Here is a 72,089-nt window from a genome sequence, read left to right on the forward strand (position 1 = left end):
ATTTATGTCCGCGCTTCTGGGTGCGCAACTCACGCGCGCGTACATGCACGGCTGGTCCGCGTGCGCACGGACCGGCGCTACCGGCGCTGACCGGCGCTAATTAGGGGTTATTTTCCGGGTTTGTTACCTTTTTGGGGGTTTACTTTAATGCGGTGAATTTGGTTAATTTGGTACCAAAGATGCACTCCATGAAGTGAAGGTCGGTGTTTTTTTCTTTTTCTTTTTGTGTGATGAGTTTGTCATGGGTGCTCTTCATTTCCCCTGGGTACTTTAGCCCCGAGGCACCCGCAGTATCGGCGCCCTTGTATAATGGAATGCATTACCAAAAGATCTATAATAGCTGACCTCAAAATTGTTTTTAGTGGAACACCCTAGTATCCTGTTGAGTATCCTCTGTCCTCCGCCCCCTCTCCTTTTTCTGTAAACATAACTTTTGCCAACTGGGATTGGACCAGGAACCTTAGGTTAAGTGGCTGCTCTACCTCCTGAGCCACTGCTACCCCCAGTTCTCTTCATGCCAGCAGTTTATAATGAACAATGATCAAGCACAGTGCATCAAAGTGCAATAACGTCCGTCTTTAATGCTCTAGTGGAGGTTAAACATTTAATTCAGTGATGGTAAAAGGCTTCCAGCAGTGCACTGGTATGTCAGCTTATGTTTTTGTACAGTGTGTCTGTGTTTCCTGTCACTGTGGTCCTCAGAGCACAGTAGTACACAGCAGAGTCAGACCGCTGCACTTTCTGAATCCTCAGAGGAACTGATCTTTTGCTGGCATCCAGATTGGAGTTGAATCTTTCCTTGAACTCATCTTCTGTTTTTCCAGATTTATTATCCATTATTATCATTATTAAAGAAAAGCAGCTTAATACAAATTTTGGGAATCCATTTGCATCCTGTTTGTACCAAAAGAGATATGCATTTGTAGAACTGGTGTTATATTCACAGCCGAGTGTTACAGCCTCTCCTTCAGTAGCTGTCACATCTCCTCCAGGTTGAAGCACATTGTCTTTCTGTGCACTGCATTCTGTAGTATGACAACAAACAATGGATCAACATAACCTTTTTACTGTTTGTCCTCATTACGTTTTTTAGTAGTCTTTTATAATGCTGTGACTGTTGAGATGAGATTGATATGCAGTAAAATAAAGCAGTATAGTTTCATACCAAAGCACATAGCAGCCATCATCAGTGAAATGAGCAGAAACATCCTAGTTGTACTGGTACAGTAGGTGAGTGTGAACTACACTAACTAGAGTGTCACTGTTCTACTTGACTGTAGCTCACACTGACTGATCCATTTGAAGGAGGAGCTTGTTGGTGATGTTAAATCACAAACCTCTTCACTCTGATGAAAATTAGGAACATTTCCTTTAGTGTGTGAAATATTTGACACAATGTAAATGATCTATTATCTATAAGAGTTAAGAATAAATAAAGATCAATAAATACCAATGAAGCGTTGTTAAAACACAACAAAATGTAAGCGCAGAGTACAGTGTCAAAACCTTTTTTTGTTTGTATTGCCGTGAGAGTATTTTAAGTATTGGGACAACAACAGGGTCCAGGGTGTTTTATGGAAGGGAGAAAGTCTGGGCAAGTGGAGCGTTGCAGGGTGTTTCGGGGAAGGGAGAAGATTCTAATGTTCTAATGATGTTAATGTCACAATGAGCAAGCACAGTGCATCAATGCACAATGATAATGTTGTCCTCTAGTGGAGGTTAAAAGTTGAATTCAATAATGTGTTTTAGGGAAAGTGCAGACTGGAGTTGAATCTTTCATTGAACTCTGTAAAAGCTATTTGTACCACTGCTCTCAAATATACATGCTAGAGTAAGTATCCCTCCCCCATTAACAATCAGGTCTCTTGGCTGGATCACTGGCCCTCATTTATCAACGCAGCGTATAAACCGCCGTATATTTTCCATATATTCGGCCGTACACCAACGTCAAAGTCACATTTATCAACGCATCCTACACAGCTGATCCGAGCTTACACTTGGTCCCAGCGTTGATAAATGTCACGGCTGAAACGAGCGTCATTTAAATAACACGCCCTTTAAAAATTCTCAAAACGCCCCGATTTTACGACATGTAGACGAACCAGAATACGACCAAAGACATGAAAAGCCAATAAGAAATAGTTTAACCCCGATCGCCTCGCCTCGCCACACACGCCCCTCTCTCTCTCACACACACACACACACACACACACACACCCGCCCAGCTGTGTTTCTCATGTAACCCGTACCGTAGCGGTACAATCACGTAGGCTTGAAGCCTACATGAATGACATATTATGATACCAATCAATCACATCGCCATGAATGGAATATGTTTGTATATTAATGTATTTAACCCATACCGAGCAGTGCGTGTTCGAGTTACACTAAAATAAAGCCGTCATGTAGGCTATTCCCATTTCCCAGTGAGACTCGGACCGTCGGACGGGCGAGTCCCGTCCCGCTCCGCATTAATGAGAGATAGCCTGGAGAGAACATTAATGAATGAAGGCTGGTGTGTGTTGGACCATGCAGGGTTAAATGTCTGATCTCCCGGTGGCCATGAAAATATAACAGCAGCGCTCTAAACTCCCGAGTGCTCTTGCCGAAGCGCTATATATTTTGAAAATAGCAGATCTACAAGCTCACAACCCGTCGCTGGCTTGTGAGCTTGTAGATCTGCTATTTTCAATACAGCCAGATCTACAATCTTATCTGAATGACTGTTAAAGCAGTATTTTTTTAATTACTTTATAAAATGTTATATTTTCACAGGGATTATTTATTAGTGTAGATATACATTTATGAGTGGAGTATGTGTTCAGATGCCTGTCAGACAGTCAAACAATGCTGCTCCGCAGGTCTAGGATGGAATAAACGGGTGCAGCCAACGTCAACAACTGGTCTCGACCAGACATGAGATCTCAGCCTACGGTAGGATAAAGCCCACGTCAGGATATATTGATAAATGCCGAAAAATGCGGTGATCTCGCCGTACGCCCATTATTTGGTCTACACCGCGTTGATAAATGAGGGCCACTGTGTCTTCTCCTTGACACTCTGGACAACAATATGTGATAAATGTAATGTTCTATTTATTTATTTATTTTATTGGTTATTGAAGAATGTTTATGTTGTTGAGTGATGTGTTGCAATGACTTTATTTTAGTTAAGGTAAATTGGCAAATGTGTTGATAGTAGAAACCATGATGTAATCATTTATGTGGGACCTCAACGGAAATAAGTCCTTGGACTTTTTGTGATATCCTGATATATACTGTACTGTAATTTGTACCAGAAATTATCGAATAAAATCAAATCAAATCAATAGAACATGCATAGAAGTCATGAAGCAGTACACATCAGTGATGAAAGCACAACTTTAAGTAGGTTTGAAGAGTTACCTAGTAGCTACACAGTAAGAGGATGTCTCTCAGCCAGTGTTCCATGTCTGCAGTGAGAGATGAGGAAAGAGAGAAACAACATGGACTCTCTGATGGAACTGGCTCCTCCTCTTTATTTGTTGGACAACTTTTAACATTTAGCTGACAAACTTATCCACATTAACTTATAGAGGGAATAGATTGAAACTCAGTGTAAGACATAAGACAGTCGATGTCTTGTTTTGAGGGAATAAAACAATCTCTCTAACCACCAGAATGTTTGTGTGTCAGTGTATTGTAATGTGAGAATCATACAGTACAATGCTAGCTACTGGCACAATAATAACAACACACTAAATGTACATTAAAAAGTGTATCACAGTTGTTTACTGTCAGGATAAAAGTCCTTCATGACAGCTATTTACTATAGAATATTCATACAAAGTACAACAACACTTTTAGAGTATCTTGATATTGATGCTGCTGTTAATTAACAACCTGGAGAGACAAAATGGCCTTTAATGCATGCAGTGACATTATTTATGTATTTAATTCATGACTTAAGTTTTTGGTATGTATTGTGTGAGTAATGTACATAGATAAGGTGTGTAGGTTGTTGTACAGTGTGTGAGTGTTTCCTGTCACTGTGGACCTCACAGCACAGTAGTACAGAGCAGAGTCTGTCAGTGCAGCAGAGGAGATCTCCAGATCCACACGTGTTTTTGCTTTAGACATTTGAGTAGATCACCTTGGTTCAGTCTCTGATGTTGTGTTGGTCTCTGATCCTGTTATGACCACGAGGAATTCTGGTGATTTTCCTGTATATTGGCGATACCAGTAGAAATAATCTAAACCAGTAGCAGGCTGTGAGATATTGTAGGACAGTGTGACAGTGTTGTCTTCTAAACTGAACTCTTCAGTTTTGACCGGAGTGAGATCTTGACAATGAATATATGTAAATACAGATGTGACGTATATTCATGATATAAATACTGAAAGTCATGATTAACAGCTTAAACGACCATAATGGAAACAGTTGACACATGTTTGATTTGTGGTATCTAGTTGAAACAAATAATAATGTGACTTACCTTTACAGATAAACATGATTAACAGTAAGTAGAATGAAAACATGTTGGATGAAACAAGGACAAACTGTCAACTAAAGAGGTTCAACCTTCTATTCAACCTAGCTCTCCTCTTCAAACATCATTGGTGCTTTCATGGCTGATTCTTAAAGTTCTCCTCAGGTGTGTGTGTGTGTGTGTGTGTGTGTGTGTGTGTGTGTGTGTGTGTGTGTGTGTGTGTGTGTGTGTGTGTGTGTGTGTGTGTGTGTGTGTGTGTGTGTGTGTGTGTGTGTGTGTGTGTGTGTGTGTGTTTCCTCACTGTGGGCTGCAGGGCACAGTAGTACAGAGCAGAGTCTGTCAGTGCAGCAGAAGGGATCTGCAGGTGAAATCTTTTTATCGGGTGAATGTGAATGTTTTTATCATGGTTTTCTCAGAGTATTTACAGGAGAGAGTAACACTGTCTCCTTCCAAAGTCAGGACTGCATCAGACAATGGAGAGATGGATTCCACACAGCTTCCTTTGTATAGAAAGCCAACATTCAGTCTTGAGAGTTGTTCTCTTCATGCCAGTATTTTTAATGGCAATGATCAAGCACAGTGCACCAATAGGCAATGTCTACTTGATAATGTGTCCTCTAGTGGAGATTTTAGGAAAAAAGTATTCCAGCAGTGCACTGGTCTGTTTGGGACTCTCTTTGGTGTAAGCTTAATTGCCTTTAAACCCTAACATTTAACTTCACTAAAACTGCCTGACCCTAACCCTAACCTCACAGAAATTATACCTAAACCTAACTCAAAACCCTGTCCGCCTGGGCGAAACACCGGGAAAAGAGACTCTCCCATGTCAGCTTAGACAGCTTAGAGATAGATAGAGTCTGTATGTTTTTGTACAGTGTATGAGTGTTTCCTGTCACTGTGGGCTCCAGGGCACAGTAGTACAGATCTTCAGATCCACATGTGTTTTATTGAAGATGATATTCAGTCTAAGATCTTCAGTCTGTGCTCTGACTACTTGCTCAGTAATTGGGTTAGATAGCACAGTGTTTATCAACCTTTTTGGTGCCAAGGTACACCTGGCTTAGCCAAAATATCCCAGGGTACACCTAGATATATGGTGCGTATATATATGTATATATATATATATATATATATATATATATATATATATATATATATATATATATATATATATATATATATATATATATATATATATATATATATATATATATATATATAATATAATATTTACTCTCATGTACACAAGATGTAATAAAGAAACCTTGAACATTACAAAATGTCTTTGGCCTACAAATATATAAACTTGGGTCAGTGCAATGAATGGAGAAGATGAAAAAAAGGAAAGAGACAGTGCCTCAGTTTCACCGATTTATTTTTGGAAACATACTTGGAAACAACTTGTTTTGCTTTGATGTCATAATAAAGAAACCTTGAACTAAAAAACAGCACACACATGTTCAATTTGGCCTACAAATATATAAACTTGTCATTGCAATGAACAGAGGAGTTGGATTCACCTTCCCAAGAAAAATACTTTAAAAACTCAAAAAGATTTAAAAAAAAATATATAGGAAAAATTGGCCACAATAGTCTTAGTGTGAAACTGTTTTAGAAAGAAAAAAAAAACACTTTTTAAGCCAGTACAAATGTCTTTGTTTGAAACTTGAGTCCTTTTTAGAAAAAATACTTTAAAACTCAATAAAAAAGATTTGTAAAAAGAAAAGAAAAAATTTGGTTGTGCTTTAATAAAGTTAACGATGCTTACCGCATCATTCAACACAGCTGAGAGGTCTTTTGGTAAAGTCTTTGCAACCAGCGCCTCACGGTGTAAAAAGCAATGCGTAACCAGGACGCCAGGATTCTTCTCTCTTACTCTGCTTACAAATCCCTTGTGTCGCCCGGTCATAGATGCAGCCCCATCAGTGCACACACTGACACAGTTTTCCCAGCTTAAGTTCCATTGCTCCAAATACTCCGACGTCACCCGGAAAACTTCCTCTCCTGTTGTTTTTCCAGGCAGTTGTTTGCAAAAGAGATAATTCTCTCTGATGGCGTCTCCGTCAATGAATCTCACGTTTGCCAACAGCTGTGCGTGTCCACTTATATCTGTTGATTCGTCAAGCTGCAGTGCAAACTTTCCACTAGTCACAATCTTTTGTATGACAGCACTCTCAATGTCTGCAGACATGTCTTCAATGCGTCGGCCAATTGTCATGTTTGAGAGCGGCACATTCTCGAATTCCGCTGCAACATCTGGTCCCGACATTACGTTAGCCAGGATTTTGGCTCCTGCCAACATATATGTTGCTGCTGTATGTGGCAATTTTAACTTTGCCACAAGCTCTGCAATTTGGTAGCTAGCTTCCAGAGCTCTGTCACTAACCTTGGTGCGGGTGGTACTGCGTAACAATGCAGTTGTCTGTTTTGCGTTCTGTCTCGCCTTAGTAGCTTTCAAACTCACAAAATAGTCTTTGTTCTTTGTGGCGATTTCTCCATGGTGGGCCTCAAGGTGACGTTTCAGCTTACTGGGAACCATAGCACTGTTTACGAGCTTGTCCCCGCACACGATGCACAGTGGAATAGGATTAGATGGGTCCCCCATAAAAGTGAAGCCAAACTTGATGTAGTCATCATGGTACAGTCTGGCTGCAGTCGTCTTGCTTGTCGCCGTTGTTGTTCCCGTCGGCACGGCGAGGACGCTGGCTGCGGCGCTGTTGTGTGTGCTGCTGTTGCAGCTGCCCTGTGCGGCCAGCTCGTCGGCAGGTCGCGGTGGCCCGGACACATCGGCAGCGCTGCTTGCAGGAGGATCTGGCAGCGGCAATGTCTTGCTGATGACGGCGAAATTTAGCGTCTTCTGGCCCTGGGTGCATCTCTTCTTTGCTGGTGGAGCTCTCATCATCTTGTAGTAATAATACTGAGTGCCAAAGCATGTACCCTGTGCCCCTTTTATACAGTAATATTAGCAAAATATTTGCATTCCTATGGGTGATGATCACAGTGATCACCCATAGGAATGCAAATATTCTGTGTAGCGGCTACACTGAATGGACTCGGGCGTGGTTGAGTGTGAAACGGTCCGGATGACGGCCGTATCGATTGACGGACGCGCCATTGTTCTCGAGGGGCTGGTTTCACACGTTCTTCAAAGCCCACGGTACACCTCGCAAGTGCTCACGGTACACTTAGTGTACCATCTACCGCGGTTGATAAACACTGAGATAGCAGGAGGAATTGAGGTGTTGATCCAGGGTACTGACTATACCACTGGAGGTTGTTAACAGAGATGCTATAATTACAGGCCAGAATAACTCCATCCATTCTTTCAACTATGGTTCTTGTGTGTTGGATGTCCATCTGCAAACTGATACCTTAAAAAGATTAAAAAGATGTGTATGTGCAGGTTTATGTGCATGTGTATGTGCACGCCTCTAAGGAGTGGGCATACAAAGCTTTACACAGATCGGTGCATGTAAAAACACGAATAGTGCCACCTTGAGGCTGATTTGAAACATTTCAAGTGACTTTACTTGATTTATTCCTCGGCCTAGTGGGAATGTGCGTGCAAAATCTACAAGCTTGAGCTTGTAGATCGGCTTTTTTTTGGCAAAGAGGTATAGGTGTAGATGGAAAAAAGAGCAGGCCAAGTAAACAAAAATAGTTTAATCTGAAACACAATTTTATACAATATAGAGGGGGTCCCTGCTTCATCTCTCTCTCAGCTAGGGGGTCCTTGGCCTGAAAACATTGAAGACCCCTAGACTCTAGGGGTTTGAATCAGCCACGGTGCATCCATCTTGCTGAGTGTCTAATATATGAACACATTTGGCCCGTATCCGAGGAGGGGGATCTTTGTCGCTACGTTATGAGTGCTAATACAGTGTTATAAGCTGATTATAATGCATTATAAGTAGGCTTCATTCTCAGAAAGGGTTGCTTATATTTTCATTTCAATGTGACACAGTGTTTCCCATTGGTTTATCAATAATGACCCACTGCATTCAAACCAAACCGTTTAAAGCACACATTTAACAGCTAAACATAAAATCACTCATGATTATATACATACGTGTACAGTATGTGTTTTCACTAATAATATTTTTCCCCAATTTCATATGAAATAAGAAGATCGGAGCTATCATGATATATCAACTGTATAGATTGACCCAATAGGCCCTACCGTAGATTTGGAAGTACAGTCTATATTAGTAAGTGTTTCTGGAAAACTGTATTTAACAAATTAATAAGGATGGATTTATGCCACCTAAATATCATTTGAATCATGCATTTATGAAAGAATATTAAAATAAAATGCATGTGATTTTGAGGGTAAAGTTAACAGTTTTGGTTCAGTTCAAAACATCCCCAATAATTCTACCATGTTCCTCCATCAGTCTGAAATGTTAAAACAATAACAGCTGTGTTCCTTTATGTTTTACAAATACAATTGTAATTAAATATAACAGTGGTTCTGTTGTGATCAAATCTCTGTCCAGACGCCATCCCAGAGTTCATTTTATTTGACCCAAATGTTAACCTCTGTGAAATAATGGCGGATTAAACCTATTTCAGTTCTGACTTTCAGGTGAATGATAGGCAAGTATTCAAAGATTCTGTATCTGTGTTGAACGTGTTCTTCTCTCCTGTAAAGTGCAGCTGTGGAATGACCATTCCAGTTATGTTCATTCACATTTGTAAATTATACATGATTAAATATTATAAATGTTTGCATATACATAATATATGGTCAGTTATAACATAAGACTTATTTAAAAAAAAACGTGGCTGACTTACTTCCACTTCTACTTAGATTGTTTTAATCTCTTAAGTATCCATTTTAATTCACCCCTGTGATCACTAACACCCACAATACTTACTGTTAACCTTGGCTAGCCAGTTAGCATTTTGTTTAAATTACACTTCTTCGGAAAACGTTTCATTTAAGACATTAAGTCATCTTTGTGCTGCTGTTGTGTGTATTTAAAAGCTGACTGGACAGACATGCATTTCCTCCTTTTTCCACCAGGGGGCAGAAATGGCTGGCTGCATCTCTGAACACACAAGAATCCAGTGAGAATGACAGAGAAACCAATAATGATCAGATTTGATAAACAGTGAAAATGTACACCAGGTAAAATTCAAATGTATTGGATAAACAAAACATCATGTCAATCTCAACCAGATTAACTCAGTGTGGTCTGACTGTTAAAACTGTAATGTTGACAAATGAATCTGATTATCTTAATCTGAATGAAAGGAAACAGACCTGGTGTCTGATCAGATTCGAGATTTATTTGGCTGTAAACCACTTCTAAACCAGTGATCTGGTTTAGAAGTGTGGTAAGTTGTTTGTGTCATTAAAACAAACAAACAAAACCAATTTAAAAGTTAGAGCAGTGGTAATAATCATTGCTGTAGAGTGTTCAGTAACAGGGTGCCGTCTCCTCAGCTCTTTAATAAACAGAAAGTCACCAATTGTATCCAGTCAGGAGAGACCCATTTGTCAGCTTAAATTGTACAGTGTTCTTTACATCACTTCCAATTTCACGTGTTCATCCAGTAGGCTATCCTGTATGAGTTATCTCTCCTGAATGGATGGAATTGGTGTGATATCCCCACCTGAAAATATATTGACCCCTGTTACTGAACAAACACTCAATAGCAGTGGTTCCTAAACTGTTTAGCTCAAGACCCAAAAGAGAAATTAGACGTTTGCCTGCATGGGACCCAAACTAGTGAAAATAGCAGATCTACAAGCTCACAATGCGTCGCTTTGCGCCACGTTGCGAGCTTGCAGATCGGCTATTTTCACTACTTCTTAAACTTTTTTCATTTAGGAAATTATTAGATTTTCTTTTATGAAATATGAAATATATATATATATATATATATATATATATATATATATATATATATATATATATATTATTTTTTTTTTTTTTTTTTTTTTTAACGTAGGAAACGAAAGAAATACTCGCGACCCATAAAAATGTGTCTGCGACCCACAAATGGGTCCCGACTCCCGACCCAGGGTCTGGGAAACAGTGTTCTACAGCAGTAACTGAGTGGGTATGAGATGAGATGCCGCCTGGGAAACAGAAGGTCCCCAGTTTCCTTCCTGGCCCCAGCCTCTCTGTCGAAGTGTCCCTGAGCGAGACACTTAACACTTAATCTGCTCTCTGTGCACTGTACTATTTGCTCACTGCTCCTAATATAGGATGGATAAATGCAGAGGACACATTTCACCTATGTGCAAATATACAGTGACAAAAAAGTGAGGACCAAATTATTATATTATTATGGGAATGTAGAGCTATTTAACAGTTATTTTAACACGACAATATCACCTGCTTTAATGCAATGTCTTTAAACACCACAGTCTGAATTAACTCTTTGATTCATAAGTTTGTACTGGTTTTAACTGTTTTATTGTGTGTGCACTAGTTATGGGTGAAAATTCTGAACACATCTTTTAGTGTCTGATATGTAGCCTACTGGGTCAGCCTGTTGAATTTCAGTGTCTGATATGAAATCTACTGTCAGCCTGTTGAATGCACAAAGTGCTCATAAACAAGGCTTCCTCATGTTTCTTATACACACACGGTCGGACACTCCCTGTTACTGCTGTGAGTCACTGCACATCACTGCCTGCTAGTTGCTACCAGGAGGGAGGGGGGGGGGGGGGTTATACAAAAATTCAGGACACTGGCCACCTCAGGAACCAAATGGACGTATACGGTCCATACGCATACAGTACATTTGGTTGTTTAGAATTTATATCTGAAATATGATGGTGCACTAAGGAGATATGTATAAGCTCACAACGTGTTGTAACACGACCACCATACAAAAGAGTATAGGCTAAAGTTTGCTTTTTCTGGCTTGAAACGTTTCTCATTTGAGACAGCACACGTTGCAAACACCTTTTTCATGTATTATTCCACACAACAAACACACATATTCTACATTCTGTTTATTTATTAAATACATTTATTTGGAAGGGACAGCGCATATTAATCCAATCCAATCCACTTTATTTAAATAGCACATTTTACAACTTTTTCAGGGTTTCCAAAGTGCTGTACAGAAAATGAATAAATGAACACCACACATACAATGCCGTGTAAATACACCGGATTTAGCAAGAATGCTAATTTCCATCCGTAGTCCCCATACAGAAAACAAGCAAACCAACCAACAACCGAAAATTCACACATGCTCGTGAACTCATCAAACATTGCAACATTCAACAGTCAGTGACATTGAGGTGCCCAGAGGCCCACCGTGCCAGTATCGCTTTACTAAAATTCTCGCTTACTGAGAATTTTATACCAATTTCTCCTTTACACCAAAAAATATAACTGGAGATCTTCTTATACACTGCCCCTAGAAGTAAAAACAGCTTCACAACATCAATGCTGCTGTAACTAAGCTGTACAATAACAGCTTCATGGATTGCATATACTGTAGTAGATTATCAAGAACTTCCACATTCCCTTGATACTTTCACATTGCCTGCTAGGTTTGTATTTGACTGGCTTTTGTTTCTGTTGGAATACATTTTTAGCTCAAGCAGGCTGACTTGGATCGTAGAAAATAAGTGTATGCAGTTACAAAGGGCTTTATTTAAATAGCGATATCGAATACGCACCAGTTTTATAAACGTGTATTTGTGTCAAAGCAGGTGTGTGGGCCCGTGGGGTGAGTCCAAAGATTCTCACTTTCAGTTCGTGGTCGGCACCAGAATAAGCCCTGATAGAAGAGATCAAACATTTTTAAATTATTACATTATTAAAAGAGGTGACAGACAGACAGGCAGGCAGGCAGGCAGGCAGGCAGGCAGGCAGGCAGGCAGACAGACAGACAGGCAGACTATCCTTGTGGTTACAGGCTCCCGAAACAACAAAAACAACAGACCGCTGCCATTGAAATGTATAGACATATATTCACATACGTATACATTCATACATATATTCATGAACATACACATTTTTTATCCCATACATTTTTGTAACCCATTTTTTCACCCAGTGCCAATTGCCTAAACTTGTAATCTTGGGCAACACTCTCCCTCTGCCAGCCTGGGGAGAGCCCTGAACTGAGCTCATGCTTCCTTCAATGCATGAGGAGTGAGCAGGCCGCTTCTTATCACCTGACAGGGGGGAGTTTCCCCGGTAGGACGTAGCGCGTGGAAGGAACACATTATTCCAACCAGTTCCTTTCCCCTCCATCAGGCGCCCCTAGCATCACATCAGTCTAATTAAACTAAGGCCGGGCCGCTAACGCCGTTACCGGGCTAAGTTAACGCGGACTCTTATCGTGCGATAAAAAAAATTACCGCCGTTAATCTATTCTCAAAGTTGGGTCTGGGAGCCAAAACATTAGCTGATGTAGCTGGGCGAATTACTCTGTGTCTGTGTGTGACTGCAATGCGTGTGTGTGTGTGTGTGGGGGGTGGGGGGGGTAGGTGTCGGGTTTCACATGGTGTACAGGCGTGCGCACTGCCTCTCATTCATTCATTTCACTCAGACAGAGAGAGGCTGAGTAGTATGTGTCGGTGTGAGTGTGTTGCTCCACTCGTTAATTCATTTGCTTCAGGTCTGTAAGCCCAGCGCAGCTTATTAAAGTGGTCATTGGACAAAAGCAGAGCCTCCGCTACCGTGTTGATGAACAAACATAGCAGTAGTTGGGCGCTGTTTGGTAATACTTGTTGCTAGAGCATGCTAATGAGTGCTACATGCTAACAACAACAAACAAATGTATGCTATTAAGCGTGCGGGTGCACACGCGCGCACACACACACACACACACACACACACACACACACACACACACACACACACACACACACACACACACACACACAGTGTAGGACAGTGGTTCTAAAAGTGGGTCCTTATATGGGTCTGTAACTCGGAGTGTACAAACCAAATGGACCCTTATGGGTCTGTAAATTCAGTGTCCAAATGGAACCAATTGTTCACAATTTTCAATGATAGGCCTACTGGAGAAACTTTTCAATAGCAGACTAGATCCTTTTTTGGAAAATTTTAATGTAGCCTACTCTCAGCCTAATCACAGTTGCAATTGGAATATTAATTTACCCCAAAAAAGCTTTTGACACTATCTATCACACCATATTAATAAACAAACTGGAGAAAATTGGTATTAGAGGCATTGCAGTAGACTGGATTAAAACAAAGTTATTTGGACAGATGTCAACAGTTTGTGAAGCTGGGCAAATACAGCTCAAATCATTTGGGCGTCTCCCAGGGGTCAGTATTGGGGCCCAAACTTTTTATTCAATTATTCAATATCAATGATATTTGCCAAGTTTCTTTCTAAGCTGCTGTCACTGGTACTTTTTGCAGTTGACACATATGTTTTTTGCTCTGGGGATTATCCAGATGATAATATAAAATAATTTGGAATAAACAGGGATTGCTTTTTCAAATGCAGTGTTTACACATGTTTTTCAGACTGGATAAAACAGTTTTTTTTATCGATCATATCGACATCGGTTATATCGGTTATCGGTCATAACAGCAATATATCATATCGGATATCGATATCGGCCAAAATCCCATCGGTGCATCCCTAGAACACACATATTTTGAATGCCTTCGGCAGGCTTCAAATGAGCCATTTTAATCTAGATTAATCTAGATTAACTCCAGGATTGCAGATAGATTAATCTAGATTAAAAAAAATAATCTATGCCCACCTCTAAATTAAACTCAACCTAGCATCACGTTAGTCTGATTAAACTCAATGTAACATCACATCAATCTAATCCAGTTTCGGAGGTCTAAAACAGTCTAGTTTTTTTTTTTCTCTTTTTTTTCCAGTTCCACATGTGTCCTGTGATCCAGTGTAGATCTCACCTTGTTTCTTTCACTGGTAGTAAGGTTAATTAATAAAACATGTTAATTACCTCGATTCTTCCACCGGTAGTAGATGAATCCAGACAGAAACAAGACCAGACCCAGAACCAGACCAGATGCTCCGATGGCCACCTTGTTCCTCACTGACTCTGGCATGGAATCATCTGACAATAACAAGCCAAACACTATTATTAGGCTTTATTAGGAATAATAATTGTGAAACAATATTATATATTGGTTGAGTAACTGACCCCAGTGCACTATTTTAGGCGCAGTCAGGCTGGGATGTTCCACCATGCATGAGATCTTCTCTCCTGATCTGTAGCACACGCACGCACACGCACGCACACACACACACACACACACACACACACACACACACACACACACACACACACACACACACACACACACACACACACACACACACACACACAGAGGATTCGTTTGCTCTTAACTTGTACATTATATATTACATACATATTACATATAATATATGTGACAAATTCACTTTAAAAGTAAACATATTATGTTTACTTTTAAAGTGAGTTTGTTAAGGTTTTTATGACGTGGTCTGTGCCCCTGAATTAGAATATAATACAAAATACAATAGAATAATACTTGAATTAGAGTATAATAGAATACTACATTATAGATTCAGAAGATCAGCTGGCATCTGATCTTCACTCTGACGACCCTCTTACATGTCATTTTGACATTATGTGTGATTGGAACCAGCAACCTTCAGGCTACTAGTTTGCATCTCTAACCTCTAAGTCTCCCTGCCATCCGTGAGTTGTCCACCAATTATTCCTACCAGCCCACCCTGATATAACACTTACAACCAGCCTGGTATGTCTCTTATGTTGTTCACATCAAGGCTCACATGTCGACACAATTAGCCTAAACCAGGGGTGGGCAACTTTGATGATGGAGAGGGCCGCTATATTTCCACACTCACTCCAGAGGGCCACATTGCATATACTGTCGGGCAGAGCTTTGAGCTTATCTGCTATTTTTTTTATTGGAATCCTGATTAATTGTTTTTTTAAATGAAATCCTGAAAAGTAACATTTTTATTTAATTTCAAATGCATTTAGTTATACTTATGTTAACTTTATGAACTTAAATACAAATACATTGGACATAAAAATACTTAATACTAGTCATTGAGCTACTAATATAGACTGAAGTAATTAAAGTGGGTCATGTTTGCATGGGAGATAAGCGACCGTAGGTCACATGTATACAGAAGAGGGCTGTATGGTGAGAAATGTGGTGGCAGGCATGGTGATGACATGAGTGTAGACATACTGTGTAGTGTGTAGCAATTTGCGTGTTTTTAGGGGCAAAACTGTAGGAGTAGTGGGCAAAAATGTGTTGTGAAAAGCGGCCTGAAGGTGGCGCTAGAAGAGGGCCATGTGAGAAATTAGGGGTGGGGTGGCCGCGTTGCCTTGGCGGACGAATAGGTACCGGCCGCGGCTCTCCCGGACGCTCCTAGCCCGAGTTACGGCATTTTATGTGAGCTGCAGTGGCAGGGGGTCCTCCACTGGGGGCGCCACCACTTTTGCATCCGTTCTGGAGCACCAGGAGTGGGTGGTCCCCGGGAATGCCCCGTGAGCAGCCCCGTTGGGGTGGTCATTTGGTAATGTGTGCACATGTGCTCATTTTGTACACTTGGGGGTCCCCGAGGCAGCTGGGGGTCCCTGGAGCTCCGGGGGTCCTTGGAGGGTGTAGTTTGGCAGGTAAGGAGTGTGTGTGCAAAATCTGGCATGGATCAGGGCAACGGGTGCGGAGATATGAGCAGGGCAAAAGTGTGACGAAAAGTGTGACGGAGTGACGGACGGACGGACGGACGGACACCTGGAGCAGGTTTCTATAGTAAATGCGACCTACGGTCGCAATTAAAGTGGGTCATGTTTGCATGTTTGGAATTGTAACAGCTGAAATCAATAATATATCAGTTTTCCGATATTAACCTGCAGGCCGCATTAAGTGAAGGTGGGGGCCGCATGTGGCCCCCCGGGCCGCCAGTTGCCCATATATGGGACCTAAACAGACTGGCAGATGACAGTGAAGTGAAAATTTAAGGACATTTAACCTTTTTAACACAAAAAAAGGAAGAAAAGATTAAGACAATTACTGCATCAAAAGTAATCAACAAACTATACTATAAAAACTGGTCATAGACCAAATTGTCAAATAAAATAAGAAAGAGGCAACCATCTTTTAACTAGCCGATGTGGGCTTGTAGATCTGCTATTTTCCCATCATTTATCTGTGGAACCTAGTTAAGCTAAATACTGTATAATGCCTCAACATTCCAAGTGCTCAGGGTGTGGGGTCCCCAGTTCAAATATGATTATTTTAGGGTGTTGTGGCCTGAAAAGGTTGAGAACCACTGATCTAGCATTTGCCGTAAGAGCTCCACCTTTTGTGGAATCAACTTCCTCGGGAAGTTAGACTGGCTACCTCACTGCCACTCTCCTAACGACTCACTTCTATAGAGTGGCTTGACAATGGACTCTGGGTTCATTTGAGGACTCTATTGCATTGCCTCTATTTGGTTGTTTCTGCTTTTTTGGGGGGGTTGCTTTTGCTTTAATTGAACTGGCTGTGTTTTATTTTAGTTTGTGTGGTGAGCACTCTGTAAAATTGTTTTTGAAAAGTGCTATACAAATCAAGTTATTATTATTATTATAATAATAATAATAATAATAATAATAATAATAATAATAATAATAATAATAATAATAATAATAATAATAATAATAATAATAATAATGCTATTGTTATCCCAGTGGAGCCCAAAGTGAGACTGACCTCCGATAGGCCTCCTGGTGGCAAACATACACACATGCTGAGGTGCAGCTCCTATGACTTCTATCCTAAACTGATCCTGGTCACCTGGTTGAGAGATGGAGAACCCAGGACCTCTGATGTGACCTCTACTGCTGAACTGCCTGATGGCGACTGGTACTACCAGTACCACTCCTACCTGGAGTACACACCCAGGTACACGCCACTACACACCCAATACACACCCAGGTACACACCAGCACTTTGATGACACCAGTATATTAGTGTTCCTAATGACAATCAATATATAGTGGATCAATATTCTGTCATGTGGCGTCAGGAGAAGTACATACATGGAGACACAATTCAATTCTACTTTAGCCTCTACTTCAGGGTTAGTTCAGCGAGAGAGAGAGGGAGAGAGAGAGAGAGAGAGAGAGAGAGAGAGAGAGAGAGAGAGAGAGAGAGAGAGAGAGAGAGAGAGAGAGAGAGACACAGAGAGACAGAGAGACACAGAGAGAGAGAGAGAGAGAGAGAGAGAGAGAGAGAGAGAGAGAGAGAGATTAATAGTCATTATTATTGTCAAAAAAGCTTCTTATTTTCTCATGCAGTGGAAACCTCATAACATCTCATCTTAAAAACATGTTTGTCGTTTGATCAAAGTGTCAGAGGTTTGTTAGTGTGTGTGCGTGCCTGTTCATCATCGCTGGTAAAATGCTGTTCTCTGAAATCAGCAAAATGTCTTGGTCATGTGATCAAATTCGTGTGTGTGTGTGTGTGTGTGTGTGTGTGTGTGTGTGTGTGTGTGTGTGTGTGTGTGTGTGTGTGTGTGTGTGTGTGTGTGTGTGTGTGTGTGTGTGTGTGTGTGTGTGTGTGTGTGTGTGTGTGTGTGTGTGTGTGTGTGTGTGCGCGCGGTGGGGGCGGGGGGTGAAGCTCACCTCTGAAGCTTCTTACTGGAAACTCAAAAAACTTTAAATGTACTTCCTGATTCACTCTGCAGTCAATCAGGTTTATTGTTTTGTTACATACCAAACATAACCAGTTGCAAGAGGCAAACATGTTGAGAGACATTACCAGGCTGTTTTGTAGTCTGTTATATCAGGATGGGCTTGTGGGAATAATAGACAGACAGACAGACAGACAGACAGACAGACAGACAGACAGACAGACAGACAGACAGACAGACAGACAGACAGACAGACAGAAAGACAGACAGACAGACGTCTGAAGTTCAGTAGGTACAGAAGAGTAACAATCAGAATAAAGACACCCTCAAACAAAACATGGACAAAAGTATACAGACGTATACACCCAATATACAATCATCCCTCTTGGTGCAGAACCGTCAATAATAATAATGAAGTCTACAGACGTAAACAGTACACCCTATAGTACCATCCCTGCTTTGGTAAGCCTAGCTACTGTATGACATCAGCACAAACTACATGTAAGGTAATAATAATAATAATACTTATTATTATTATTATTATTATTATTATTATTAGTGTGGTTGCCCGAATAGGGAAACCAGACTAATAGTACTCTATAAACTTTATTCTTCCTTTCTTTCTTTCTTTCTAGATAAACTTTGTTTTGGCACGCTACTCCTCCCACAGTTTCGTTTCCCCACACTCGTGCCATATGTCAAAATGACCGGCTTCACTGGGAATCGTGCACTATCATTTTGCTAAGAGATTGGTTTTATTATAGTTTAATTGATATTGATTTATTAGTGCATTACATTTTCCCATCCCATCCACTTTAATGGGAAAAAAACTCCCATTCAAGTATTTTTTCCTCAGAAACCGTAAGGGCTAGAGTTACAAGACTTTGAGGGAAGGTTCATTGATTATTGCCAAATTATTAATACATTTTTTTACACCAGTCGGCCACATGGTGGCGCTATAACAGCCCACTTTACCTTTTGGCCTATAACTTGTGAACCGTAGGTTGTAGAATCAAAACCCCTGGATTCCTTGGGTCATGACGCAACTCCCCATATAGGCCACGCCCATTTGCGTCTGGATACATTTTCCGCCATTTTGAATTTTCTTCAAAACACACTTTTAGCTCCTCCTCCCACATATTTTGTCCAAATTTCACAAAAATCAGTACACATGATCTCTTGAGACATGCGATAGACATATGCGAACGGCGTTTTGATTGTCATTACCATTCGTCCGTAATTGGCTTCCAAAGTTAGTGGGAGGGGCTCGTTTTACAAAAAAGGTTAAAAATCACAAACGAAATGTCCGGTCAATCCCAAATTTCAATCACATGTCAAGTGTGGTTCACTCAACGAATCCCCAAAAGCGCAAAATGTAGCCGTTTGATGCAAAAACATGATTTTTGGGGGGATCAATCCTCTCAAAATGAAACACAAGTGATCTCAGGAGTGACGGAGTTACATTTGTGGGAGGGGCCTGTTTCTTTAGTGGGAGGGGCCTATTTCCTCAAATCAAAACGGCTCGTGTCACGAACGCGGGATCCGATCGGCACCGAATTCGAATCGGCCTCCGACGGTATTCCTCCAGGCGTATTCCTCGAGTCCCGGCGGCCGCGACCCGCGACCGGCGTCGGAGCAACCACACTTTTTCCCCAGAATTGCGAAGCGTCTAGTTATTATTGTTGTCTCCGCCAGGCCCAAGGCGTGGCCAACACTATGTAGTGCACCCTTTCTGTCCGTACAATATTGTTAGCCTCAAGGGAACATTGCCTAAGTAATGTTTTGGCCAAATTGACATTCCTGCCTAACTTTACTCTCCTAACACTGCTGCTTCATTGTGCCTTATTACCTATGTCCTCAGCCTATCAGAATGCTTTTTACATTATTACCTATGTCCTCAGCCTATCAGAATGCTCGTTACATTATTACCTATGTCCTCAGCCTATCAGAATGCTTTTTACATTATTACCTATGTCCTCAGCCTATCAGAATGCTTTTTACATTATTACCTATGTCCACAGCCTATCAGAATGCTTTTTACATTATTACCTATGTCCTCAGCCTATCAGAATGCTTTTTACATTATCACCTATGTCCTCAGCCTATCAGAATGCTTGTTACATTATTACCTATGTCCTCAGCCTATCAGAGCGCTTGTTACATTATTACCTATGTCCTCAGCCTATCAGGATGCTTGTTACATTATTACCTATGTCATAAGCCTATCAGAATCCTTTTTACATTATTACCTATGTCCTCAGCCTATCAGAATGCTTGTTACATTATTACCTATGTCCTCAGCCTATCAGGATACTTGTTACATTATTACCTACGTCCTCAGCCTATCAGGTTGCTTGTTACATTATTACCTGTGTCCTCAGCCTGCTTGTTACATTATTGCTGTACCTATGTCCTCAGCCTATCAAGATGCTTGTTACATTATTACTGTACCTATGTCCTCAGCCTATCAGGATGCGTGTTACATTATTACTGTACCTATGTCCTCATCCTATCAGGATGCGTGTTACATTATTACTGTACCTACAGTATGTACTCAGCCTGTTGCTTATTACATTCCAAGGCAGAAAGTGACATTAAGTCAACTTTTTGACAGAAATGATGAATGTAACAAGCATTCTGAGAGGCTGAGGACACCTGTGGTAATTGGAGCACAGGTCTCCTCCAGGTCAGATAAGTTAGTGTGGGCCAGCAATGTTCGGAATTCACCAATCAGGATGGAATGTGAATAATCGGAAGGTATGTGTACTGATTTGCATGACAATCGGCCAAAATTTATCGGAGTAATATAAAACAAATGTTTTGCAAAAAAACAGCCTCCTGGTGGTGCTATAACAGGGCAATGTTGTGGCATTTGTTCCTCAACGTGGTGCGAATGAGCTTGCAAAGTTGCACTGCAATCGGACGCTGTGTTCCTTTTTTTTTCCAAAACGGACCACTCCTACAAACTTTAGATGTCAATCTTAGCCAATCAGGATGGAATATGAAAAATCTGAAAGACCGGTTTTGTTTAATGACTATAGAGATACTGTGTACTGTGGTATATTGATACACATTTATGGACTTATAGAGCAAATCTGAACACACACACAGAGATAAGTTTGGATAATGAGTGGTCTACAGCACATTCCAGAGAACACTAGATGTCCAGTTCAAAGGATGCTTCCCAGAGGGCATCTGACCTTAGCTGACCTCTAGCATCTTGGGGTGTTGTTCTTCTGCACAATGGACACACACACACACACACACACACACACACACACACACACACACACACACACACACACACACACACACACACACACACACACACACACACACACACACACACACACACACAGAGGATGTAGCACACACACACAGAGGATGTAGCACACACACCTAGCTCCGTGCACATCCAATGTATGCAAGTACCCACACACACACATGTGAAGTCTGCCTATAAATACTGTGAGGACAAAGAAACCGTCCCTTCTTGCCCTTGCCTTCTTGCCCTCCTTGCCTTGCCCTTCTTCTTCTTGCTCTGTTCTGTTCCGGCCACACCATGTAGCAGCAAGGCAGACATGTGCCCTGGTGCTCTGTACTCTGTTTTGTCCAATAAATCGACTTGAGGAACATTACTGGTCTGGACCTTTCTCCTTATGAAAATTTTACCACAGTACCAATTTGCGTGATGTTTGGACAAACATCTTTAGGAGTACTGCCCAAAATTCTTTTTTTGCAAAAATTGGCCTCCTGGTGGCACTATACAGGCCGATCTGAAACATTTGGGGCAGAGGTTCTGCTCTGGCAACCAGGGAGTGTGTGTGCACAGTTTCCCTGCGATCGGGCCAACGCCGGAGATTAGCTGTTCACACACGGACGGACTGATGGACAGACGGACGTGCAAAACATAGTCTTGGCCATGCCTTTCGGCCTGGTGGAGACAATAAGGCAGGAAGGATGAATCAGCAATGTCAGGAGAGTAGAATTAGGCAGAAATAAATATAGAGAGATAAACATGACTCAGGCAAATGACCAGCCCAACAATATCTACCAACCATAAAAAAGATCAGCACTGGGGTTATAGACAAATGCACTTGGAATGGGAGATATAGGGGGTGAAATGGAATTGGTAGGGTTTTCTTTTTCGTAATACTGCTGACGTTTGTCAAGGACGCGCCTTACTAGCCAACACACAAGAGGAGGTTGGGGTGTGCTGAAACCAGCGCACCCCAAAACAACAGGTTGGGAATTGATTGCGTGAAACAAGCACCTGTGCGTCCAGTCTCTATGTTAGTAAACAAATAATTGGTCTATTCATAATGATGTTTTCAAGTTTTTCAAGGTGCGCTAAAGTTTTCATTTTTCTTTCTTTCTCTGTCTCTCTATCTGTCTCTCTCTCTCTCTCTCTCTCTCTCTCTCTCTCTCTCTCTCTCTCTCTCTCTCTCTCTCTACCTGAGGGTAGTGTTGGAACAGTACTCAGGTGTGTGTGGGAGGAGGGGAGTGGCATATTGACATCACACAGAAGTGTGTGTGTGTGTGTGTGTGTGTGTGTGTGTGTGTGTGTGTGTGTGTGTGTGTGTGTGTGTGTGTGTGTGTGTGTGTGTGTGTGTGTGTGTGTGTGTGTTTAGACGTGTCGGGCAGAAGAGTGACCTAGGGGTGTGTGATACAGGAACGTGTCCGTTTGGAGGAACCTGTAGAGAGAGAGTGTGTGTGTGTGTGTGTGTGTGTGTGTGTGTGTGTGTGTGTGTGTGTGTGTGTGTGTGTGTGTGTGTGTCAGGGAGTGTTCAGACTCCATTGTGTTGCAACAACACAGAACAGAAGCTCAACGGACATTCTGAGACACATAGGGTAGGTGTTAATACTTTAGTTAAGATGTTTAATGATTAAATAATCAGTCAGTGATTCAAGGTGGTAATAATTACATAATCAGTCAGTGATTTAAGGTGGTAATAATTACATAAGTGTGTGAGTTAATGAGAGACAGAGCTTGAACGTCTTTGTGCTTTTAGCTGTACATTTGTCTTTGTGTTGTTGTGGTTAGCCTAGCCGTTAGCCTAGCCGTTAGCTCAAACTGCATTGACTGGAAGGAGGGAAGCAGATCTACAAGCTCACAACATGTCACTCTGCAACGTGTTGTGAGCTTGTAGATCTGCTTGTAGATCAGAAGTATGAATCTGTGTTGACTCTAACAGAGGGGGAGGAGTCAAGGTGTTGACTGACAGACCAGGCATACAATCTGGGCAGACAGCCGTGTGTGTGTGTGTGTGTGTGTGTGTGTGTGTGTGTGTGTGTGTGTGTGTGTGTGTGTGTGTGAAAAAGAGAGAGGTGTCAACACTTCTGACCCCCCCTCCCCCTCCTCTCTCTGTCTCAATGAAAAACTACAGCCTCCATTTTGACAGTTACAGGAAGAGAAGCTAGTTTGTACACTGTCAGTGGTGTGTGTGAGTGAGAGGGAGACAGAAATAGAGTGACAGTGAGTGATTCAGATTCAGATTCAGATTCAGATTCAGATTCCTTTATTAGCCATTGTGTAATACACATAGGAATTTGTTTTGGCAATTACATTGTTGTGTTTCTCTTTTTTCACATATAACATACAAATACCAACAAACACAAAACAACACCGTGCAAGAAAAATAGATAAATATAAAGTGCCATAGTGGTCAGTAGTGCAATGTCATTGCCAGTGTCAAGTTTCAGTGACCCTTGGGGGCGGGGGAGGAGGGAAGCCAGACTCATTGAGCAGCCTGGCAGCTGAGGGAAAGAAGCTGAGTCTGTGGCGTGCTGTGGTGGCCTTCAGCAGCCGCATCCTTCTCCCAGAGGGGAGCAGGGTGAGGAGACCGTGGCCAGGGTGGGAGGAGTCAGCCATGATCTTTCTTGCCCTCCTCAGCGCCCTGGAGTCGTGTAGGGACTTGAGGGAGGGCAGGGGACGGCCGATCACCCTCTCTGCGGAGCGAATCACCCGCTGCAGCTTGACGAGATCTTTTGCAGCTGCAGCGGGGAACCAGGTGATGATGGAGTGGGTGAGGATGGACTCGATGATGGCCATATAAAAACGGGTCATCATAGCCCTTGACAGTCTGTACTTCCTCAGCTGCCGGAGGAAGAACAGTCTCTGCTGTGCCTTTTTCAGTAGGGCCATGATGTTCAGTTCCCACTTCAGGTCCTGGGAGATGGTAATGCCCAGGAACTTAAAGGACTCCACAGAGTTCACCGGGGTGCCTCCCAGCATGATGGGAGGGGGAGGGGCTGCGTTCCTCCTGAAATCCACCACCATCTCCACTGTCTTTTGGGCATTTAGCTCCAGGTTGTTACTGCTGCACCACCTACGCAGCCGCTCGATCTCCCTCCTGTAGGCCGACTCGTCCTCCTTGGAGATCAGGCCCACCAAGGTGGTGTCATCGGCGAACTTGAGGAGCTTGACCGACGGGTGGAGGGAAACACAGCTGTTGGTGTACAGGGAGAATAGTAGTGGGGACAGGACACAGCCCTGCGGGGAACCGGTGCTGGTGGACCTGGAGCTGGAAATGCTCTTTCCCAGCTTCACACGCTGAGACCTGTTGGATAGAAAGTCCGTAATCCACCTGCAGGTGGAGGCAGGCACTTGCAGCAGGGACAGCTGGTGCTCCAGGATAGATGGTAGGATGGTGTTGAAGGCTGAACTGAAATCTACAAACAGGATCCTGGCATAGTTGCCGGCAGTGTCCAGATGGTGTAGGGCGTAGTGCAGAGCCATGTTCACGGCGTCCTCCGTGGATCGATTTGCTCTGTACGCGAACTGCAACGGGTCCAGCACAGGATCGGTGATGCGCTTCAGATGAGCCAGGACAAGGCGCTCCAGTACCTTCATGACCACAGAGGTCAGGGCGACGGGTCTGTAGTCATTTAGGCCTGTGACCTTGGCCTTCTTGGGGACGGGGATGCCTTCAACTTGTTTATAATTAAGAGTTGAAGGGAGAGGAGGAGGGAACTGGTTCACAGACAGACAGGCAGGCAGACAGACAGACAGACAGACAGACAGGCAGACAGGCAGGCAGGCAGGCAGGCAGGCAGGCAGGCAGGCAGGCAGGCAGGCAGGCAGGCAGGCAGGCAGGCAGACAGACAGACAGACAGACAGACAGACAGACAGACAGACAGACAGACAGACAGACAGACAGACAGACAGAGGGTGGTTTGACTCAGTTTGTATTGAAGTCAACTTTAAAACATGAACATGCTATTTCATAATATGTAACATAATTGATTTAATATTGGGTCACAGTATAATCTGGTATTTGTTTTAGGTGAAAACTTTGCAGAGGTGACAACTTGGCAGGCGGAGATCAACTCTGCATTCCAGCACCCCCTAACCTTTGTTTCTCTACAGGATAGGTAGAACTTTAGCAGGTATAGTTTGACAAAAGAAGCTTGTACTTGCCTACAGGAAAGAAGCTTTTGTTCTATTGTGTTCTGATCTTTCCTGCCTTTTGTCCTTGAACAGGAGATCCCAGGTCTTGAGTGTGAACTCAAAACAAATCACAGAGCCACGTTCTTTTGTGACCAAGAGGCTGATTTCAGTACTATTGTCTTTATGCAAGGGTGATGGCAGAGGTGAAATGCATCTGTCTCTCTCTCTCTCTCTCTCCAAAAAACCTGTGGTAAAGTCATGCAGACTCAGATTGAATTTATGCTGTATTATTCTTATCTCTTGGTATAATCTTATTTTGTATTAGAGCTTAGCCTGATACCACACCATAGACCCCGCCCACTCTTTCAGTGCATTCTTACGGCCGATCTACACCACACTTTTCAAAGCGAGCGTATGCGTGGTGCGTACAGCGCGTTTGTTTAGATCCAATTGATTATCAATGATAGCGGCTACACCAGGCGCGCGGATACGAGTCCCCCATACGCAGACTTTTCAAATAGGACAGTAACATGCCTACGCCATTCTCCGTGCTAGGGAGCCACGTGTCACAATGTACATTTTATTTGTGTTTGCGCGACGCCCGTGTGTGTGTTCGCGACGGGAGCATGTACCGTGGTGTGTGTGTGTGTGTGTGTGTGTTTCGACGGGGGACGGTGTTTGTGTGTGTTCTGTGCCTCCACGACGGGATGTGCGTGTGTGTGTACACACGACTACACCATGTTGGTTCTCAAAGTGGGGTCCGGGGACCCCCAGGGGTCCTTGAGGGAGTTCCAGGGGGTCCCCAGCTAAATGATAGATTAGGCACCACATGGACCCTTATGGGTCTGTAACTCTGAGAGTGTACAAATGGAACCAAATGGACTCTAACGGGTCCATTTGGTTCCATTTGTACACTCTCAGAGTTCAATTAACAGACTTTACTATATAAATTGGGGTCCAAGACATAGAAATGCCATTAAATATTCCCCTACGGGGTATGGTCTAGTTATGAATTAATTTCAACCACATCATAGTGATGGCCCCAACAAGGATCTTCAGGAGGGATTCTAACTGTGGTACGTTCTCTACCAGGTGAGCTACCGGGGCACAACCCTCACATTGACCCTGATTCATCAATTTGAACGTAGAAAGAATGGACGTGAGAATGGACGCTTTGTTGATAAATCTGTGCGACTGCACCCGATGGTCATTTAAATAACATTATGTAATGTAACACCTTAAAGTTTGGAGCTTGGAAAAAGTTCTTCATTTTGGCACACTGTGGAAACAGTCCTACAGTGTTGGCCAGTGGGATTACTATGTATTCCATGACAGTATAATCTTTGTCAAATAGTACATGAATGACACCAATCACATCGGCATGAATGTAATAAGTTTAGTGTATTCATTTAACCCATTACTGAGCAGTGTGCACTACTGCTGTTTTGCAAAGCAAAGCAATCCTGTGTCCGCCACGGGCCGCCGTGACACCACGTTAATGTAAGTGATGAATGCATAAAAATAATTTACCCAAGTACTGTACTTAAGTACAGTTTTGAGGTATTTATTTTACTTTACTGGAATATTTCCAATTTCCAGTACTTTTACTTCTACTCCACTACATCTCAGAGGCAAATATTATACTTTTACTCCACTACAATTATTTTAAAACTTTAGTTACTTTGCAGATATACATGATTATATTATAAAACATACATTAACCACTTTAGCCCTATTTTATACCTTGGCTATCATACTTTTGGTACCAATACTTTTCACTTTTACTCAGGTAAACTTTTAATTCCAGACAGTGTAAATACAGAAGAATAGAAGGGGTAGAAGAATAATTGTCACTTTCATATTCATTGGCTGGAGGTTTAATTGTTTCCTTCCAAGAATAATTTTAGATATTGGTGCAAAGTTTGTGTGTAGAAAGTTTTGTGCAGATTGTTCAAAAATCCTAAAAGAAGTTCAAACGTAACAGTTTTTCATATCATTCGAAATGGTGGAAGATTTAAAGGTCAGAGGTCAGAGGTCAAAGTGGCGAAGTTGTTCCTTAGGTGGATATACATGTTCATGGCTGTAGGTCAAACGTCTCAAAGTTTCCACTCTTCAATTGAGTGCTATATCGCCAATGGTTGTGAGATTCATTTATCTGTAGTTGTTCATGACCCTCTACCATAGTGCAGAGTTTTGTAAAGAAAAAAAAACAATGACTGCACGGAAGAAGAAGAAGAAGAAGAAGAAGAAGAAGAAGAAGAAGAAGAAGAAGAAGAAGAAGAAGAAGAAGAAGAAGAAGAAGAAGAAGAAGTTTACACACAGCATGCTTGCCCCCCTAATATATGTAATCCATGAAAAATACATGAGACAGACATAAGCATACATGAATGACCAAAAGTACACAGTCAGCATAAATGTTGTTGTTGTTGTCACTTGTTAACAGAAGAAGCCAGGAAGTCAAATGGAGTCCAAGAGAAGAAAAATTGAGTCAAAGGTATGTTTATTAGTGTGGTTGCCCGAATGGGCAACAAGACTATTGTTCTCTAGATACTTTATTCTTTCTAGATAAACGTTTTTCTTTTTTTCTAATCGCTATTCCTCCCACAGTTTATTTTTCCCAATTTTGTGCCATATGTCAAAATGACTGGCTTCACCAGGAATCCTGTGCTTGTACTTTGCTAAGAGATTGGTTGCATAGTTTTATTGATATTGATTTATTAGTGCATTAAATTTCCCCATCCACTTTAATGGAAAAGTGAAAAAAAATTTTTCTCAAAAACCGTAAAAGCTAGAGTTACCAGATTTAGAGGGGAGGTTCAAAGTTTATTGCCAAATTATTGAAACAAATAATACACCATTCGGCCTAATGGTGGCGCTATAACAGCCCACTTTACCTTTTGGCCTATAATTCTTGAACCGTAGGTCGTAAAATAAAAATCTTTTTTTCCCTAGATTCCTTGGGTCATTACGCAACTCCCCATATAGGCCAAGCCCATTTATGTCTGGATAGATTTTTTGATATTGATTTATTAGTGCATTAAATTTCCCCTTCCACTTTAATGGGAATTGCAAAAACTCCCATTCAAGTATTTTTTTCTCAGAAACCGTAAGGGCTACAGTTACAAGACTTGGAGGGGAGGTTAATAGTTTATTGTAAAATTATTTTAAAAAGAATCACACCAGTCAGCCACATGGTGGCGCTATAACAACCCACTTTACGTTTTGGCCTATAACTCTTGAACCGTAGGTCGTAAAATCAAAATGTCCTTTTCCCTAGATTCCTTGGGCCATGACGCAACTCCCCATATAGGCCACGCCCATTTGCGTCAGGATAGATTTTACGCCATTTAGAATTTTCTTCAAAACACACTTTTAGCTCCTCTTCCCACATATTTTGTCCAAATTTCACAAAAATAAGTACACATGGTCTCTGGGCCCATGCGGTAAACATATCCAAACGGCATTTTGATAGTCCTTACCGTTCGTCCGCAAATTGCTTCCAAAGTTAGTGGGAGGGGCCTGTTTTACCAAAAATGCCCCAAAACGCAAACGAAACGTCCAGTCAATCCCAAATTTGAATCACATGTCGTGGGTGGTTTACTCAACTAATCCCAAAAGCATTTCCACTTTGACCCATAGGGGGCGCCACAAATGCGCAAAATGTAACCGTTTCATGCAAAAACATTATTTCAAAGTGGATCGATCCTCTCAAAATGAAACGCAAGCGATCTCATGACAGACGCAACAATGTAATTGGCGCAGCCTCCGACGGTATTCCTCCCGGCGTATTCCTCGAGTCCCGGCGGCCGCAGCCCGCGACCGACGTCGGCGCAACCACACTCTGCAATTGCCCTGAATTGCGACGCGTCTAGTTTATATTTACAAACCAAACTAACTGAAGACCAGAGTGCAGTGTGTTTACATGCATTGTAGACATTCGCTAGTCAGACTTTAAAACTTCAGTATCTTGGATCCTTGCATTCAGGGGTGTCTTTGAGTGAACACTTCATTAGTCTGGTTGCCCGAATGGGCAACCAGACTATAGTACTCTACCGTGTTTGTTCTTCTTCTTCTTTATTCTTTTTTCTAGATAAACTTTATTTCATCGCGCTATTTCTCCCACAGTTTTTTTTCCCCAATTTCGTGCCATATGTCAAAATGATTGGCTTCATCGGGCCTTCATGGCTTGTACTTTGCTAAGAGATAGGTTGTATAGTTTAATTGATATCGATTTATTAGTGCATTAAATTTCCCGTCCACTTTAATGGGAAAATGAAAAAACTCAAATTCAAGTATTTTTTTCTCAGAAACCGTAAGGGCTAGAGTTACAAGACTTGGAGGGGAGGTTCATAATTTAGTGTGAAATTATTAATGAAAATAATGATATCATTCGGCCACATAGTGGCCGTTTTGGCTCATAACTCTTGAACCGTAGGTCGTAAAATCTAAATGTATTTTTCCCTACATTCCTTGGGTCACGACGCATCTTCCCATTTGGGCCATGCCCATTTTCGTCTGGATAGATTTTTTTATATTGATTTATTAGTTAAAACTTCCCCATCCACTTTTTTTTTTTTTCTTTTTTGGCTTTATGCCTTTTATTGATAGATCACAGTAGGCTGACAGGAAATGGGGAGAGAGATGGGAAGGTGACACGCAGCAAAGGTCGTCGGGATCGGGAGTCGAACCCGCGACACGTTTTCAGGCTGGCATTGCAGCCTAGGGTGCCTGGACCGCCACTCTGCGGCCCAGGCCTTCCCCATCCACTTTAATGGGAATTGCAAAAACTCCCATTCAAGTATTTTTTTCACCACATGGTGGCGCTATAACAGCCCACTTTACCTTTTGACCTATAACTCTTGAACCGTAGGTCGTAGAATAAAAAAATATTGTCCCCTGGATTCCTTGGGTCACGACGCAGCTCCCCATATCCAGACGGAATCCATTCCGTCTGGATAGATTTTCCGCCATTTTGAATTTTCTTCAAAACACACTTTTAGCTCCACCTCCTACAGATTTTTTCCAAATCTCACAAAAATCGGTACACATGATCTATGGACCCATGCGATGAACAAATCCAAGTGATAGTCAATACCGTTCGGCCGTAATTGGATTCCAAAGTTACCGGGAGGGGCCCGTTTTACAAAAAATGCCTAAAAACGCGAATCTCATGTCGAGGATGGTTTATTCAACTAATCCCCAAAAGCACTTCCACTTTGACCCATAGGGGGCGCCACAAATGCGCAAAATGTAACCGGTTGACAAAAAAAACTTATTTTTGGAGGGATCAGTTCTCTCAAAAAGAAAAGCAAGTGATCTCAGGAGTGACATGACGATGTCATTGGCCTGCTACATTTGTGGGAGGGGCCTGTTTCTTCAAATCAAAACGTCACGTGTCACAAATTCCCAAATTCGAATCGCACGTCGCGCGGCCTCCGACGGTATTCCTCCAGGTGTATTCCTCGAGTCCCGGTGGCCACGACCCGCGACCCGCGACCGGCGTCGGTGCAACCACACTTTGCAATTTCCCAGAATTGCGACGTGTCTAGTTCTCTTTTCTTTTTTATGGCGAAACTTAGCAAATCTACAAGCTATTATAGGCTAGTACCTAAATAGTTTAACACTGCGCCATCCATCCAGCCCCCAGGCTGGAACAGTTATTAGAAAGTTGACACTAAAGTTCTTATTCATATTAAAAAAGGAAATCATAAAAATGCTGTTATTAATTAGTGTGGTTGCCCTAACAGGGCAACCAGACTATTGTACTCTACCGACTTTATTCTAGATAAACTTTTTTAGTATTCGCTATTTCTCCCAAGTTTTTTTTTCCAAATTTCGTGCCATATGTCAAAATGACCGGCTTCACCGGGAATAGACTGTTTGTATTTTGCTAAGAGATTGGTTACATAGTTTAATTGATATTGATTTATTTGTGCATTAAATATCCCCATCCACTTTAATGGGAAAATGAAAAAACTCAAATTCAAGTATTTCTTTCTCAGAAACCGTAAAGGCTAGAGTTAAAAAAAACTTGGAGGGGAGGTTCACAGTTTATTGCCAAATTATCAATAAAACATGGTGGCGCTATAACAGCCCACTTTACCTTTTGGTCTATAACTTTCGAACCGTAGGTTGTAGAATGAAATAATATTTACCACTGGATTCCTTGGGTCATGACGCAACTCCCCATATAGGCCGCACCCATTTGCATCTGGATAGATTTTCCGCCATTTTGAATTTTCTTCAAAACACACTTTTAGCTCCTCCTCCCACATATTTTATCCAAATTTCACAAAAATCGGTACACATGATCTCTGGACCCTAGCGATAAACCTATCCAAACGGCATTTTGATAGTTACCGTTTGTCTGTAATTGGCTTCCAAAGTTAGTGGGAGGGGCCCGTTTTACAAAGAATGCCAAAAATCACGAATGAAACGTCCAATCAATCCCAAATTTGAATCACATGTCAAGGGTGGTTTACTCAACGAATCCCCAAAAGCATTTCCACTTTGATCCATAGGGGGCGCCACAAATGCGCAAAATGTAACCGTTTGATGCAAAAACATGATATTTGGGGGGATCAGTTCTCTCAAAAAGAAAAGCAAGTGATCTCAGGAGTGACATGATGATGTCTTTGGCCCGCTACATTTGTGGGAGGGGCCTGTTTCTTTAGTGGGAGGGGCCTATTTCCTCAAATCAAAACCGTGCGTGTCACGAACGCGGGATCCGATCGGCACTGAATTCGAATCGCACGTCGCGCGGCCTCCGACGGTAATCCTCCCGGCGTATTCCTCACGTCCCGGCGGCCGCCTGCAATTTGCAAATTTGACATTAACGATGTTAATTTATAAATCCACATTTTCCCTTTTCACTACTGGCTTATACTGTACTTTACATGACAAAATGACCCAAATGGGTCATGACTGTGCAAATTACACTGTGTAAAAATCTAAAGTGCTCAAACATCAGGTTACAATACATTTGTAAACATACATGCATGAAGTAATAGATGACCTCTCTGTTACATTGTAATCATTGCTATAGTTTTTTTTTGCTAAATTGATTAGGTGGGCCAGGCCCCATGGCTGTGCCCCTGAACAGGAGTCTCCATGTATCTCTAGCTCTTTAGTAAACAAAATCTGAGCACCTGCAAATTGGCCTCTTATAAATCAATACTGAAGATATTTTTTTTTATGTCCATCACAATTACACTGGAGTACCATTGCATTCCTGTATAACCTGTTGTCTTGGATGATACAGTTCACAGTTTAAACATTAAGCTATTAATTCACATAGAAAGTGTTCATGAAAGTGAAGTTTTGATTTGTAAAGCTTGTCGATATACAAGCTCATTTTATTTTTTAAATTATTAGCTTACTATTAGCCATTTTGGCTAACTCGGGGAACTCTCGGTGGCCCTGGACAGATATTTGATTTCAGTTACACATGAATGCATTTATGTCATATTTACATGTCGATTTAAGCTCTGAATGTGTATACATCCCCCCCTTCTGTCATGCTCTCTCCCTGGCCAAAACAAGTGTATTTATTTGTTTTTATCACATTCCTAAGCCAATCTTTTGACGATCAGGTCATCAAATCAATGTTTATTTATATAGCAGACTTAACATGACCAGGTCAACCAAAGTGCTGTACAGGTAAAAACAAAAACCAGAAACAGGAAGCAAACAATGCAATGTAAGCAGACAATAATATACAATGAAGCACAGACAAACAAACATTAGCACCAACAGGTGGAGACAGGGCTGCTTCAGTTATCACTGAAAGCCAGGGAGAAGAAATGAGTCTTTAATAAGGATTTAAAAATCACTAACGACTGGGCAGCTTTGACACGTAAGGGTAAGTCATTCCACAGCCTGAGGGCAGCCACCGCAAAGGCCCGGTTACCCCTGGTTACTTTCGTGGGTACGGTCGGCACCTCCAGCAGCACCTGGTCAGCCGACCTCAAGGCTCTGGAAACTAGATCAGCGAGGGACAGGGGAGCCAACCCATTTAGAGTTTTAAAAACAAACATTGACTCCATGTGTCGGCGATTACAAGGGGGAGGGGATTAGCATTACCTAAACCAATCCTAAGGGATCCCCACGCCCACCTCTGACTCTCATTGGACAATACATTTTGTACCGGAGAAGTCCTAGGTTCACACGAGACCAAGAGGCAAGAGAGAGGGACATTTCCAGGACCTTAGACAGGAATGGCAAATGGCAGATAAAACTGAGGGGTCATTTTTTTCTTTTTGATCAGAGGCTATACCACAGCATCCAGGGCCGGATTACCCATAGGCTGTAGGGGGCTTATGGGTCTTTTTTTTAAATAGGAATTAAATAACATAATCTTAACATAACCCTAACCCTATAAAACCAAAATAAAGTAACCAAAGACCGAAAAGAAACTAACAAAATCTGGCAATTTTTCGCGCGAGTGCACAATTTCGTTCATGGGGTGTGTAATTGATAGAAAAAAAGTCACTTTTGGGTGAACTAGTCCTTTAATGTAGGATCAAGTTAATGCTGCTGTTGGAATGTCATCTAGGATTCAGATTGTTCCGACAGCGATGCTGATGAGAATAAGAAGAAGAAGACAAGGAAGAAGAAGAGTAAGAAGAAGAACCAGAAGACGGTAATGAAAGAAAAAAAACATTTGATGGTTTGATAAAATGACATAAAAATTATAGACAGTTAAACATGTGACACATTGTGTGTTTGCAGGACTCTGGTTCCGGTACGGACTGTTCAAGTGAAGGAGACAAGAAGAAGAAAAGGAAGAAGAAAAAAGTAAAATGGCTGCCCTCTTTAAGCTCAGCCACTTTAACCCATTAAGACCTGAGGCTGATTCTACAAAATAATGTTGCTATAATAATATCAGTGGTTCTCAAACAAAAAGGAGAATTCATTTGACCATTGACCCCCAGAACCAAAGACTATAAAAATATATCTATATTCAAAGATTTGCAATTTTCTAGATTTTTCAAAAATAGCAGATGTACAAGCTCATAGCATGACTCGCTATGAGCTTGTATATCTACAATTGTTTTCATAGTATAAAATATGGTTAAAGTAGTTAAAATGATTGTGATGCTGTATTAACTACTTTAGCTAACAGACAGACAGACAGACAGACAGACAGACAGACAGACAGACAGACAGGGTTGAACATGGAGGTGAAAGACTAACTGTGATTGGCTCTCTGCTTTGCCTCCCAGACTCCTCCCAGCTCATCAGGAAGTGAACATGACAAGAAGAAGAAGAAGAATAAGGTACAGTTAAATATATTTAAATGTGTTTTCCTTCACACAAATGATGTGAACATTATTGATACACTCTCAGAGTTACAGACCTGTAAGGGTCCATTTGGTTCCATTATACACTCTCAGAGTTACAGACCTGTAGGCCTAAGGGTCCATTTTGTTCCATTATACACTCTCAGAGTTACAGACCTGTAAGGGTCCATTTGGTTCCATGTGTACACTCTCAGAGGTTTTGTGTTTGACCCCAGACAGTTTTTAAGTTGCTTAATTCAGTATTTGGATAATTGATATTAATTGTATTCAAACTCTATTTTCATTGTTAGATTAAATACATGAATGTTTGGTTTCTCTTACCTTTTCAACTAGTCACAGAATATTTATATCCAATATGATCCATAGCTACTGGCAGCATACAAGGTAGCTCTGTAGCTACTGGCAGGAGGCCGATTTTGCACATTTCTTTTTTTATATTACTCCTACAAATCGATGGCCAAAACGCAAAACCTCCTATCTGAAAAATGTTCATTGTTGGGAAAATGAAAAAGAAAACTACAAAATGTTGTATTTTTTTTGCACAATGCTATTTTTTTATGAAACCCATCACATAATACACCGTTTCTGGATGTCTGGACTATATTACATTATTATATGTTAATTACACTGATTTCATATTGCAAATGCAGATAGGAGGTTTTTCCCCACTTTTCCTGGATAATTCTGCAGATAGGAGCTTTTGCATTCAATGTAAAGTGACTGCTTAACTACATAATGACAAATAGTACTAGCTGCAAATACATACATTTACAGCTGAAAACAGTTGCATCAGTGGTGTGGTCTAGTTTTTTTTGTTGTTGAGGTATACGATAATCATTCCCTGCACGAAATGCACGTGGTTGTGGGTATACGCTAGTGCGTTTTCAATGGATGGAATGGTTAGTAGGCTAGACTGTATACGCCTTCTTCCAAAAAAACCTGCACTGTATACAGCGTAACACGATAGAACACACCACTTGAGTTGCATTGAATGCTTTTTTATTTTATTCAAAAACAAAACAAAGTTTGCAGGGCAATGCTCACAACAAGAATCTAAAATGAAAGTGCTTACAAATAAAATGTACAAAAAGGACAACAGGAATACAATTAGGTGGACTAGAAAACAGCTGGCCCAGGCACCCCTCAACATAATCCCCCCTATACCCTCTACCCCCAACTCCACCACCTGAAATACCCCCCCACTCCCACAACCCCCATTCCCCCTAACCAGCACACTACACCCCCCAGACCCTCATGCCCTCCAACTCCCCTAACTCATACAACTGGATCACCAACCTTGTGTCCAGTGTGGATAGTGGAATAGTATGTAAGATCATTGAATGTCTTAAAGAGCCTATAAGCAAGGAGGAAAGACGGATGCCTTGACCCTAGAATCACCAAAGCCAGGGAGGAGATGAGAGCAGCACACAGGGGCTTTGTCGCTGACCAAAAAGGAGAGGGTCTGAGGGAGGAATATAAGCGGAGGAAGGAGGAGCTATACCAAGTGTATGCAACTCGAAAAACAGGAGCTGACCCAAAAGATCAGGGACATTAAAAAGGTGCATGTTAAACAAAGCATGGCAAGAGCTGGAAGCTCATCAATGAAATTTCTGGCAGAAGCTCTTCTCAGACTTCCAAGATCTGGGGAGAAAGCGCAGAGGAACGAGTTGAAACATGGTACCAGCAGAAGAAGAGGATGATCCGATGCTCTTGTCTTCCATGACCTTCCCATACCAGATCATGGATCATTTACCATGGATGAGTACCAGAGGGCCAAGGCTACTATCAAGTGAGGCAAGAGGAGGATGGAGTGACAGCAGAGGTTCTGATGTATGTGCCCATAGACGAGGTGGTGTTGGATTTCATCAAGCACACACGTCTAGTGAGCTGCCGAAGCTGTGGAGCAAAATGATCATCGATCCAGTACCAAAGTCAGGCGACCTCACCAAGACGGACACCTCCAAGGCATTAACCTGAGCTCACAAGTCGCCACAGGATGATCCTCAACCGTCTTAGACCCATCTTAGACCCTGTACTGAGAAACTCGCAGAACGGCTTCCGCCCAGAGCGAACAGCAGACGGGCAGATACTGGTGCTGAGGAGGATACTGGAAGGAGTAGGAGATGAATCTTTCAGTGGTGATCACCTTCATGACTTCCAAAAACGCTTTTGGCACCATCCACCGGGGGAAACTGATGAACATTCTCCAGGCCTACGGAGTTCCTGAGAAGATGGTTCAGATGATGGAGACACGCTACTTGAGGCAGTCCAGGTAGTGCCTCAGTCCAGGACTTGAGGCAGTCCTTCAAATAACCTGGGCCTGGACTGCTTCAATGGAGCAGGACCTGAAGGTCCGGGGGGCACTTGACTGGAATGCCTTGCATGGGATGAGGAGAGTGTGGATATCAGACATGGGAGAAGACCTCAAGAGGCGGCTGTTCATATAGTTACAGTTGAGTCAGTACTGCTGTATGGGGCTGAGACATGGACCATCACAGCACAACAGGAAAGGGCCTTGGATGGAGTCTGCACAAGAATGCTATGAATGGCACTAGGAGTCACATGGACGGACCAAATCAGAAATGTGGTCCTCTACGGGAACCTACCATGTGTCACAGACAAAGTCAGAGAGAGAAGGATGAGGCAGGGCACTGCGTCAGGCACCCATACTGTAACTAATGGCAAGCAAACTGACACTATGGGAGCCAACCCAGGGCAAAGCCAGGAAAGACAGGAAGTGCACCACCTACGTAGATGCACTTCGGCGTAACAGCTTAGCCAACAACACTGTAGAGCTCAAAACCCTGATGCTAGATAGGAGAGTGTGGAGGGCAGCTTTTCAGGAGTCCCAAGTTGGTGTTGGCTAGACCACACTCGCATCGCGAAGACCCTATTCTATATGATCCGGCCTAACTGACTCATGCCCCCCTCAACATAATCTCCCCCCGTACCCTCTACCCCCAACTCCACCACCTGTAATACTCCCCCACTCCCACAAACCCCACCCCCCCAACTGCCAGCCCACACCTCTCCACCTCCATAACTCAAAACCCCATTCCACTTCAGGAGTCCCGAGTTGGTGTTGGCTAGACCACACTCTCGCATCGCAAAGACCCTATCCTATATGATCTGGCCTAACTTGCCTATGCCCCCCTCAACAAAACCCCCCCCATACCTTCTACCCCCCAACTCCACCACCTGCAATACTCCCCCACTCCCACAAACCCCATACCCCCCAACTGCCATCCCACACCTCTCAACCCCCATAACTCAAAACCCCATCCCACCCCATACCCTCGTACCCCCAAATCCCATCCAATCCATTACACCCCCGGTCCCCATGCCCCCAACCAACACACCACAACCCCCAAACTCCACCCACCCAAGCCCTCATGCACCCCCCACCCCATAACCCCCCAACCGCCACCCCAAACCTCCCACACCCCATAACTCCAAACCCCATCCCACCCCCATACCCTCATACCCCCCAACCGACACAACACAATATTCTCACAGGGTTGTTGGCTGCCACGGTGTTCACGTGTGATTTTGATCTGCATTTAATAAAAAATCACAACATGAATGTTCACATCTAAGCAGCAATGACAACCTCTAACCACAAGTTCAAAATGTTCAACGCCAAAACCTCCTATCTATACCTAAAAATTACCTCCTATCTACATAGATGCACATAGGAGGTTTTTACCTAGAAACAGTTAGGCTTACAAATTAATAAATAATGTTTTTTTAATGCTCATTTTGAGATCAAGACATTCTACAGTACTGTAACAAGTATTACCAATCACATTTTTGATCAACTCACACTCTTGGTGTGATAAAAGTTTCACCACCTGACACTAATCATTAGCAATCAACAAGGCAATGCAATTAACTTGACAGTTACTAACAAATACTTAAATAGTAAGGGTGGAAGACACTTTTTTATTTTGAAAATAATTGATTAGTACAAACTGAAAGACATTTAGATGGTCTACATAACACAGAATTCTAAAGTTTCAGCTCTGTCTGCTGCTCAACTAGTTCTGGTGCAGATAAGAGGTTTTGCGCTTCAACATTTTAGCACTAATTGGCACTGAACAAGATAGGAGTTTTTAGTCAAATGACTTTTCTGACAAAATGAGGGGCGGGACTATCTTGCAGACAGACTGAGCATGTGCAGCATAGCCTATAGTCCTCATCCACAGTGAAATCTGAAAATCATGAAATTTGCACTTAGGAGGTTTTGCGTTTTGGCCATCGAAATGTTGTCCAACCATCATGCAAATCGGTACACATTAACTCTTTAGTCAAGTGATCAAGACGGATCCGTCTGATCTGTCAGATGTTTCACATTCCATCCTGATTGGCGAATTCCCAACATTGCTGGCCCTCAATAATCTACCTGACCTGGCGGGGACCTGTGCTCCTAGGAGCACTTTTCTCTCTTGTTTTGTTTTACCTCATCAAAGTTCAGCAATATTGTTCATTATAAAATGTTTATATAATATCCTGTCATGACCAGCATGAAGACACAGACGCTGACCCTCCAATGTCAAGTTTAAGGTCAACAAGAAGAGGCGTCTCTAAAGATGAAGGTGAGCTAAGAATAGGTGTCTTCAATAAACTGATGAAACTGTCTGGTCTGTTCACACTATTTACCTGTAGTCTGTAGTATGCATTTAAGTGATTCACATACAGTACTGTGTTAAAACATGTCATACATATCCTACATACTATTAAAATAGATCTAACATTCCATGTATAGGATAACTTTCCAACTGACATTTGGTATATGTTATATACTGTAATGCTTGTTGTTTGTTCCAATGATTATGAAACTTGTTTTAACAAACAACTAGTAGGCTGTGTATACAAACTATATCAAATGGCAAAAACTGAGCCATTCCTATACAAACACTAAAATACAAGCGTGTTGCGACACATTGTGAGAACATTTGGTGTAGAAGGAAATACTAGCAGACCTACTAAGGAGCCCTGTGGGACCCCGGACAAAAAAGTTTAGTGTTTAAGTAGTTAAAGCATAGAATGTTCAGAAGCATGATTAAATAAGTTTTGACCACAGAGATAAAGTTTAACCAACAATACAAATTTTCATTCCACTTAAATATCTTCAGCGAGTCTCTTTGTTGATCAACACCGGTCTAAACTGATTGAGAGAGTGATCATGGTCGATCCCATCCTGGATCTGCTCCTTCAAGAGAAGGTCATCACCCAAGAGGGCTACAATAATGTGACGTCTAAGGATACCAGTCAGAATATGATGAGGAAACTCTATACACTCCTGAACTCCAGCACATCCAAAAACACTTTCTACAAAGGTCTAGAAGAACATGAGAAGTGCCTCCTAGATGATCTGTAAGCAATTGTCCTTTACATTTATTTCTCCAAAAGTCTTGGAGGACAATGACAACATTGTGTACAAATGAATGTAGCTTTTCAGGCCATGGTGTGTTTGTTTGCTAACTTTACGCTTAAAGAGACAAACACATTTATTCATAGTCTTCTCTAATACTACATTTATTTCCAGTTATTGACACATGTTTGGTCCTATAGAGCCTGTAGTATTTATATAGAATTGTTAGATTTATATACGGTCCTATAGAGCCTATAGTATTTATATAGAATTTTTAGATTTATATACGGTCCTATAGAGCAGTGGTTCTCAACCTGTGGTACGCGTACCACCGGTGGTACTTGAGCCCCCCCTTGGTGGTACGCGGAAGAATCTTCCCAAAAATGAAAAAAGTGGGGGGGGAAATGAAAAAAAAAAATTATATATATGAAAACATAATAAAACTATCGAAATACTACTTTGAATGGAAATAACATTACCATAATATCACTCAAATTTAATTTAAAAAAGGTTTTGTTGAACACTTTGTCAGTGTGGGAACAGCGCATTTCCTGGCTGTTACTTTGAATGCGCCGGTACTGGTAGCCACGATCAAAACAAACACGGTGAAGGGCAGGGGTGAAAGTGGGCCGGCACGGTCCGGAACGGCGTTCCGGTAAAAGATTCGGTGGCGGAACGCCGTTCCGTTAAGAAAAAGTCAAACGGGACGACGGGACACTCTCACAGATCCGTGATTTCCCCCCACTGTTTGTCTGACTTTTTTTTTTCTCCCCCGTTCCGCATAAACAGCTGCTTTCGCGTGAAGTTAAGTAGTTTCAACTAGGCTACCTGGGTACTTCTACTTCCAGTAGTATGATTTCAAAATAAAACGTGTGTTGAATTGTAACATTACAAGGATAGAGTTTTAAAAAACCTCTTATTCTGAAATGCACATCGTTTTGAAAGGAAACCAGATTTATTTTCTGGAGGCCACTTGACAGCTTTCTGCTCACGGAACACAGCTCCACTTGACTAACGTGCATCGTCAAAATGTCAATAACACGGACGTGGGTCATGGGACATTATGGAATATAAAGACTTTGTGGCAAAAGTTCATATTTACAACCATGATCTCTGAAACCAAGACAATGTGGGGCTATGGAACAAAAGTGTGTTTTCTTTCATCTTTTCAGAAGGTGAGTAATTCATCTTATCTAATGCTGACAGTGGTGGAAAGTAACTAAGTACATGTACTCAAATACTGTACTTGAGTATAATTTTAAGGTAATTTTACTTGACTGGAGTATTTCCAATTTGCAATATTTTTATTTCTATTCCAATACATCTCAGAGGCAAATATTATACTTTTACTCCACCTCAATTATTTGAAAACTTTAGTTACTACTAGTAACTTTGTGGATTTTAATTATTATGACAAAACATACATAAACCGCTTCAGCCCCATTTAAACTTTGGCTTTTTGAAAATGTACTTGGTATTGTACAGTATGGTCAAGTTGGACATGAGTTAATAGCGTCACAATCATTTTTAACCACTTAGCTTTGGCTATTCAAAAATAGCAGGCACCGTGCTATGAGCTTGTAGATCTGCTATTTTTGGAAAAACCTTGAAAAAGTGTTGCATATCTTTGAATATATATTTTTTTTTAAGCGAAAATGAACTGATATCTTTGCTTCTGGGGGTCCCTGGCACAAAACATTTTCAAATGGGGGTCCACGGCCGAATGTTTATCAATTTAGGGGTCCTTGGCATGATAAAGGTTGAAAACCACTGCCCTAAATCCATCCTAAACCCGCCCAAAAAGCATCAATAACCGCTAATAACCGCCCAAAAAATCGCGCGCGCTGCGCGCGCGCAAAATATCGCACGCGCGCTTCGCGCGCGCACGATGCCAAACGTGCACGCGCGCGGCGGTAATGGTACTTGGAATGACAGATAAAATCTGAGGTGGTACTTGTTGTAAAAAGGTTGAGAACCACTGCTATAGAGCCTATAGTATTTATATAGAATTGTTAGATTTATATACGGTCCTATAGAGCCTATAGTATTTATGTAGAATTCTTAGATTTATATACGGTCGTGAAGGAGTGTAAAACCCTACTCTCCTTCAAAACGGCCCTGAAAGAGAACTGGCAGGAGGCTGCAATTCAAAACTGGCCCCTGTGAAATTCAAAGCCTAGACCCCCCCCCCCACCCCCACCCCCTCGAACTGTTTACTGTACATAGTTTTACATGATGTTTTGCATAGTAGTGTATGGCATTAAATGTTTCGATGAATTGAGTACAAAGGACCCCAATGAAAACAAGCCATAGGCTTTCTTGGGTTTAAAATCCCCTTAACAGACCTTGTATTGAACTGTACTTTCTTGTGATTTTATTATTGGTTTAAAATGCTAATAAAGTATTCAATCATCAATCAATTTCAAAACAGGTGTCCTCAGCCTTCTCCTCCATCACTCAGTGCAACACAACCCAAAGCAGCATCTACATCTGACCCAGGTCAGTGCTGTTTAAAGTTTATTGACTCTAAATGGAGACATTTCATGATGGTTTATATCTGCTATTGTAACTGTTGAATTCCATTATGTTTCCCTTGGACAATAAACTTACATGACACTTGCACTCAATTACATTACATTGCATTGCATTACAGTTAACATGTTTCTGATAATGGTAGCATGTAGCAATGTTGCATCAGACATGTCAGATCATGTTTTGTAAACATGGGTCTCAGGTTTGTACAAACCAGCTGGAGTAAAGTAATGTAAAGTAAGCAAAGTAAAGTATAAAAGATCTAGACAGAAATATAGTAGTAATAATGTCAAGCGAAAATATTTTGTTATTCATTATGTTAACACATCATGCCGACATAATTTCCCTCAATATCTAAAGGAATCGCTTTGTTCCTTACAGATTTCCTGGTGAAAAAACTAAAAGATACACATCCTATTACACACTACCAAGACAAGCTTAAAACAAACGTTGAGGATCCATTTACGTGTGTACCAGACGGGACAGTCCAAAGGGCGGATAAGAAGGATTTTGAAGAATGCTACACGCGTCTCACTATCGCACGTGTGAATGACACAGAGATCAGTAGGTCACCTGAGGTCACACAGATGGAGAGGAAGACAGCAGGGCAGGAGATCCAACTCAGCGAAATCTTTAAACACCCTTCTGGACAAAACAAACGCATGAGAACAGTGATGTCCATTGGCGAAGCAGGAGTTGGCAAAACCTTTCTCGTACACAAGTTTGTCTCTGACTGGGCAAAGAAAAAAGATCAAGATCCCCATCTCACATTCGTGCTCCAATTCCGCCAGCTCAATTTGTTCAAGGGGCGAAAGTTTAGTTTGGCTCAGCTAATTCATGAATGCAACCCCACATATGAATGCATCTCAGAAGAAGCTCTTAATGACATCTTCACCAAGCTGCAGATGTCAGGAGATACTAATTACGACAAGAGTCCCTGCAAAGTTCGGTTTGTCCTGGATGGGCTAGATGAAAGCCACATTACCTTAGACTTCAAAACCCACCATGAATGCTCTAAGGACTTGTCCCAGGCCACCTCACTGGAAGCTTTGCTGGTCAACCTCATCAAAGGGAGACTGCTTCGCTGTGCTCAAATCTGGATAACCACACGCCCTGCAGCAGCCAAACAAATCCCTGATGGCTTTGTTGACATGGTGACAGAGGTGAAAGGATTCACTGATGAAATGAAGGAGAACTACATCAGGAAGAGAATCGTAGATGAGAAGCAGGCCAGCAGAACCATTTCACACATCAAAGCATCAAAGTACCTCCACATCATGTGTGAAACCCCAGTCTTCTGTTCAATCCTTGCCACCGTTCTGCAGGACGTGTTGAAGACAGATGAGAAAGGAGAGCTTCCCAAGACCCTGGCTGAGATTTACAGCCACTTCATCTTTGTCCAGACAAAGAGGAAGTGGCTAAAGCATGGTGAGAATCAACAGAAACTCACAGAGGCTGATAAAGCAGTTCTTCTGAAGCTGGGCATGCTAGCTTTTGAACATCTGCTGAAAGGCCGGCTCATTTTCTACGAAGAAGACCTGAAGAAATGTCATCTTGATATTAAAGAGGGTCCAGTGGACTCAGGACTGTGCACAGAGATCTTCAAACCAGACAGTCATTTCTTCCATGAAACCGTCTACTGTTTTGTTCATCTGAGCATCCAGGAGTTTCTGGCTGCAGTTTACCTGTTTGACTGTTTTACACAGAAGAACATGGAGGTACTGAAAGCATTCCTGAACAATGATGATTTCAAAAGCAACAGTTCCCTGTCTGACTTCCTGAAGGCTGCAATTGAAAAAACCCTGCAGAGTGAAAGTGGCCACCTGGACCTCTTTGTCCGCTTCCTTCATGGAATCTCACTGGAGTCCAACCAAAGAGTGTTAGGAGGCCTGCTGGGTCAGACAGAGAACAGTCCACAGGAGATCCAGAGAGCCATCACCAACCTAAAGGAGATGGATCCCTGCAGTGGCTCTCCTGACAGATGTATCAACATCTTCCAATGTTTGATGGAGATGAAGGCCCACTCAGTAAGTCATGGGATTCAACAGTACCTGGAGTCAGGAAAGAAACTCTCTGAGATCCAGTGTTCAGCTCTGGTCAGATTGCTGCAGATGTCAGAGGAGGTTCTGGAGGTGTTGGACCTGCAGAAATGCAACACATCAGAGAGGGCGCGATGGAACCTGGTCCCTGCTGTGAGGAACTGCTCAACAGCAAGGTTAGTAGTCATGTAGACTGCCCTAGCGTGTCTGATATCTGGCATAGAGGGGTGGGTTCAAAATTTCCGGTTGGTTAAGGAAATTAAACACTTCCTATGCGCGGAACACCAACTCGCTGGCCCAGGCTTTTTATTTTTGAGCAAAAATAAAAAGTAAAAGCCTGGAGATCGAGGCTAGTAGTCATGTGAATGTCAACATGTTAGAGCACCATTAACCCATATACTCCTTTCATTCAAAATAAAAATAAATTAAATTGCACACAGACAGACAGAGACACAATGAGAGCAGAGTTTCATAGTATGCTCCACTTGGGCGGAGGCGCGGCTTCGCCGCGTCTCCTTCCGCGTTCGCAACCACTTGGGCGAACGCGTTCGCAATGAGAAATTGATCATACCATTAGTTAAGGGGTGTACAGAGGATGCTCTTTTAAACAATGAGCTTGGTCATAACTTAGGTTTACAAGTTACTTCATACATCAATACACATTCCAGTTTAGAGACAACTCTCCATCTGTTCTTCTTACTGACAGCGTGTTAATGTCTGAAGAACCAGATAGAAGATATTTTAGATGCCTTTCACACACAAGGTTTGCTTTAAAGGTTCTGATCAAGGACCACATGTTTATATTTGGTCTGGTTAGCGTTCACACAGCACTTTGTTAAGAGAACCAAAGTATGTAAACAAATGACATGCGGTCGTACAAGCTGTTCATCTATTGACAGAACATTTCTTCACTTCACTGCCACAGAGTGGAGCAACAGCAGCGTGTTGTGATCGTTTTTATTATTTAATGTTTGTATTGTAATCAAATGAGAACAGTGGAAAGTTATGAGCACATTTCAGTTAAATTTGTGTTAATCACGGCCGCTTATTTACTTGTCCAGAAAACAACATTTCAGGCAGCACCACAGGGAACCTCCTTGACAGTGAACATCACTGATCTGTTTTGTTCATCTCTGATTTTACATTTAATCTGTAATTACAGACTTGTTGGCTGTGACCTCAGAAAGGAACACATTGAGGTTGTGGCTTCAGCTCTCAACTCTGATCCTTCACATTTGAGAGAACTGGACCTGAGCGGAAACGGCTTGGAGGTTTCCGGACTAGAACTCGTCTGTGCTGGACTGAAGAGTCCACATTGTTGTCTGGACATTCTCAGGTCAGATAAATGTACAATCTTTATTTTGATTTGTATCAGTTCTGTTATAGTAAGTGATTATAATGTAGTTATGATGGTGGTACTTTATTTGAAGAGTGTGGTTAGGGTTGAAATCATGGTAATCCACACTGACCATAATATTGATAAGATACAGTGACTAATATATGTAGTCTTTATGCTGAGATACCACATTTACCACATTATTATTAAGTTAAAGTAGCAATACCACCATATAAAAATACATAAAAGGCCTGTATTCAAAATATCACTTGAGTTAAATGGTGCATTTATATAGTGCCTTTATCCATGGCACTTTACAATGATTGTGCATTACATTCACCCATTCATTCATACACTGATGGAGGAGGAAACCATGCAAGGCACCAACCTGCTCATTGGGAGAAATTAGCTGTTCAGCGTCTTGATCAAGGACACTTCTACACTGACTCTGGGGGAGCCCGGGATTAAACTGGGAACCTTCTGGTTGCCGAGCGGCCACTCTACCCCTGAACCACTGTCGCCCTAAAGTACAAAAGTATTGGCAGTATAGGCTATAGTTAAAGTACAAAAGTATTGGCAGTATATAGTTAAAGTACAAAAGTATTGGCATCAAAATATACTTCAAGTACAAAAGTAAAATAACTCACACATTTTTGGGTGTTGGACTTATGCAGTTACCTTGCTATGATTAGAAATGGATAATTAAAAAAATCTCCTCATTGACTTACATTGTACGGTGAAACAGATCTCAAAGTCACTCTTTCAGCACATAAACAAACACAAACAAAGCTGATTCAGACAATATCACCAAACCCAGTACTGTTATAAAAAATGTTAACTTCCTGTTGATTTTAGTATTTGAAGATCTGGATCCACGGATCCAGTCCGGGTTTTCTTCCTAATAAAAATGTAAAAATTTGCAGGAAGTTAACTTTTTAACGTTTTTTTTAAACGGTACTGGGTTTTGTGATGTTCTATATTGTCCGAATCAACTTTGCATTTGTTTGTGCTAAAAGAGTGACTTTGAGATCTGTTTCAGTGTACAATGTAAGTTCAACTAATGTATCATGTAATGAACCATAGTTATTCATCTTAAAGCAGTTCATTGTAATGGACACTAGAGGGAGTATCTCACCTCAGAATAGAAAGGAGTGAGAGGGTGTTATGCAGTGATTTAATGGGTTACAGAACATGTGTGTGACCTTTAAAAGTTTGGAACTAAAGAGCAGGGACTCCATACTGTGTCTGTTCATCTCATTCTAAAGAGCAGGGACTACATACTGTGTCTGTTCATCTCATTCTAAAGAGCAGGGACTCCATACTGTGTCTGTTCTTCTCATTCTAAAGAGCAGGGACTCTATACTGTGTCTGTTCATCTCATTCTAAAGAGCAGAGACTCCATACTGTGTCCATGTGTTTTCATCTCGTTCTTTTTGACTTACACATCATAATTCTGCCAAACAATATCCTCAAACTGGAGGTCTTGTGTGTTCTGAAGCTGCATCTCTTAACCATTACAAGAAACGTTTTGAAGTAAAATACAATATGTTTACTGAAGGACTGTAAAAGTACCAATTAATACACTAACAGTTTACTGAGGGACTGTAAGAGTACCAATTAATACAATAACAGTTTACTGAGGGACTGTAAGAGTACCAATTCATACACTTTGTGGCCCTAACCTCTAGTCCCAACCTCCCAACCTCACGGCCCACCTGCTGTCAAGGTCAAAATAGGTCAAACTTCATGTATCTGGTTGCTATGGCAACCTGCCAGATCAGGCTGAGGGTCTGATAGGCAAATCAGAAAATCAATCAAGCCGAGAGTCTGATCACTGATGGAGGTGGGGTAAGATGTCTAAAACATAGAGTGTGATCACTGATGGAGGTGAGGTAAGATGTCTAAAACATAGAGTCTGATCACTGATGGAGGTGAGGTAAGATGTCTAAAACATAGAGTCTGATCACTGATGGAGGTGGGGTAAGATGACTAAAACATAGAGTCTGATCACTGATGGAGGTGAGGTAATATGCCTAAAACATAGAGTCTGATCACTGATGGAGGTGGGGTAAGATGTCTAAAACACAGTCTGATCACTGATGGAGGTGAGGTAAGATGTCTAAAACATAGAGTCTGATCACTGATGGAGGTGAGGTAATATGCCTAAAACATAGAGTCTGATCACTGATGGAGGTGGGGTAAGATGTCTAAAACATAGTCTGATCACTGATGGAGGTGAGGTAAGATGTCTAAAACATAGAGTCTGATCACTGATGGAGGTGAGGTAATATGCCTAAAACATAGAGTCTGATCAATGATGGAGGTGGGGTAAGATGTCTAAAACATAGTCTGATCACTGATGGAGGTGGGGTAAGATGACTAAAACATAGAGTCTGATCACTGATGGAGGTGAGGTAATATGCCTAAAACATAGAGTCTGATCACTGATGGAGGTGGGGTAAGATGCCTAAAACATAGTCTGATCACTGATGGAGGTGGGGTAAGATGCCTAAATAATAGCCAGAGCTCTGATCAACAGTCTGTGGCGGGTCTTGGAGGCATGTGGAGTGATCCTGTGCTTGCGAATCCCGGACGAACTTCAGAGCTTTTGTCAATTATAGTAGTAAGATAAGATAACAGTTTACTGAGGGAGTGTAAGAGTACCAATTATTACAATAACAGTTTACTGAGTCTACTGTGTAAAAGTACCACTCACTATTAAATGCACAGCTCAACTGATAGCCTTGTGTGTTCACACTATGCATGTCTGGATAAACAGCGTTATTTAATCCAAAACGACTATAGAAAGTGCTTGATTCTAAACAGAAGGTAAAGTGATAGCCATTAGCTCCTTTAATAGATGGTTCTCTATCCAGGAATACTGTATTTTATTCATTTGTAATCATTCCTCTCTCTGTCTCTCTGTGTGTGTGTGTGTGTGTGTGTGTGTGTGTGTGTGTGTGTGTGTGTGTGTGTGTGTGTGTGTGTGTGTGTGTGTGTGTGTGTGTGTGTGTGTGTGTGTGTGTGTGTGTGTGTGTGTGTGTGTGTGTGTGTGTGTGTCTCTCTCTCTCTCTCTCTCTCTCTCATACTTAGATTGAAAAACTGCTGGTTGTCAGAGAGATGCTGTGAAGTTCTGGCCTCAGCTCTAACTTCTAATCCCTCCCTCCATCTGAGAGAATTGGACGTGAGTCTAAACATGGTGACTGAGTCAGGAATGAAGAAGCTGCTCTCTCTCTCTGGGCTGAAGAATCTCCAGTAAGTAGACTTGGCACTGTTTTCCACGCCTACGCGCTAGATTGTTCACGTGTAGGGGTAATGGTGTGTAGGGGTAATGGCCCTACACGCTAGATTATTCACAGGTGTGGTTTGGGCTCTAATCCTCTGGGCTCTAATGTTGGTAACCACTATGCACAGGAATGCTACGCACACCAAAGTCTTTGTAGTGGTGTCGGCCCACGGCAGAATAATCCAATGAACTATTCTTCAGGAGACATAAAGGTGGCCACACACACATTATATCACACGAAGACTAGTTATTTTGTTACATTAATCAAACCAATCAGAGTATCGGTTGTCATTCCCTTTAAGACCAAGGTCACACTATGCGTAAAACACAGTGCTATGCTGTGTGCCTTTAAGTGACTAGATAAAGAGAGCACAGAAACATCACATTGTAAGGAGAGATATTCAACATAGTGCATAGCCGTCACAATCACTGTAGCCTCTATCTAATCATATCTCATGTTCAACATCTCTCTGTGTTGTACTGTACACAAATAAATGCCCCCCCCCCCCCTGTCTCTATGTCTCTGCACAGAAAGGTCCTAGGTTTACATTCCAAGCTGTAGCATTTGATTGCCTTGAAATATATCAAATTTCATAGAAAGAACACAGAATTAACACCCACATTCTGCTGATTACATAATTTAAATATAGTCTGGTATTCAAAATTCTATTGAGTAAAAGTACAAAGGTATTGGCATCAAAATATACTTAAAGTAACAAAAGTTAAAGTACTTATATCGCCGAATGTCCCATTTCATAAGTTTTCAAAATGTATAAAAGTATTTTGAAAATAGCTGATCTACAAGCTCACAATGTGTCCTATTGCCACGTGTTGTGAGATTGTAGATCGGCTATTTTCAAATAGCTTGAGTATATGTAGGTCTGAAGTGGTTAATGTATGTTTTGTAGTGATACTAAAACCTAGAATGTAACGAGTTACTAAAGTTTTCAAATAATTGTAGTGGAGTCAAAGTACTATGTTTACCTCTGAGGTGTAGTGAAGTAGAAGTAAAAGTACTGCAAATTGAAAATATAAAATATAATAAGAAAATTATTACTTGAGTACATAACGGGAGGTCCTCAGTTATGAACTACAAAGACATAGCGAGGGAAGGCAGTTAGTTTGTCAGGATGAGCTGCCTGGTCAGGATAATGTTAGGAGAAACACTGTAGTGTACATAATAATAATAATAATACTAATAATAATAGTGTCAGGTAGTGGAGACGTTGTGTTAGACAGACATTGATGCATTGTTGCTGTTCTACTTCCTACAGAGTGACACATGGTGGAGAAGATCGGTTCAATCCTCATCTCATTAAAGGATGTGAGTATCTGTCAATATTGACATTTTATACATAGATTTTTAGGGCAGATTCACACCTACAGTACCTAATGTATGGTTTGGTTGACTCTGTGCGATTCAGGGGTTTGTTGCAACATTGTTGCATTTTTCATTTGGTTTGGTTTTCTTTCACATTGTACTTTGTCAAACACAACAAACATTGCTAACAAATGTCACATAGTTGAAACAGGACCTTGTTTATTGGACATCAAGAAACTCACCGTCATTGTCTTGTCTTCCATGGGACAGTAACTATGAAGCTGGATTTAGGGGTTAATGAGGTAACTTCAGCTGAAGCCCTGTTTCAGCGTTACAAGTTAGTTGTTCACTTCTTAGCGGGTACATCACCATGGTCATAGGCGGCGGGTAATGAAGGCTAGGGTAGGCTAAGGCTTCCCAAAAGTTATGCTGGGAAATTCTAGGAATTGTGCAAATTATATATAATATATGTGTGCAGCATTTGATAATAAATCAGTACACTCAGGCAAAAATAAGGATTAAATAACCTAACCCTAACCCTAAAACCGAAATAAAGTAACCAAAAACCAAAAAGAAAACTAACACAATCCGCCCAGATTGTTGCACGAATTGCACGGATTTCGGCGCCCGCACGCAAAGCACTGGCTAGTAGTTCGGCTATTTTCAGTGGTGTAAAGTAACTAAGTACATTTAATCATGTACGGTTCTCAAGTACAATTTAAAGGTATTTTTTACTTAACTGGAGTATTTCTAGTTTTCAGTACTTTTACTTCTACTCCACTACATCTCAGAGGCAAATATTGTACTTTTACTCCACTACAATTACATGAAAACTTTAGTTACTAGTTACTTTGTAGATTTTGATTATTATTACAAAACATATATTAACCACTTCAGTCACATATACATTTAAGCCATTTGAAAATAGCAGATCTACAAGCTTGTGAGCTTGTAGATCTGCTATTTTCAAAAGATTTTAGTACATTTTATAAATTTGAAAACTGAAATGGGATGTTCTGCATAATGAGTACTTTTACTTTTGTGCTTTGTACTCAAGTATATTTTGAATTCCGGACTTTAACTTGTAACAGAGTATTTTTATATTGCAGTATTGATACTTTTACTTAACCCATATAGACCGGGAACACACCTGTGTGTCATTTTTAGATCTCTTTGGCTATTCAAAAATAGCAGATATACAAGCTCATAGCGCGGCACCGAGTGCCGCGCTATTCAAATCTTTTCTCTGGGGGATTCTACAAATGTCTTCTAAATCAATTTTTTTGAAAAAACGTATGTTGCTATAATATAATGATAATAATAATAATAATAATAATAATAAATATAGCTGCAAGCAGCGATAATACGGGGCCAGTGAATAGAGAGAGAGAGAGAGACATGGAAACGGAATAGATTGAAGAGAGAGAGAGAGAGAGTGACATGGAAACAATAGATTGATGAGAGAGAGAGATGGAAACATAATGGTTTGATTGGACATCTCAACCTACTGCCATTAACAGGATTCGAACTCTCAACCTTCAGACTAATAGGCTGCAACACTACCTATAGTGCTATAGCTTTGTCGAGGCTGATATTGTCTGTTGAAGATCATAAACTCTTGCCTTCTTTCATGAACCAAGCCCCTGTTTCACTAACACTAAGATCACTCGTTCACAAACCATTTACCAATGAAGAAATTGTACATCTCCTCAGAACCAAAACTAGTGAAAGTAGCCGATCTACAAGCTCACAAACCATGAAAGGTTGTGAGATTGTAGATCAGCTATTTTCAGAATGAAGTATGTCATACGTTGAAAAAACGTACTCTCAAATAAGCATTTCAGGTTATCTTTACCATTTGCACATGTATTCATTGATACAGTTATGTTGTTTGCAATTCAACTTCAATGAAGTCTGCATCAAGTGAGGCTTGAACTGGCGACCTTGAGATTGTGAGGCATTCATTTAAGGTAGACGCCATTGGCCCAACAGACAAGTAACTGTGAAAAAGGAGATCACACAGATGATACAGTTTCACGCAAATAGCTGAAAAATCCTGGGTTTAAGTGTTTTTCAAACTGCTCAAAATTGCGGACAATCTAAGGGCGGAGCTTACTGGTCAAAGCGATAGATGTGTTCCTCATGAGTCAAGGCACAAGTGTAAGCAAGTTTCACGACTTTCGGCCAAACGAGGCATGACTTTTGCCTGTTTAAAATTTGCATTTTCAAAAAATTGCTATAGCGCCCCCCTTTGGCCAATTGGAGTGAGATTGGTTTCAGTGATATTTGGAATGACTCTCTACATTACTGCAACGTTTCAAAGAAATGTGAGTCTTGCATGTATGTGTTAGGGGCAGATGAATAATTTTCATAAAACTGCAATAGTTAAAATCTATAAAAAATCGATGGAATGACCCTGTACATTTCTGCAAAGTTTCAAAGAAATGTGAGTCTGCATGTATGTTTTAGGCACAGATGAATACTTTTCATAAAACTGTAATAGTTAAAATCTATCTCCTCCTGGGATTTTTGAGCAATATGCACGAAACGTTTAACCCTTTGACGAATGAGTGTGAGAATTATTTTTTGGTAGTTTTTCATGAGCATCTACCATATGGCCGAGTTTCGTAAAAAGCGACGGCACGGTTAAGCCAGAACTGGCAAAAACAAGTATTTTTCAAACTGCTCAAAATTGCGGAAAATCTAAGGGCGGAGCTTAATGGTCAAATCGATACGTGTGTTCCTCATGAGTCAAGGCACATGTGTAAGCAAGTTTCACGACTTTCGGCCAAACGAGGCATGACTTATGCCTGTTTAAAGTCTGCCTTTTCAGAAAATCGCTATAGCGCCCCCTTTTGGCCAATTGGAGTAAGATTGGTTTCAGTGATATTTGGAATGACCCTGTACATTTCTGCAAAGTTTCAAAGAAATGTGAGTCTGCATGTATGTTTTAGGCACAGATGAATACTTTTCATAAAACTGTAATAGTTAAAATCTATCTCCTCCTGGGATTTTTGAGCAATCTGCACGAAACGTTTAACACTTGAACTTTGGACCACTGCCTACAAAAATTTCCAACGGATTTTCCATAAGTGAAAAAATGCAGAAGTTAGGAGCCAATGACTGTTTTTCATATAATTCAAAATGGTGGGAGATCTAAAGGTCAGAGGTCAAAAGTCAGAGTGTGAAAGTTGTTCAGCATGAGGAGACGCATATGTGTATCCAAGTTTCATGGCTGTAGGTCACAGGGCATGAGTTGTACCTGTTCAAAGTTGCCATTTTCAATTGAGTGCTATAGCACCACCTTTGGACGAAAGATTGTGAGAATTATTTCTTGATTGTTTTTCATGACCATCTACCATATGGCCGAGTTTCGTAAAAAGCGACTGCACGGTTCAGCCAGAACTGCGAAAAGTGGCAGAAGAAGAAGAAGAAGTGACAGAATACTGCCAATAACAATACGGTTCCAGAGCTGAGCTCTGGCCCCGTAATAATATAATAGTAATATCAGTGGTTCTCAAACTTTTTCATGTCAAGGACCCCCAAAGTGATATGTATTTGGCTGCGGACCCCCATATCAAAATATGTTGTTCCAGGGAGCTCATAGAGCGGCACTCGGTGCCGCGCTATGAGCTTGTAGATCTGCTATTTTTTGAAAAATCGTGCTAATTCTGTATAGACAAAGATTTTCTTTTGTTTTAATGACACAGGTGTTTTACTTAAACCATTAAGACCCATTAAGACCGGGAACAGCATTTAAATAGTTAAATAATGATTATTTAAAGAGTGTGTGTGTGTGTGTGTGTGTGTGTGTGTGTGTGTGTGTGTGTGTGTGTGTGTGTGTGTGTGTGTGTGTGTGTGTGTGTGTGTCTCAGGGAATGATGTGTTTAATGTTTAATGTGTTGTTTTTCTCATCAGATTATCATCCTCTCACACTGGACACAAACACAACACACTGTGACCTCTCTCTGTATGAGAACAACAGGAAGGTGACATGGGATGAACAGGTTCATCAGTATCCTCCTCATCCTGACAGGTTTGATGTACAGAGACAGGTTCTGTGTTCAGAGGGTCTGACTGGATGCCGTTACTGGGAGGTAGAGTGGGAGGGGAGTTATGTTTCTATAGCAGTGACTGACAGAGGAATCAGCAGGAAAGGAAGTGGTAATCACTGTAGGCTTGGATACAATGACATGTCCTGGAGTCTGTTCTGTAGAAGAGGTAACAGGTACAGTGTCATACACAATAGTAAGCAGACTGTCCTCCCTGTCAGTTCCTCTAGAGGATCTAACAGAGTAGCAGTGTATCTAGACTGTTCTGCTGGAACTCTGTCATTCTATAAAATATCAGAGGACATTCTGATACACCTATACACCTTCAGGGACACATTCACTGAACCTCGCTATGCTGGGTTCTATGTCTGGGCTGACTCCTCAGTGTTTCTGTGTGAGCAGAAACACTGTAGAAGTGTATGTAATGTAATGTAAAGCAGAGATAGAATCTCTATGTGAGGGTGACATCAGGTCGTCATGGTTACTCAACATGTCTGAGTGAGTCCAGGTTGTCATGGTTACCACAAGTACTTCAATCTGTAAATCAGTGTTTCTCAGTGGCGTCATTAGGGGTGGGCTTCGGTGGCTATAGCCACCAATGTTTTGTCCAAAGCCACCAATAAATAAAATATATATATTTTTTTTTGAATTATATCTATCACCCTAACCTAACCCTACCCCTAACCCTAAAACCGAAATAAAGTAACAAAAACGGGGGAAAAAGCACCCTAATCCGCGGGGAAAAACGCGCACGTGCGGGAAGAGGGGCACATGCGCGAGCCCCCGACCTAGTAGAGACCTAGCGACGCGTCTGGTGTTTCTCAAACATTTTCATGTCAAGAACCCCCATATGAACATGTTCTGTTCCAGGGACCCCCATAAGACGAGATATATATTTTTAAAAGTCACATTTTAATAATAAGAAAAACAGCAGATCTACAAGCTCACAACGTGTCGCAGCTTGTAGATCTGCAACTGCATCAACTGATTCAATCATTTAGCTGGGGACCCCCTGGAACCCCTGAGGGTCCCCAGACCACACTTTGAGAACCACTGATCTAGACACTGTTTCTCAACATCAGGTCTGGGGCCCACTAGGGGTCCATATGGACTCTTACAGCAGTGGTTCTCAAACCTTTTCAAGTCAAGGACCCCCAGATTAATATGCATTTGGGCTGCGGACCCCCATCTGAAAATGTGTTGTGCCAGGGACCCTCATCTGAAAATGTGTTGTGTCAGGGACCCCCATCTGAAAATGTGTTGTGTCAGGGACCCCCATCTGAAAATGTGTTGTGTCAGGGACCCCCATCTGAAAATGTGTAGTGCTAGGGACCCCCATCTGAAAATGTGTTGTGCCAGGGACCCCCACCTGAAAATGTGTTGTGCCAGGGACCCCGTGTGAAAATGTGTTGTGCCAGGGACCCCCATCTGAAAATATGTTGTGCCAGGGACCCCCATCTGAAAATGTGTTGTGCCAGGGACCCCCATCTGAAAATGTGTTGTGCCAGGGACCCCCATCTGAAAATGTGTTGTGTCAGGGACCCCATCTGAAAATGTGTTGTGTCAGGGACCCCCAGAAGAGAAGATTTATGTTTACCAAAAAAATCTAAATTATTCTAAATGTTCCAAACTTTTCTTCTTTTTTTTTTGCAGCTCTTTGTGCCGCGCTGTGAGCTTGTAGATCTGATGTTTTTGTGTAGCCAACGCATAACATTATAAAGTGGTTAAAATTATTGCCACAGGACCTCCTGTAGTTAACTGCTTTATTTTAACATTATAAAGTGGTTAAAATGATTGTGATGCTATGTTAACTACTTTATCTGGGGACCCACTGTGTTAACTACTTTATCTGGGGACCCCCTGGAACCTTCATAATGTTTCATTTCATGTGTTATTGTACGATCATTAAAGATGGCATCATCTTCTCAGAGAGAGAGAGAGATTAAGGTCATTTGTAGAATAAACTGTAATTGTTTAATAAATGTTTTGAAAGTCTGTCGTTGTTCCTGTGTATTAATATTATTATTATTATTATTATTATTATTATTATTATTATTATTATTATTATTATTATTATTATTATTATTGTTATTATTATTATTACCCGTATTGTTATTATTATTATTATTATTATTATTATTATTATTATTATTATTATTATTATTATTATTTTACAGAATTTAGTCAATGTATTGAGAGGATAGCCCCTTGAGATGCAGCATCTCATTTTAGAGGGGGTCCTATACAGTACACATAAGTAAAACATTATACAAATACACAATACACAATACACAATACACACACGTACAGATACAGTTAGCTTGCTGACCCTCTCCCACCCACACAAAGAAATGGAGAATACAGTACTGTATGACCTGTGTCATATAGTATGTCAGTCAGAAATAAACATAAGTACAAGCAGTATTAAAAGCATGAAAAAGTTGTTTCGAGATGTGAATACAAGGAAGTCCTGAAGCGGCCAAGAGAGGTAACATATCTGAGAGACAGAGGAGCTTTCAAAGGGTGCTTTGTAGTGGAATGTGGAAATATCTTTTGAGGAACAGTAAAATAGAGATGTCGTGTATGTGGAATTGTGGATGAACCCAAACATAGCTGATTCAGACAATATAAAGCATCACCAAACCCAGTACTGTTTGTTTTTTTAACTCATTCAGTGCCAGGCTTATTTCAAGCTTTTGATCCCTGTGCCATGATTGACTATACATGGAAAAATGTTATTTTTTTCTCCGTTTCTTTTTTAACATTGAAGTGGATGGAGCATTAACTTTTTGAAAATCGTTTTCTCCTAGTTCCTTTGAGATTAAAAAAATAAATAAAAAATTGAAAAATGTTGAATTTTTTTTCTTTTGAAAAAATTTTTTTTTAGGAGACGTCAAAGCAAAGCAAAGTTTGTTGTTTACCCAGGGTGTCGGACTAAGCACGAAGCTTGTTTCCAGCCGGACCCTGCATGGAAGCCTTGCTCAAGGGCTATTCAGCGGTGATTCATGATTGATGTGATGAATTGGGGAATCGAACTAGGGACCTTCCGGTATCAAGGCCGCCCCTCTAACCACTAGGCCACCGCTGCCACCGCTGCCACGTCAAAAGACGTCATTGGCATAAAAATGTCAACTTCCTGTTGATTTTACTATTTGAATATCTGGATCCGGATCCGCCGATCCAGTTCGGGTTTTCTACTTATTAAAAATGGAAAAATTTGACAAAAGTTGACATTTTTATTTAAAAAAACAACAGTACTGATGTTCTATATTGTCTGAATCAACTTTGTTTGCGCTCATTTCTGTGCTAAAAGAGTGACTTTGAGAGCTGTTTTGCCATAGGCTACAATGTAAGTCAATGAGGAGCATATTTTGAATTATCAATTTCTAATCAATGGCGCAATTATTTTTTATTTCTTGCCCACCTTTGGAGTTACATCATGGCAAGGTAACTACACAACCCAAACCTCTACCAAAGTGGTCTTGCCCTTTAAGTGTTCAACTTTTTACCCGTGTTGCTACTGCTCTCACACAGCCCTACTGCCTTGCAGGTTAGCCCGGGGAGGTGCACACCCTCAGAGAAAAGCAACCTCCTTACCCAGCCACTGGGAGTGCACAAGTTAGTGCCCATGTAAATTGGGGAGGGTAAGGAAAGTTATCCGTTGTAAAACTTCTGCCAAATCGAACATGTGGACAACAAATCAAATTTCCATGCTGGAAATGGTGGCAATGACGGAAAGACAGTAGACTGACGAGGTGGGACATGATCAGAAATGACTACATTAGAGGGTTAGCAGGTTTGCGGCTAAAGCAAGAGAGGTGAGGTTGAGATATACAGTGTAGTTTGGACATGTGAAAGGAGGGATGAGGGGTACATTGAGAGAAGGATGCTGAAGATGGAACTGCCAGGTAGGAGGAGAAGAGGAAAGTCAAAGAGGAGAGTTATGGATGCGGTGAGAGAGGACATGCAGGTGGCTGGAGTCACTGACGAAGAGGCACAAAACAGAGCCAGATGGAAACGGATGATCTGCCGAATGGAATTAGTCGAAAGAAGATAGTAGTAATAGTAGTAGTAGTAGCAGTAGTTGCAGTAGCTGTACTAAAATAACTAAGACATGTGCACTACTTTACATCCACATCAAACCTCTATGTTTCAGTTCTAGACAACTCTGTGAAAAGTTTTTTCATCAAAGGGAGTTTTACATTGATTACAAGATCGACGTTAACACCATTAATTGTCTTCTGAATAGTAATAATGTATTGTTATTTAATGTTACTGTTTATGAGGTGATGAGTATTGAGTGTTGCGCTTGAGCTTACCTCTCTTATCCAGAGCATTGGAGTACCAGACCCCAATGTTGGGTTTGCAGAATGCCTCTCGTTGAGCTCTCACCACAGCCCGTCTTGTAGGATCTTTATTCCAGCGCTCTGCATACCTCAGACCAAACTCAGTGTAGCCAACCCACTCCCCCACCCTGCTATCCCACCTAAGGTACTCATCCTTATTGAAATTATAAGTATGTATGAACTGTATATCCTTCAGCTCAGTGGAGTTAAACACACACCCATAAACCATAAAGAGTAGAAATCCATCTGTAAATAGAAAGGTGAAAATAATCATCAATGATTACTATTATGTTTATAATGTCAACAACGCAGAGTGAATGTATGCATTATCAAGTAATTCACTGGAGTTTACCTGTTCCATGTAAACAGATGAAACACGTTGAAACACAGAGCCAGAGTTTAGTTGAAGTCATATTGATGAGTTGAGATGTTTTAGAGTTTAGTTGAAGTCGTGTTGATGAGTTGATGAGTCGATGAGTTGATGAGTCACATTCTGATGTGGAACTGAATACTAGTCTCGTGAGCCAGACTGTTGCCTCCCACAATTTTCAAATGCTTCCGTCATACAGTCTGGAGCACGGAAGCTCTGACAATGATCAGAGGATAAAGTGGATGTGATGCCTCCTCCCTGCGTCTTTACAGTCGCACAAAAGTTTATACTTGCTACTTATCAGAAATGGAAATTCTAAAATAAAATAAAAAATGTAAAACGTATTTGCGTGAACCTAAATGACGAACAGATGACAACTTCTGTACTCAGATTTAGAGATGTGTAGTGCCAGACTCTATATAGCATTCAGAGATTGTGGAGTAGTTGTCTGGCTACGCGAGACTAACTGAATACTGACTCACTTCTCCAACAGTATCTACTCTACAACAACCAAATCAAACCAACCAAACAACCAAAATCACTCTCATCACTTGTTACCAGGCAGACGATAAACCGAAACTACAGTGCGTAAATAAAGTTGAGTTGAGATTGTGTTGTGGAATCTCAAAGACTAACTCACTTCTCCAAAAGTCTCTAATCTACGTCTAGAAAAGTGTGGAGTGCATATCTCTGCATATGGTGCAACTTGACACATTTGTGGTGGCCCTATGTGCAGAAGTTTAAGTGCTTTTGGAGGTGCGACTTCTAATAGCGACTCCAATTTGGGGTTGATTTGTCATTTTCTGTAAGAAATGGGAGGCAATAACAGGCAAACCGTACGGAATATCAAAACCATGTATACGGTATATTCATCACACAGTATTTTTGCGTTTGTCAGTAAGTAATTACAATTTGTCTTTTAGGGACTTGTGACATAAGAATACACAAACATTTATTCATTTTTATTGTTTTGGCATCTAATGATAGGTATGTCCTCATTATGACCACACGGGTTGCTCTAAAAGTGTAAAAAAAACATAACTTTCATCTCATTACGTCTTTAATAACTGTCCACCATTGAGCCTCTCTCTCTCTGTGTCACATGGCTTTTTTCGTTTTTGCTTTATTTATTTATATTTTTAATTATTTGTTTTGTTTTTAATTATGTATTTACAGTTTTAATTATGTTATGTATCCCCCATTCCAAAACTGGCATCATTATTTTAATATGGAATACAATTATTTCATGGCATAATGATTTAATAATAAGCCACATGCAGTTGAGTGCCATCTAGTCTCGCGTCACCAGACTACTATTCCACAATCTCTGAATGCTATATAGAGTCTGGAACTCCACTTCCCGAAAGCTGTGTAACGGAAGTTGTTCAGACCGGAAAGACATTCGACCAATCACGACGCGGTGCCCGCGGACCTGTAGTCCTAGTGGAAACAGAACCGAGGCGGAAGCATAGTCATAGGAGCGGTAGATTCATGTTATTTGTGCGAGGATTGTTTATCACAGAAAACTGAGAAAGGTATCATGGAATTAACGCCGAAAAAACTGTGAAAGAAGACACTAGTAGACGATAAACGATATTTATGAGATTCGTTGATTCCAGTCGGACTCCTTTGCGCCACTGCACAATGCTGAAACGGACGTGGGTAGGGGAGGGGCATCCGCTTTCCCCTTACACATGATCAGAGCTTCCGAGTCCCAGACTGTATGTCGGAAACATTTGTAAATTGTGGGAGGCAACAGTCTGGCCACGCGAGACTAATAGCGGTTTCTCACTATGGTTCCGCGTGCGCACTCATGAGTGAAACGGCTATAGTCCATGGGAAACCATAAACCTACGTAGGCCTACATCTAAATGAGTTATATTTACTTACAAATTTCAAATTACAAAGCCTTATAAGCTATATATTTCTGGGATGCATAGTAGCTGAAACTCCACAAGATATCCACAAGATATACTATTATATATATATATATATATATATATATATATATATATATATATATATATATATATATATATATATATATATATATATATATATATTGTTGCTGTCATTATATGGCCATGACACGGCCTCTCTTTCTATCTCGCGCTCTCATTCTATTTCTGTATGTAATGTTTTATATAAATAAATAAATACGTTTTATATATACATATTGCGGGTTTTAGCGCATCATCCCGCGGGTTCATTTGGTCATTTAATGATAAAATTAACCCGCGGGATGATGCGGTACTAAATCTTTCATCATCCCGCGGGTTCATTTTATAATTTAATGATGAAATTAACCCGCGGGATCCGGCCATGGTTGAACCCCTGTGGATTGATCTGCGACGTGTTTTTTTTGTCGAGTTTATATACCGTCACCTATTACAAATAGCGGGCCACTTCCGTCAAACGATACGCTTGCTTTCACATTGCAGTGTACCGTCCCCGAGGACGCAAGAATCGCACCCGAGACTACCTCCCGAGGTGGTTTCGGGTACGGAACGGCGATCCGTTTCGGGGAACGATGCGCAACATTCACACTAGCGCGAAACCTGCCAAGCGTTCTCGAGTGCGCACCCAGGACCGTAGTGTGAAACCGCTGTAAGTGCCATCCACATGTGGCCCCTCCCCCTCCCTCCTTCCCTCTATCCCAATCTCCTGTTTATCAGACCTGTAGTTATAGTTAATTGCTTGTTAACCTGATAGTATTATAAGCATAATATCACCTCCTTCATTGTAAAGCTAGCTTTGCTAACCTACCTACCAATGTTTTCTTCTGACATTAAAGTCATGTTTTGATTTGCAACAAGTTAATCTGAACATAGAAACAATATTTATTTTAACTGACAAGCTAATGAATAAATAAATAAAACTAGAAAAAGTGCTCCTCGGAGCACAAGTCTCCGCCAGGTCAGCTAAGTTATTATGGCCTCCTGGTGGCGCTATAATAGGCCAATATGAATAGGGTGCCATTTCTTCTTAGGCCTTGCACGTTAATCGGACACTGCATTCATTAGTTGAGGCATTTTGTTCCAAAAATGTGGTTTGCTAAATTAGACCAGCTGGTGGCGCTATAACAGGCCAATGTGAAAAGGGTGGCATTTCTTCCTTGGCATTTCTTCCTCGGCCTAGTGGGAATGTGTGTGCAAAATTTCACAGAAATCGCACACTGCGTTCATGATTTGAAGGACCTATCCTGCAAACTTTAGAAGCCAATGTTAGCCAAGTAGGATAGAATATGAAGTATCGGACACATCCATCTTGATCACATGACTATAGAGAGACTGTGTACCGATTTGCGTGATTTTTGAACAGAATCTGAAGGAGTAAGAGCAAAAAATGTGTTTTTCAAAACTCAGCCTCCTGGTGGCGCTCTAAAAGGCATATGTGGTTTTTCCTTGGCCTCTAAGGAGTGTGCATGCAAAGTTGCACGCAGATCGGTGCAGTTATAGCTAAAAACGTGAATCGGCCTGTTATAGCGCCACCATGAGGCTGATTTGAAAGTTTTCAAGTGACATTTCTTCCTGGGCCAAGTGGGAATGTATGTGGAAAATTGCACGGAAAGTGCATGCTGCGTTCATGATTTGAGGCATTTTGTTAAAAATGAACCAATCCTGCTAACTTTGGATGCCAATCTTAGCCAATCAGGATGGAATATTGAAAATTGATCCGTGTTGATCACATGGCTATAGAGATACTGTGTACCGATCTGTGTGTTATTTGGAGAAAATCTGTAGGAGTAACATTAAAAAATTCTATATGATAAATTGTATTTTTGTAAATTCTAATATAATATCATTTGGACATATTTGGATACAATGGCATCCTGTTGTATGGTTATAGGCCAGTGAAATACCTTTAATCTTTTCAGGGGCATTACTGTTTTTTTTGGAGCAATCTCTGCACCTGGATCATCCATGTTTGTTGGTGGTCAAATGATGCCAGCTAGTATTACAGTATCACATCCGCTTGAGTTGTTAGAGTTTGTTGTTAATTCTGTCACACTCTGTCCTAGACTGAAGATAGTATTTGTCGAAAGGCACCTGTTATGCACAAATACTCAAAATAGCTAAAATACTTAAAATGGCACAAATAGCAAGACAAAGAAAAATGTTTTATTCACCCTTTCAGGAAGTCCAGGGCCAAAATAAAGCACAAAACAATACAATACAATACAACACTGGCCAGATTGGCATTAGGCCTGCACTGCTCCACAGCCCTTCACTGACTACCTGGGGACTGGCAGATCCCCTTCTTAAAAAGGCTAGGCCCCTCCCACACTGGACCATACCAATCCTGATTGAACCCTCATTTATACATAAACCAGTTTATTCCCATGTCCAAAGAAGACATTACAATGCATATACACATTTAAAGTGTCATCACATTACCCAAAGTTTACCCACACTGATAATTAAAGTACCCAATTTACACAAACAGTTGGTATGATACAGCAGGATGGACTGAGCATGCTCCATCAGACAGGCACTATAAAACGCTATGGTCCTTTTCCACTGCCCAGAACTAGGAAGCACTGTGTGGTACTGACTTTAATGTAAACAAAACAAAACACCAACAGCAGAACAATATCATTTAGATTATAAATGACTAAATAAACACATAATTATTTGCAACATGAGAATCTCTCTTTGGATGATTTTTGTTGTTGTTAGTTGCATTCATTTCCTTTGATGCAACCCCCAGCAGACCCAGGGTCAGCCCCACACCACAGAACACATCTGGACCCACACTGGACTGATCCTGCATGATGTAATCAACATCTGGAGAGAAACACACACACACACACACACACACACACACACACACACACACACACACACACACACACACACACACACACACACACACACACACACACACACACACACACACACACACACACACATTAATAAACATACATATAGAGTATACGTGTTTGTTTAATAAAAAATCATCGTAGACATGTTATGAGCTACTTTCTGTCATTAAATTCAGTGCAGGTGATTTTCCCAAGTTAGCTATAGCTGACTGCACCGATGGAAGGAATATATTTCACTCCCATACACTCTCAGTAACTAATGTGTGTAGCCTACTCTGATTGCCCTTTCTCTCACAGCTGTGAAAACCTTAATTGTGCATGTTATATGCAGCACAATTCTAAGGTTATAATTCACTGCCGAAGGATTTATGTTTTGTTATTGAAGACTGAACATTGTCACTCACAATATCTAGGCTACGCCTACCATTTACTTATTTTTGTTTCCAAATTTGTATTTAATGTTAATACATTCATGTCTGAAGCAGAGTGATTATAAACACATGACAGCACTTTATAAAACATGACACATAATGTGTTAGACTGCTTGTATAAACTGAGCTATTAGCAGTAGCCTATAGAAAAATATAGAAAATTGTGAAGTCAATGAAGATGCACACCTCTGTGGACAGTGTATATTTATCAGGACCGTGTTTATTTATCAGGCACAGTGTTTATTCATGGACAGTTTTCTTACCCCACATCCTGCTCTCAGGTTCAGTCAGTGATTGGTGGTTCACTGTACAGCTGTAGATGTCTCCCTGCTCTGGTCTGAACTTCACGCTGGAGAACTGGTAGAAGGTTCTGTCTTTGTTGAGGTACGGGATGCTTGCTGTGATGTCACTGGTCAGGTTGCGGTTGTTTCTGGTCCACGTGATGTGAACTGGGGCAGGATAGAAGCCAGTCACATGGCAGATGAGAACGTTGTCCACTCCCAGTTCAACCTCGTCTTTGGTGTAGATCATGGCGTGAGGGGCTTCTGAAGGCAAATATACACACGAAGACACAGAGAGATAACATCATTGGGGTGCTCCTTCCATTCCGACATCTCGCCACTCCGACTAGTGGCTTCCGCGTGCGGTTAGGGTTAGGGTTAGGGTTAGGTATAGGGTTCGCTAACGTCGGAAAGGCGACATGTCGGAAAGGCGAAATGCACCCAACATCATTCAGCAGACCCAGGGTCAGCCCCACACTAGAGAACACAGCAGGATTACTACTGCCTGCCTGTCTGCCTGCCTGCCTGCCTGCCTGCCTGCCTGCCTGCCTGCCTGCCTGCCTGCCTGCCTGCCAGCAGCCAGCCAGCCAGCCAGGTATAGGGTTAACAAACCCTATACCTAACCCTAACCCTAACCGCACGCGGAAGCCACTAGTCGGAGTGGCGAGATGTCGGAATGGAAGGCGGTTACCGGACGAAACACTTTGAACCTTTGTCTAATGGTGTCGTCTAGAATGATATTCCTTGCAAGCAGCCACAATGGCTTTGAATTGATGAAACCAGGTAAGATCAACGCATGGTTTGCTGTCCATTAAATGCCCTGGTTTCACTGTCAGCTTTCCTCTTTAAACTTTTGTATAGTGACATTTTTCTCCTGCTAAAGCATGTAAGTACATTTACTCAAGTCCTGTACTTAAGTACAATTTTGAGGTATTTTTTACTTTACTGAAGTATTTCCAAATTTTACTTCTAATCAACTACGTACATCTCAGAGGCAAATATTGTACTTTTACTCCACTACAATTATTTGAAGATTTTTATTATTATTACAAAACATACATTAACCACTTCAGCCCATATACATTTCAGCCATTTGAAAATAGCCGATCTACAGTACAAGCTCACAATGCGCCGCTTGAGCTTGTAGATCGGCTATTTCAAAAGATTTTTGTACATTTTATACATTTGAAATCTGACATTCTGCATAATGAGTATGTTCTACTTTTGGTACTTTAAGTACATTTTAATGCCAATACTTTTGTACTTTTACTCAAGTAAATGTTGAATTCCGGACTTTTACTTCAATCAATCAATCAATCAATCAATCTTCAACTGTCTGTCTGTCTGTCTGTCTGTCTTTCTTTCTTTCTTTCTTTACACGACAAAGTAGTTAATAATGATTATTGTTGTGTTAGTAGTTGCAATTAGTACTTCTGTACCTTGTTTCACTGGTGGGTTCTTCCAGGCAGTGAGCAAGGCTTTCAGGTTCTGTTTGCAGATTTCCTGCTGACCAAAAGCAAACTGATAACCTTCAGGGTATGTCATTGGACGCACAAACTTAGGCTGAGGCATCTCCAACTTCCCTTTGTTGAAGTCTGCGTATAAGACCACCTCACCATCCAGTGCAAACATGAACTCTGCATCTGCGTTTGTATCTGTGTCTGAACAGCCATTGACAACAATATCCTTATGTACAACTGGAAAGAAAACAAACATTAAAAATGAAATTAATATGGCAAACTCCTTCAGAGTGAAAATGACACATCACACCATGAGAGGTTAAACAATCACATTTTGTTCTAAGGTTCAATATGAAGCAGAGGGTTGAAAACTTTAGGTAAAATGAAACATGTCTTTCACTGAAACAGATTTAAGGTCTCTTATAATAGTACAAAACTTGGAGGCCAAAATCATAGTCCCCAAGTACTATGGGTACCGCACTATAGGTTTACAGCAATAGCCAGTAAAACATATTACATACATTAAACATATCTCTCGCTGCCGGTCGCAGGGGATGGGATGGGATGGGCAAAAAAGCACTACTCTCACGCACTGCCTCCCAGGGAGAGTAGTGCTTTTTTTTTTTTTTTTTTTTACAATGGGTACAACATAACCACAGAGAGCAGATGCCAACGGGCATCTGCCTATTTTCTTTACATATTATATTCACATGATAATAGTACACATTTAAATGTACATTTTATGATAATAAATAATAGTGGATACAATGGATAAACCTTTATTGAACTCTGTGAAGGAAATTCAGTCAGTCATGACTGCATCACAGTATGAAACACAGGACAGAAAAAGTAGAGACATACATCTGAAAAGGATGTCTGGCCTGGCTCTCTGCACTTGGACCGACCAGCATTTGCTAAATTAGCACGGGGATATACAGTTATCCATAGATATTTAATGTATATATATTATTTTTTATTATAACAGAACTATGAATGCATATTTATGGGATGTACTTACCGCCTGGGTTTGCTTTGACATGAAGTACAGAGGAGAGGACGAGAAGGGTGGCTGTAATCTTCATCATCACACAGAACAACTGAGCTGGATTTACTAGTGAGAATAAACAGGTCTTTACTTTAGCAGAAGCTCTGGAGTCTGAAAGAGGAGGAAAAAGGTTTGTTGTGTAGTTTACAGGAATCAACCAATCAGATTACAGATACTATGTTACATCATCTGTGTCCAGGTAGACGACAATCTAGACTGTTGATGATAAACACAGTTAAAGAAAGTAAGAAAGAAAGTGGTTTATAAAAAAGGTGTAAAAAGTGTTTTCATACAAACTGAGACATGATGGGAGGTTAAAGGTTACATGTAGGCTATTCAGTTGTGATTAATAGTGGTATTAATTAATAATTTTGTGGATTCCGAATCCGCTTACTGATTCCGGTTCTTATCGATTACCCGTTTTGGTTCCATGATGGTAAACAAAAAGAGGAAAAAGTGCTCATTTTCAGCAACGCTCTGCACATACACACGCACGCACGCACGCACACGCACACACAGTACAAGATATAGATAGATAGATAGATAGATAGATAGATACTGTAGATAGATTGATTGATTGATTGATTGATTGATTGATTGATTGATTGATTGATATATTGATTGATTGATTGATTGATTGATTGATAGACAGACAGACAGACAGACAGACAGACAGACAGACAGACAGACAGACAGACAGACAGACAGCTGTCATTCAGCAATACATGAAATGCATAATTGAACAACATTTTGTTCCACTGGCTTACTATAATCTAAAAATACTCCTAGTTAAAATAATGCTAAAATACTACAATTCTAAAATCACCACTAATAAATAAAATCCCAGTCAGTTCATAATGAGAACAATTGCACAACAGGCGTCCTCAGCAGCATATAAGAGAAAGATTATAGGGGATATTGCACTTGTAGGGGGACTATTGCACTTTTTTAGAGTTCACAAGTCTGATGGCTGGGGAAATAAACTCTTACAAAATCTGGCTGTTCTGCTCCGGATGCTGCGGAACCTTTACTTTTTTTTACCCCCAGGAACTTGGTGCTACTCACTACCTCCACTGTAGTGTCACTTATGAGCAGTGTTGTTTTATATTACTTAGGAGAGTAATATGTTACTTATTACTTATTACTCCTTTGAAAAGTAATAATATTATATTACTTATTACTTGGAATCAATGGTAATATATTATATATTACTTTATATTACTTTCCCCGCGCCCCCCCCCCCGCAAAAGAAAAGACGTGTACAGTTTTTAGCCTTTTAGAACTGAATCCAATTTAATAGAACAATAGAACATTGGTTCTCAAAGTGGGGTCCGGGGACCCCCAGGGGTACCTGAGGGGCTTCCAGGGGGTCCCCAGCTAAATGGAGGATAGTTAGGAACCAAATGGACCCTTGTGGGTCTGTAACTCTGAGTGTACAAATGGAACCAAATGGACGGGTCCATTTGGTTCCATTTGTACACTCTCAGAGTTAAATCAACATTGATTTTACAATATAAATTGGGGTCCCAGGGATAGAAATGCCATTAAATGGGTGTCGCCTAATGCATGTAAACTGGGGGTCCTCTTGAAATTAAAATGGTTGAGAATCACTGTAGCTGGCAGTGAAAAATCTTCTCTTATGGGGGTCCCTGGCATATATTTTTGAAATGGGGGTCCGTGGGCTAATAAGTGTCAATTTGGGGGTCCTTGAGATGAAAAAGTTTGAGAACCACTGGTGTTTCGGTCAGCGTAACATTCTTGTGCATTGTTTCGATATGCTTCAACAGGTTAGACGTTGTATTTTTTGCTGTGGAAAGTATTTTTCTGCCCACGCAAAGTTTACAACGGACATTAATATTCTTGGGATCTTTGACACCCACATATTCAAAATAATGTCGATATTTCCAGCCGTGAAAAGTGTAAACATCATCCGCCGACCGCCGCCATGCTGTCAGTGTTTGTGTTCGTGTGTAGTGTGTTCTTCTTTCTGTGTGTTAACCGGCGCCGCTCGCATACGGGTCATGCGCTACGTCATAACTGTGCGCAGGCTGCGTGCTAAAAAGAACAGATCTGCAAGCTATATAGCATCTCTGTTGAAGTAGGTTGATAGCTTGTAGATCTACTCTATTTTTGCATGCTGCTACAGCTTGCCTCTACGAGAGACGGAGAGAGTACATGAATGAATGAGGAAAAAAATTACGCTCGTCATCAGTAACGAGTAACGAGGCCTTTTTTGACCGAGTAAGATGGTATTATATTACTGTTTTGGCAGAATAATACCTTACTTTACTCGTTACTGGGAAAAGTAATAATATTACAGTAATATATTATTTTTAATTCGTTACTGAACAACACTGCTTATGAGGAGTGGTGTGTGACTGTGCTGGTTCCGTCTGAAGTCAACAATGATCGCTTTTGTTTTGTTGACATTCAGGACCAGGTTGTGTGTGTTGCACCAGCCCACCAACTGTCTCACTTCCTCCCTGTAGGCGTTCTCATTGTCGTCCCTGATGAGGCCCACGACTGTCGTATCGTCTGCGTATTTCACCATGTGGTTGGTAGTCCAGTGTTGATTTAGTCGACTAAAACTATGACGAAAAATGTTCGTTGACTACCTTTTTTCACTGACGAAAACTAGATTAAAACTAAGTAAAAACGAAGCTACGATTACTAACACTGAGACTAAATATATTGACAATTTTGTCAACAAATAAAAACTAGACTAAAATGTTAGTGAGGGACTAGTGGTCAAGAGATCGGGCAGAACTAAAAGACAAGTCTTCTTAGGTTTGGTTGCGCTCGAGTGTTGCTCTCTGAAAATAGCAGATCTACAAGCTCACAACGTGTCGCGCTGCGACACGTTGTGAGCTTGTAGATCGGCTTTTTTCAGCATGCAACCAAGTGTAAAATCAGCCATTACGACACGATCAAGGGCCCGCCAAAATACATTTTATTCGACTAAATCAACTGTAGATTTAGTCGACTATAATCTTACGATATTTAGTCGACTAAAACTTGACAAAAAATAAAACATTTCAGATGACTAAAATATGACAAAAACTAAATGGAATTTTATTCAAAAGTCTATGTTTAAAACAAAATCAGAATTTGCTGTCAAAATCAACACTGGTTGATACTGAACCTAGCACAGCAGACATGGTGATGACGTCGGGAGTTAACCACAGTCTTACACTGTTGGCCACTGAGCAGCTCCACTGGAGCAGTTGGCGGTTCAGTGCCTTGCACAAGGGCACTTCAGCAGTGTTGGGGGAGGGGTGAGTGGTGACCTTTCACTTCCCCATCCAGGTTTGTCCTGCCGGTCCGGGGAATCAGACCGGCAACCTTCAGATAACAAGTGCGCTAGGACACCGCTGCCCAAAAGTTAAATTGTAATTATCCAAACAACACATTATGTCCCTGTGAACTAATGTTACATCAATAACTGTCAACTGTAAGAAATGTAATTCATTGTAACATCTCATGTTTATTGGAAAGCAATGGAAAGCAGTAGCAGTTAAACCTTGTTGTAAGCTTTATTTGTTACACGAACGTTTTGAAACATTCGGGGTGTTATCTTCCTCTACTGTGTCTGTCCAAAGTTTGACCCAATTCGGTCCAGCAGTGTTCGGGATTAGCTGCACAGACAGACAGACAGACAGACAGACAGACAGACAGACAGACAGACAGACAGACAGACAGACAGACAGACAGACAGACAGACAGACAGACAGGCAGGCAGGCAGGCAGGCTGGTAGGCCGGCAGACAGACAGACAGACAGACAGACAGACAGACAGACAGACAGACAGACAGACAGACAGACAGGCTGGCTGGCTGGCTGGCTGGCTGGCTGAGAAAGGAGACATCAAAGCTTTCACTCAGTGCTTGTACTGACAAACAAACAAAACAAGTAAAGAGACAAGAGAGAGAGAATTAAAACGGACGTTGCTGAAAACATTTCCTGTAAGTAGACATATCTCCCAAGCTGTATGCATGTGCGTGCGTGCGCTCAGGGTGGCCCATGTGTCAAGTTCAGTCATGTTCATGAAACATCAATCCAGGCCTCATCACATGCACCGCTGAAATCATCAAATGTCTCTAAAAACGAGGGAGAGGGAGAGAGAGAGAGAGAGAGAGAGAGAGAGAGAGAGAGAGAGAGAGAGAGAGAGAGAGAGAGAGAGAGAGAGAGAGAGAGAGAGAGAGAGAGAGAGAGAGATTAATTAATCGAAGGGGGCATCCATAGCTGAATGGGTAGTGAGGCCCTCTGGGAAACAAGTGTCCTTGAGCAAAACACTTGCCCTAACTGCTACCCGGGCGCTGCCTCCGTAGCACCAATAATAGATAGATAATAGATACACATTTCACATAATATTGTGCAAATGTACAGTGACAAAGTAGTGGGGTCCATGTTATTGTGATTAGATTTGCTTATTACATATCAAGTATAAAAATAATCGTTATTATTGAGAATCAAGCTAGAGTAATGTTAAAGTAAAGACTAAAGGCCTTTGCAGACAGGGTGCGATTAGTCAATCACTTTTTACCACATGCGAAAAGACGCACGAATCGAACTGGGTTCGATTGAAAAAAAACAAAAAAACGTA

General features: G+C 41.2%; 2 protein-coding genes across 2 annotated transcripts; one reads left to right on the forward strand and one right to left on the reverse strand.

Moving 5' to 3' along the window:
* Positions 1-27,920: 27,920 nt before the first annotated feature.
* Positions 27,921-55,377, forward strand: LOC311044714 (NACHT, LRR and PYD domains-containing protein 3-like). Its single transcript, XM_084056469.1, has 12 exons — positions 27,921-27,981; positions 34,042-34,128; positions 34,218-34,283; positions 34,712-34,765; positions 39,312-39,384; positions 39,925-40,165; positions 42,595-42,662; positions 43,077-44,910; positions 45,897-46,070; positions 49,164-49,325; positions 50,631-50,680; positions 54,596-55,377. The coding sequence occupies exons 1-12, from the start codon at positions 27,949-27,951 to the stop codon at positions 55,162-55,164; spliced, it is 3,411 nt and encodes a 1,136-aa protein (XP_083912595.1). The 5' UTR covers positions 27,921-27,948; the 3' UTR covers positions 55,165-55,377.
* An 8,179-nt stretch (positions 55,378-63,556) lies between these two features.
* On the reverse strand, positions 63,557-67,584 carry LOC311045486 (H-2 class II histocompatibility antigen, A-U alpha chain-like). Its single transcript, XM_084057370.1, has 4 exons — positions 67,461-67,584; positions 66,422-66,679; positions 64,965-65,246; positions 63,557-64,232 (listed from the first exon to the last, which is right to left on the reverse strand). Exons 1-4 carry the CDS (start codon positions 67,525-67,527, stop codon positions 64,060-64,062), a joined length of 780 nt encoding a protein of 259 aa, XP_083913496.1. The 5' UTR covers positions 67,528-67,584; the 3' UTR covers positions 63,557-64,059.
* Positions 67,585-72,089: the final 4,505 nt, after the last annotated feature.

The sequence above is a fragment of the Gymnoscopelus microlampas genome (assembly GCF_963454915.1).
Source record: "Gymnoscopelus microlampas genome assembly, chromosome: 5".
NCBI classification, from domain to species: Eukaryota; Metazoa; Chordata; class Actinopteri; order Myctophiformes; family Myctophidae; genus Gymnoscopelus; species Gymnoscopelus microlampas.

Bases quoted from the DNA above. Each gene is read 5' to 3' on its own strand.
- LOC311044714 (XM_084056469.1), top strand. From the start codon at position 27,949: ATGGAGTCCAAGAGAAGAAAAATTGAGTCAAAG. The intron at 34,129-34,217 runs GTAATGAAAGAA...GTGTGTTTGCAG, and splicing joins AGAAGAAGAACCAGAAGACG to GACTCTGGTTCCGGTACGGA. The intron at 34,766-39,311 runs GTACAGTTAAAT...TGTCATGACCAG, and splicing joins AGAAGAAGAAGAAGAATAAG to CATGAAGACACAGACGCTGA.
- LOC311045486 (XM_084057370.1), bottom strand. From the start codon at position 67,527: ATGATGAAGATTACAGCCACCCTTCTCGTCCTCTCCTCTGTACTTCAT. The intron at 66,680-67,460 runs GTAAGTACATCC...TTTTCTTTCCAG, and splicing joins TGTCAAAGCAAACCCAGGCG to TTGTACATAAGGATATTGTT. The intron at 64,233-64,964 runs GTAAGAAAACTG...GTTTCTCTCCAG, and splicing joins ACCTGAGAGCAGGATGTGGG to ATGTTGATTACATCATGCAG.